The sequence below is a fragment of the Vigna angularis genome, chromosome 1, assembly GCF_016808095.1.
Source record: "Vigna angularis cultivar LongXiaoDou No.4 chromosome 1, ASM1680809v1, whole genome shotgun sequence".
Lineage (NCBI taxonomy): Eukaryota > Viridiplantae > Streptophyta > Magnoliopsida > Fabales > Fabaceae > Vigna > Vigna angularis.
The window spans coordinates 30,755,266-30,827,354 of NC_068970.1; the positions used below are offsets into that span (position 1 = coordinate 30,755,266).

General features: G+C 33.1%; 3 protein-coding genes and 3 non-coding genes across 7 annotated transcripts; 5 read left to right on the plus strand and 1 right to left on the minus strand.

Moving 5' to 3' along the window:
• Nucleotides 1-16,151: 16,151 nt before the first annotated feature.
• LOC108321329 (uncharacterized) lies at nt 16,152-20,576 on the plus strand. Its single transcript, XM_017553049.2, has 10 exons — nt 16,152-16,242; nt 16,743-17,210; nt 17,357-17,440; nt 17,535-17,654; nt 18,046-18,178; nt 18,283-18,445; nt 18,579-18,707; nt 19,458-19,652; nt 19,773-19,895; nt 20,097-20,576. The coding sequence occupies exons 2-10, from the start codon at nt 16,919-16,921 to the stop codon at nt 20,208-20,210; spliced, it is 1,353 nt and encodes a 450-aa protein (XP_017408538.1). The 5' UTR covers nt 16,152-16,242; nt 16,743-16,918; the 3' UTR covers nt 20,211-20,576.
• A 6,874-nt stretch (nt 20,577-27,450) lies between these two features.
• Nucleotides 27,451-29,879, minus strand: LOC108321336 (probable WRKY transcription factor 4). Its single transcript, XM_017553065.2, has 4 exons — nt 29,341-29,879; nt 28,267-28,847; nt 28,023-28,181; nt 27,451-27,824 (listed from the first exon to the last, which is right to left on the minus strand). Exons 1-4 carry the CDS (start codon nt 29,590-29,592, stop codon nt 27,554-27,556), a joined length of 1,263 nt encoding a protein of 420 aa, XP_017408554.1. The 5' UTR covers nt 29,593-29,879; the 3' UTR covers nt 27,451-27,553.
• A 1,315-nt stretch (nt 29,880-31,194) lies between these two features.
• TRNAW-CCA (transfer RNA tryptophan (anticodon CCA)) lies at nt 31,195-31,266 on the plus strand. The gene has a single exon. It is a non-coding gene; the product is annotated as a tRNA-Trp (tRNA).
• A 5,242-nt stretch (nt 31,267-36,508) lies between these two features.
• Nucleotides 36,509-38,173, plus strand: LOC108321328 (uncharacterized). Of its 2 annotated transcripts, none has more exons than XM_052867856.1 (5): nt 36,509-36,861; nt 37,099-37,176; nt 37,293-37,392; nt 37,618-37,742; nt 37,838-38,173. In XM_052867856.1, the coding sequence occupies exons 1-5, from the start codon at nt 36,520-36,522 to the stop codon at nt 38,060-38,062; spliced, it is 870 nt and encodes a 289-aa protein (XP_052723816.1). In that variant the 5' UTR covers nt 36,509-36,519; the 3' UTR covers nt 38,063-38,173. The 2 variants fall into 2 exon arrangements, with proteins under 2 accessions (XP_052723816.1, XP_052723818.1); XM_052867858.1 differs by having other exon boundaries at nt 37,842-38,033.
• Nucleotides 38,174-48,647: 10,474 nt separating this feature from the next.
• On the plus strand, nt 48,648-48,719 carry TRNAW-CCA (transfer RNA tryptophan (anticodon CCA)). Its single transcript has one exon. It is a non-coding gene; the product is annotated as a tRNA-Trp (tRNA).
• A 1,601-nt stretch (nt 48,720-50,320) lies between these two features.
• On the plus strand, nt 50,321-50,392 carry TRNAW-CCA (transfer RNA tryptophan (anticodon CCA)). The gene has a single exon. It is a non-coding gene; the product is annotated as a tRNA-Trp (tRNA).
• Nucleotides 50,393-72,089: the final 21,697 nt, after the last annotated feature.

A 72,089-nucleotide genomic window follows, 5' to 3' on the forward strand; every position in this document is an offset into this window, starting at 1 on the left:
AATCTCAATTCTTAATGCGGAAATAATTGTTAGGTTTTCCAAGGGATTGGAGCCTAATAAGGAAGTCTAAGATCTCTCTACCAAGGGATTGGGTTTGAGTAATTTAGTAGATTGACGTTGGCATATTAATGAAGAGGAAGTGATTCTCTATACATAAGAGTGAAGTAGGTGAAATCATACCCCATCAATATCATTCATTATCATTTCTAATCTTTTCATTTCCAAGTGTTTAAGTATCAAAGATCACTTTTATCATTTATGTTTCATGTTTACATTAATTTCTTCAAAACCTAAAAATATGGAATCATTCTTTAGTCTAATTTAGTTAGAAATTATATAATTGTTTGGTGACACGAGTCTCTTGGAAAACGATATTCAGTCTTACCGGTTTATTACTTGAAACGATTTGGTACACTTGCCAAAGTCTTAACATCCTCTCACGTTGCTCCATCACGACCCCCTTCTTGCAATTCAATTAACACCTGTGACACTGATGACAAATTTATGAACACCGAAAAACGGCGCCACAAATTTGTTTAACACTCGGCAAGTGTGACCGAATCGTATCAAGTAATAACACTAGGTAAGACCAAGTATCATTTTCCAAAGGACTCACGACCTAGTTAGTTATATGATTTGTTGATTATTTAAGACTTGTAAACAATTGATTGTAGGTTTAAATGCAAAAGACAGTAATTAAACATGTATGCATGAATTTGATCAATGGAAAAGAGGAATACAAACACTTTAATGAATTAAATGGATGAGTATGTTGTTGGGGTTATCAATTTCATCTTATCCACACTCATATGCTTTAGGAATTCATCATTCTTTTCATCAATTGCTAATGTCACTCTCTAAATCACCTTGCAAGAAGGCCTATCCTTAATTACGAGTTCATACAATTCCTAGCATTCCTAGTAATTAATTCTGAAGTGCAGGAGCTTAAAGGCAACCAATATACTATTGGGAGAAATTCCTCGAATCTAGATTTCCCCGTACGTTCCCATATCGACAAAATCAATAATCATAGCAATGAATGAGTTAAACAAAGCAAGCTTTAAGCAAAGAGGAAAAACCCTAACTAAAGATGAAAGAAAGCATGTATCTTAATATAAGATGTTAAAACAAATTCCATATATGAGAGTTTCACAAGACTACATTGATTCCCCAACAACAATACAAAGTTTAGTTCACCATATTCATGGTGAAACTAGATGAACAATAATGAAAGAATGGAAGAGATAGAAAAACCCTAGAAAGAGAAGAGGAGAGCCGTCACCATCTCCCAATCTACCCCCAAGGGGTGAAAAATGTGTTTCTGCTTCCTCCCAGCCAAAGATACAAACCCTAGGAATACCTAAAGCTTATATACTATTCGTAAAATTACAGAAAATTAGGCCCAAGCCCAAAATAGTGCCGCTCAGCGGTAAGTGCGTGAATTGTTTTCCTCCCCTCAGCGGCATTTTCACCCCTCAACGGAGCCAACGTGAGTTTCTGAGTGTCGCTCAGCGATAATATGCCGCTGAGCGATAGTTGCGGCTTCTCCTTTTGCACTTTTTGATGTCTTTTCTGATTCCATCTCTATCCTTCTTCACTTCTTTCACCAAGGCCATGAGTTCCTTTTCAATGAGCCCTCTGATAAGGCTTTACTGAAGTATGCTATGGGTCTCCTTCCTTGTGTCAAAACTGCCCCCAACTCCTCCCCCTGAAGCATCACACTCTATATGGAACTGCTGGTCAAAATCATGCAGAACCAGCACTGGGGCTAAAGTTAATGCCCTCTTCAATTGGAACATGGCTTCCGCTGCTTGTTCAGTCCATTTAAACTATCCCTTCTTCAATAACTCAGTCAAGGGATTAGAAATTTTGCCATAGTCCTTGACAAAACGCCTGTAATAACCAGTCAACCCAAGGAATCCCCTTAAAGCTTTAACATTTTTCGGCCTCTCCCAATCCACCACTACTTTCACTTTCTCATGATCCATAGCTACCCCGCTTTCAAAGATCAAGTGACTAAGATACCCTATCTGAACACGCCTAAACTCACACTTCTTTCTGTTGGCAACCCATTGATTCTCCTCCAACCTTCTCAACACCAAAACCACATGTCTTTCATGCTCTTCCCAGGACTGACTGTAGATCAGTATATCATAAAAAAAACAAGCACAAATTTCCTCAAATAAGGTTGCAGTAGGTCATTCATTGCACTTTGAAAAGTTGTTGGGGCATTGGTCAAGCCAAATGGCATCACCAAAAACTCATAGTGTCCCAAATGAGTTCGAAAAGTTGTCTTTTGTATGTCCAGTTCTCTATTAACAACATTTTTTACCCCCGACAATGGCGCCAAAAACTTGTTGATGGATTGGCAAGAGTACCAAATAACACATGTAATATAAAATGGTAAGACCAAGTATCGTAACCCAAGAGACTCACAGAACTAAACAGTTATGTGATTACTCAACTAATTAAGACTCTAAAGAACATATTTTTGGGGTTTAGAATGCAAATGCAATAAAATAAACATGAATGCAATTTGATCAATTGAGGCTAAACAGAAGAATGAATGGATGAAGTTGATAATATGAGATGAAGATGTTGTTGGGGTTTAGATTTCACCTAATTTACTCTCATGTATATAAGAATTCTTCTTCTTTCATTAATGTTAACGTCACTCACAAAATTACTTAAAACCCGATCCCTCGGCGAAGAAAGCCTATCCTTAATTACTAGGTCACAATCCCTTGCATCCCTAAGAATTAGTTCTACATTAAGATTAGGAGCTTAAGACGACCAAAACTCATACCCCCATCCCTGAGAAATACTGCTTTTGGGAGAATTCCCAAATCGTGATTTGTAAGATATATCTCGATAACAATCCTAGGGAGAAAAGAGCAGATCTGTCACATCCCCAAATCGTCCAACCGTAGGAGTACGAAATCTCCTGATACTTAGACAAATCATAAGATTTATGACATACATGAAGAAGAATATCCCTAACAATTAATGAAAGAAGCATAATCAATAATAAGAATCAATTCAAATACATGAGAGTTCACAAGGTTACATCATCCCCCAATAAACAAATAGAATTACAATGGAATGAAAGAATGAAAGAGATAGTAAAACCCTAGAAAGAGAAGAGGAGAGTTGTCACCATCCCCAAATCTACCCTCCAAGAATAGGAGAGTTGTCACCATCCCCAAATCTACCCCCAAGGGGTGAAAAGTGTGTTTATGTGCTCAAACCATCAAAAGACACAATCCCTAGGACGTCTAAGTCCTTAAATATAATATAAAAATAACAAAAACAAGGTCCGACCCATGTCGCTGGCGCTTCAGCGCCCTAAGTGGGGCGCCCGGGTGTCGAACGGTACTTTTTGGCGCTCAAGCGCCCCTGGAAGGGCGGCCGGGCGCGAAACGGGTCAAATCTGGCGCTCAAGCGCCCTTGAAAGGGCGCCCGGGCACGAAACGACACTAATTTCTGCATTTTGGTTGACTTTTCTGTACTATGGTTGACTTTTCTACACTCTGGTTGACTTTTCTACACTCTGGTTGACTTTTCTGCACTCTGGTTGACTTTTATGCATTCTGGTTGACTTTTCTGCATTCCAACTATTAGGTACTTTAACTCTTCTTTCAAATCATTCCAATAGCCTACAAAATCAAGGGAATTTAGTAATAAAATCATAAGGTATAATCTCAACTCTCTTATTCACAAAACTAAAGCAAAAACATGATTTCAAGCAAGTTTCTAAGCAGAAAATTGTGCATTTAGCGTCAAAATTACATGATAGATAACGGTATTTTCAACCGTTATCGTTCTCCCATTCGTATTTGATGATATCCAGCCTTGAGATCTACCTTGGAAAAGTATTTGGCTCCTCTTAATTCATCCAATAATTCCTCTATCACAGGAATGAGAAATTTATCTCGTATTGTTTCTCGGTTTAGGGCCCTATAATCAACATAGAATCTCAAGCTGTCATCTTTCTTTTTAATGAGTATGACTGGGCTTGAATATGGGCTTGAATATGGGCTTGTGCTCGGTCTTATCACCCCAGTTTTTAGCATCCCCACCACTTGTTTCTCTATCTCATTCTTCAACACATGTGGGTACTTATAAGGTCTCACATTCACTGGATCAACACCCTCCTTAAGAGATATATGTTGCACCATGCGTCTATCTGGGGGCAGCCCACTGGGTTCCTTAAACACCTCTGTATATTGGCCAAGAACTTCCTCCATCTCCTTTTGTTGGGCTCCTGTTATTCCCTGATAATTTGCTTCCTCTCCACCCTTCTTTATTGCCCCCAATTCCCAAACCAGCATCCAAGCCTCTGCTCCTTTTATCTTCAGTAGGGCCTCTAGAGCCACCAAGCTTCTAGCCAGCGTAGGATTCCCTCTTATAGTTACTCTCCTACCCTCCTAGTTAAAGGCCATGGTTAGCTTGCCCCAATCCAGAGTTACCTCCCCCAACATAGCTAGCCATTCTACCCCAAAATCACATCGACTCCTCCAAGTTCAAATGGGTGAAATCAGTTTGTCACCTCCACCTCTCCTATACGAACTTTTACTCCTTCACAACACCCTCTAGTCTCTTTTTTTTGTCCATCACCCAAGCTAACCAGATAGAGTGCAGTATCTGTCGCGACCAGCTTCAATTCTTCCGCAAGTTCTCTGTTGATGAAATTGTGGCTCGCACCACTGTCTATCAAGATTAAAACTCTTCTCCCCTCGATTTCTCCTTGTAATTTCATCGCTTTGGCCTGAGTCAAACCTCCCACAAAAAACGTAAAGAGTTTGATCTATATTTGGGCTATCTCTGACTCTGCCTCAGCTTTGTTCTCCTCCTCGTCTTCCGCCAAAATCAACAATTGGGTGGGTTCTCCTGCCGACCACTCCTTCTTCCACCGTCTTCCTCTTCTTGTTTCTGGCCACCCCCATTAACCGACGCCTGGCTACCCTCCAATTGATGGTCGTCTTGATGCTGACCTCTTCCTCCCAATATCCTCATGATCTCCTTCAATTCTTGGCGTATTGCAATAGTATCTTGACGCAGCGCCCCTGTTTCAGCCTTCATCCCGTCAATCGCCAGCTCCATCATCTCTAACCGACCCTCCATCACATTGAACCTCTCGTCGACTCTTTCCTCCATTAATTTTCTTGCGCCTCTCACTGCGGATCCGGCAAGTCAGACCAAAGTGTTAGGTTTCTAAGTATGAAACCTAACTAAACTCATTATCCCTCAACAGAAGACTCAGATTGAATGAATGAATTCTCTTATTTCACAAAGAATAGGCACTGTACAATGAATGGTTTGGGAGCATAACCTCCCTCACAAGGTTCAAAGAATCTTTCTATACACCAGAATATCCAAAAAGTCCCTACCACTACTCAACAGAGACTATTTATACAAACACTTTCCCGTCCCCTATTATAACTATTAAAACAGTTAGACTATTTGATTCTTTTCCCTCCTTTTGTAAACTAACCACTGCCTATCAGCTTCACTCCTTCAATTTTGTTTCTATTTGTTTAAGCTTTCATATCTTAATTGAACCATTTTATGCTATAATACACTTTAAAGAGTGTTGTTTGTTATTGGGTACATAATGCAGGAACACCTAATGTAAAAATGCATCCCATTTTATACTTGTGTAAAACCATCCAAACTAACTCATGAAATTTCCAATGGAAGCTATCATCCTACCATGCAACACCCAAAAAAAAAATACAATGGTATGTGATTATTTAGTATGAGTATATTGCTTATGTATTAGGTATATATATATATATATATATATATATATGTATATATATATATATATATATATAGTGTATATTCCACTTAATAGTGTCTTTGTGGTAATGTGGAAGAAAGATTTGCTAGTTTTCCTGTTTGAAGGAACTTTTGAATGGTAGGAGAAGCCATCTAGGAAAACTGAATCTATTGGGGCATTTCAAAAATTGCCCATAGTGATGACATCAATTGACATTCTTGGATCTGCACTAAGAAAGGCGAGGAAGCTTTCTCCAACGAAAGGTACTTGACTACAATTATGTTCTTGTTGATATTTATGTTTACATCGTACATCTTATGGTTGACATTGACTTTTAGTAGCTTGAACTTTAGGAATTGCCAACAATTCGAAAAGGGAGAAAAACAAAGTACAAAGCAACTTGACGCATTGATGAAAGTATGTTTTTTACTTTTGAATATGTCATGTTTTGTGTTATAGTTTGTATGTCAGTTTCCATTGTTCATTTTATAGGAAAAAGAATATATCATAAGTTAACAGCGTAACTCTTCTTAGGAAATTGTTTTCCCCTTGAGGACTTATGTGGAGAGTTTTCCTAACAAAACATATCTTCATCCTTATGAAAGATCTCTGATTAAGCTGACACTTGGAGATGGATACTATGAAATGGTATGTTAGTAAAACAGCCTTGCAGTACCAGACATGTTTTATAACTTTCACTAGTACATTCCCTTTGTTATTACATGACATATAATAGTCTTATCATTATGTATCATTCCCAAGGCTGCATGGATACATATTATTGGATAATGGCTGCATTTATATAAATAGTTATTTTAGACTTTGTCTAATTTGTTTTAAATATTTTTTACAGTTCCTACAGAGAGTAGATGGTTTAAGGAAGAGCGTAGTATATGTTGGAAAGGAACATGCTTCACTTTGTGCTAAGGTTTATTTAGTAATTTACATTTGATTTTGATTTATTTCTTGGCAGGTTGTTTATGTACTGCTTGAAACTATTAAAGTGTAATGAAAATTCTAGAAGAATGTAGAAGCTCCTTAGATAGAAGAATTGAAATGTAATACAAGTTCTACAATATTGTAGAAAAGCCTAAGATAGGAAGAAAAATCAAGAATATTTCTACATTTTCTCTATCCCATCAATTATTCCTTTCAGAACCTCAAAATACTAACAGTGGTACCAGAGCTACGTTCGGTCATCTACTGGACGTAGATAAAATTCTCAACTACCTCAAACAAAACTATAACTCATTCTACTACTTCCAAATATATTCTCAACACATGGCTACTACTAATCAAACATCATCAATTCCAATACCTATTTTCAAAGGAGAAAATTATGATTTTTGGAGTGTCAAAATGAAGACATTCTTCCGCTCGCAAGATTTATGGGATATCATAGAAGAGGGATTCACTATTCCAGAAGACACCTCTACTCTTACTACAGCTCAAAAGAAAGAGTTGAAAGAAAACAAGCAGAAGGATTCAAGGGCTTTATTTGTTCTTCAACAAGCAGTTGATGACACAATTTTTCCAAGGATAAGTGGTGCCACAAGTACAAAACAAGCTTGGAACACAATACAAGAGGAGTTTCAAGGAAGTGACGAGGTACGCAATGTTAAACTTCATTCTCTAAGACGAGAGTTTGAATTATTAAGAATGAAAGAATCTGAGACCATTAAAGACTACTATTCTAGAATAAAAGAAATAGTTAGTCAGATGAGAGCCTATGGGGAAAATATTCTTCACAAAAAGATCTTTAAGAAAATTTTAATTTCTATTCCCCAAAAATATGATGCAATCGCAACCGCGATTGAACAAACAAAAGATTTGACTACATTATCAGTAACACAACTAATGGGCTTTCTTGAAGCTTATGAACAAAGATTGAAAAGGCATGAAGAAGACTCGGTTGAAAATGCCTTTCAATCAAAACTAAAATTACGGTCTCAGAATAAAGAATATGAAGGAAATAAAAGTAGAGAAGAAATTTCTAGAAATAAAGGAAATCCTAGAAGACAAGTCACATGGAAAAAGATTGTTGGCATCATGGAAAACCTCAATGCCACTATTGCAAGAAATTTGGTCACGTAGAAAAGTATTGTCGTAATAAAAATAAGCATCAAGCAAACTTTGCGGAAGAAGATAATCAGGAGAAACTCTTATTCTACGCCAATCAAGAATCTCCTGGTAAAGAAGGAAGTTGGTACTTGGATAGTGGATGCAGCAATCACATGGCGAAAGATCAAAGCATCTTCAAAGACATTGATAAATCTGTCAATGTCAAAGTTCGGCTAGGAAATGGAACCACATTGGAGTCTCGAGGCAAAGGAATTGTCATGGTGGAGACAAAGAAAGGTACGAAATTCATCAAGGATGTTTTATTAGTTCCCAATCTTAAATAGAATCTTTTAAGTATTGGCCAAATGATGGAGAATGGATATTCTCTTCATTTTGAGAAAGATACATGCAAAATTTATGATAGTAAAATGATAGAAATTGGCCAAGTAAAAATGGAGAAGAGAAATAGAAGCTTTCCTATAAGCTTCAAACTTGGAACTAATATTGCCATGAAGGTAGAAGTTGATGACTCATTGCTTTGGCATAGGAGATTTGGCCACTTCAACACACATGCCTTAAAGCTTTTATATCAGAAAAACATGATGAGAGATCTTCCATGCTTGAAAGAGAATAATGAATCATGCAAAGGATGTCTCCTCAGAAAACAATACCGATTACCATTCTTGACAGACAAAGCATGGAGAGGAAAAGACTTATTAGAGTTTATTCATACCGATGTTTGTTGACCGATGAGAACACCTTCACATCATAACAACAGGTATTTCATCCTCTTCATTGATGACTTCTCTAGAATGACATGGGTCTATTTCTTAAAGGCAAAGTCAGAAGTTTTTGGAGTATTCAAGAAATTCAAGGCCCTTGTTGAGAAGCAAAGTGGAAAACAGATAAAAGTACTTCGAAGTGATCGTGGCAAGGAGTACACATCTCGCAAGTTTGACAAATTATGTGAAGATGAAGGCATAGAGTGACAACTTACAGTTGCATATACTCCACAACAAAATGGCGTGTGAAAGAAAGAATCGCACAGTTATGGAGATGGCAAGATCAATGCTAAAAGAGAAAAGTATGCCTAACACTTTTTGGGCTAAAGCAGTCTACACTGCAGTTTACATTCTAAACAGATGTACAACTAAGGCAGTCCAAGACAAGACTCCTATTGAAGCCTGGAGTGGAAGAAAGCCATCAGCTAAACACCTACGAGTATTTGGATTTATCTTCTACATACATGTTCCTGATCAAAGGAGGCACAAGCTTGAAGACAAGACTATACGAGAAATATTCTTGGGATATAGCACACAGTCAAAAGGCTATCGAGTCTACAACCTACAAACAAAAAAGCTCATCATCAATCGAGATGTTGAAGTTGATGAAAATGCTTCTTGGAATTGGGAAGAAGAAAAAGTTGTTAAAAGCAACATTCTACTTCCAATGCAACAATCTCAAGAAGAGGCAGAAAATTCAGGTACACTTTCTCCACCTCCACAACAAGAAGAGTAAGATCTTTGGTAGACATATATGAAACTTGTAATATGGCCATGATTGAGCCTAACTGTTATGAAGAAGCATCAAAGCAAGAAGTATGTATGGAAGAAGAGATTAAAATGATTGAGAAGAATAACACTTGGGAACTCGTAAGTTTCCCTCATGGAAAAGACATCATAGGAGTGAAATGGATATATAAAACAAAGCTCAATCCTGATGGAACTATACAAAAGCATAAAGCAAGATTGGTTGCCAAAGGCTACTCACAGCAACCAGGAATAGACTACAATGAGACATTTGCTCCAGTTGCTTGCTTAGATACAATTAGAGTTTTAATAGCTCTTGCAGCACAAAAAGGATGGAACATCTATCAACTGGATGTCAAGTCAGCCTTTCTAAATGGGGTACTCGAAGAAGAGATTTATGTTGAACAACCATAAGGCTTCATCAACGAAGGCAATGAAGGCAAAGTACTAAGACTTAAAAAGGCTTTATATGGCCTGAAGCAAGCTCCTCGAGCATGGTATAGCAAGATTGATAAATACTTCATCGATCAAGGATTCAGGAGGACCAAGAGTGAGCCAACACTATATATTAAGGCACAAGGTCAGTACCATCTCATTGTCTCTATATATGTCGATGACCTTATCTATACAGGAAACAATATAGAGATGATGAAAGAATTTAAAGAAGACATGATGAAGACATTTGAAATGACCGACCTTGGCTTGATGAACTATTTCCTCAGTATAGAGGTGAAACAAGAAAAGGAAGGTATATTTATCTCTCAAAAGAAATATATTGAAGCTCTATTAAAGAAGTTCAAGATGAATGGTTGTAAACCTGTCACTACTCCGCTGGTGGTAAACGAGAAGCTACAGAAAGATGATGGAGCACAAGAGGCAGATGCATCATGCTACAGAAGCTTAATTGGAAGTCTTCTCTATCTCACACCCACACGACCAGACATTATGTATGCTACAAGTCTTCTATCAAGATTCTTGCAAAAGCCAAGTCAAATTCATTATGGAGTAGCAAAAAGAATTTTAAGATATCTACAAGGCACAAAGGAGTTTGGTATATGGTACAAAACCATGACTAACTCAAGGATGATTGGTTACACAGATAGTGATTGGGCAGGATCAATAGATGACATGAAAAGTACGTCAGGATATGCTTTCTCACTAGGATCGGGTATTTTATCTTGGGCATCAAAGAAGCAAGCAACCGTGGCACAATCAACAGCAGAAGCAGGGTATGTAGTAGCTGTTGAAACCACGAGTCAAGCAATATGGCTACGAAGAATACTTGAAGAAATGGGTGAACCACAAGATGGACCGACTATTATCTATTGCGACAATAAATCGACAATAGCAATAGCAAAAAATCCAGTCCATCATCAAAGAACAAAACACATAGCCATTAAATATCACTTCATTCTAGATGAAGAGACAACTAAACAAATACGACTCGAGTACTGCCCAACAGAAGACCAAATTGCAGATATATTTACGAAGGCATTACCAAGACCAGGATTTGAACTACTGCGCACAATGCTTGGAGTTACCGAATTTGCATTAAGGAGGAGTATTAAAGTGTAATGAAAATTCTAGAAGGATGTAGAAGCTCCTTAGATAGAAGAATTGAAATGTAATACAAGTTCTAGAATATTGTAGAAAAGCCTAAGATAGGAAGAAAAATCAAGAATATTTCTACATTTTCTCTATCCCATCAACTATTCCTTTCACAACCTCAAAATACTAACATAAACTATTATTTTAACTGGTAATTAAATGTTAGGTTTCTAAGTATGAACTGCTTAATTTCAGCAGAGAGTGCATGAACTGCTTAATTTACAGATGGCCAAGATAATAGATACAAGAAACAATCAGGAGAACTGAAAAGTGCCACTCTAGTAAGGTTGAAATCCTAATTTTTGATGGAACTTCCTGGTCAAATAGGTATTCTGAAACCTTCACGAGCCTAGCCACTCTAAGCATGAAGAGAAGCAAAGGCTTCATTACTACTCTTCAAGCAATTAAGCATTGTGCAGTATTTGAGTGGTAGGCTGAGCATAGGAATTTTTCAGAAAATATTGAACCTTCTTGAAGAAAGAAGAAATGGTTGTTTATCAACTTTCCAGTCCTTTGGTTCTTATTGGCTGCAAGCATGACGTATCTTAACATTTTAAGTCCATATTGTCAGAAAACATCATAAATTGGTTAATGTTAAAATCTGAGTTGATAGTAACTGAGATTTATTATAATGTATTCATATTGAAGGTTGTTTATACAATTCTTTACTTGTGTTTTGGCATCCATGTAATTTTTATTTGAGAAGGATTTTGAGCTAGCTTCTAGTTTTTTTCTCAATCAAAAACTTGTTTGATCTTAATTAGAGTGCATCATAAGCAAACTTTCTTATTAGCTTGTAATATGTTTGAAGACGTTATTAGAAACAATATTAATTAAAACTTTTTTTTTATCCTTAAGCTATTTATTGAATTTCCTTTTTAATATTTTTTTGTATTAGATATGTTTATACACACTCATACATCGTTATTCATTATTGATAATTTTACATTATTTTAAATTTCGTTAAAAAAATATTTTAAAATATAGCTTAAGATTAATAATAGAATACGTATAAAAGAAATATATATATATATATATATATATATATATATATATAGGTAACTTTACTAAATACTTAAATTGTCTGATAAAATTCTAAAGGGCTTGATCAATACAATTTTGTAATAACTGAACAACTTAATTTTGATAAGAGGGTCTATATTTTTTATCATATATATCTAATGTTCGTTCAGTGGAGCTTCTTAAGTTATTTTATCGTGTTCGGCCATCTTTAGTCTTAAGTTTTTCTTTATGAGATAATTTTTATAAATTCTTGAGAATGGTATTAGACATGTTTCAATGAAAATATCCATGTGGTGAATACTTCTAAACTAATAATGTTATTCGTACAACAAATTTTGCAACAATGATAGAGAGAGAGAGAAAAAAAAAGAATTACAGAATTTGTAAATTGAATGATAGGGCAAGACAAAGATTACACATTATATGAAATAAATGTACTAGAGTAAAAATTAAAATGATTCTATGATTGTAAATAATGAAAATGAAATTCTACTTTCATAAAACTCTACCTCTATTCTTAAAATGAATTTTTAGCTTAACAAAAATTTACGTGAAAGATCATGTCAGTTCGGATTCAGCTATATCAACCATCAATAAGGAACATATTGTCATTAGATCAATAAAAAAAACTTTTTACCAATTAAGCTACATAACACGTTTAAAAAACATACTTTCTTTTATTAATAAATACTTAGCAATAACACATCCTCCTCTTATTTCACTGAATTTTCCCATATCTTACACATATTAACTTTCTAAACCTACACATAATTTTTCATGTTTTTTATTCCAAATTTAATTATAAACTTAAAAGTATTTTTATTTTTTTCCTTAACCTCTAATATCTTTTAATATAATATATATTACTAACATAAACAACACACACGAGTTTAAAATTAGTTAATAATGAAAAAATAGTACAAAAATATTTTTTATTTTCAAGATAAATTTGTTTTAAAATGAAATAAATAGATAAAAAAAGTAAAATAACTTCTATGCATATGTAGCAACAAAATAAATATAAATATAAAAAGAAATTTAACAATATAAAATGGCTAAAAAACTAACTTTTTGGAACATTTGTTAACAAAATAAACATGGACAATAAAGTAAATTTTCTAATATCTTTTTTTTCTAGTATCTTCTTTTCTTATATTATAATTGATAATAAAAAATAAAAATTAATTTTTTAATTAATATTAAAATAAAATATATTATTAAATTTATAAAAAATATATTTTCAAAAAATAGTTACAAAATTTAAAAAGTAAAATGATAATTAAAAAAATTATATTGATAAAAATAAAATATATACGTAAAAATCAGTTATAAAGAATAATCACATTTATTAATTATTTTTTTTATAATTATTAAGAATAAAAAATTAATTATTTTATAGGTTAAATATATTTTTAGTCAAAAGCAAAATCAAAATTCAATTTTATTTAAAATTTTGATATATTTTAGTTTTCAAAACTAAATATAAAATTATAATTTTTTTAATTTAATTATATTAAATTTATTTAACGTGTCAAACGTGACACAAGCCACCCAGAGAGATAATTGAGCAAGGAAGAAGAAGAATACAAATATAACAATAAATTATAGGTTTAATACCCAATTTTGTCCCCACTTTGGTTCGGAAATCTCAAGTTAGTCCCTTTATAGAAATGTGAGTGCAATGGATCCTTACTTGTAATTATTTGAGTCTAATGAGTCCCTTCCGTTAAATAGAAGGAAACGGAGTTAGTGGGCTGATGATGTGGCAGTTGTCTTTGGTGAGGTGTCAAGACGCAATTGTTTGCGTGCTTACGTGGTGTTAGGGTTCCCCATTTTCAAATTGGGTTTTATTAAAAATTGGGGATAAAAGGATTTGGGGGTGATTTGTTGGAGATTAGGGCATGTCCGTGTGCGAGAAAGAAGACAGAGGCAGGTAGTGATCGCGGGAAGACGGAGCAGTGGTGGTTCGCGGTTGGCGAGTTCTTCTTCGTTGTCAGTGGTTGTCTCTGTTTGGGGTTTGCTCTTTTGGGTTCGCTCTTTGGGGTTCGCAATGCAAAGGAGGAAGATTAATAGTATGGAGAAATGTGTTAGGGAATGTCAAAAAAGGGAGAAGATGTTAATAACAATGATATGTTTTCTGGGATTGATTAATATCATTGTTGTATGTATTTTGTTTAAAAGTCCATGATGTGTTCTGTTAGATAGTTTATGTGAAGAGCACTTTGGACAAATTGTAATATGATGTTATCAAATGAAGGTGAAATTTGAATTCAAGCTTCTGAAATTATGGTTTGAATTTACATTTAGTTTGATATATACAACATAAAATGAGGAAGTGGTGTGTAACTGGCAATAAAATGAGGAAGTGGCTTCTGTAATCCAAAAAGAAAAATCTGTATAAGAAGTTCGTTTTTAGACAAGAAGAAGTACACTTTCAGTGTTTGTAATAGTACTTCTGTAATCCAAAAAAAGAGTTCTGTAACAGAGGTACAACACACTTTCAGTGTTTGTAATATAATTGAAGAAGAAATCCACTCATAATGACATGATAATGAAAAGAGAAGATGTGATCACAATATAATGAGAAATTGATATGCCAAAATCTGTGAACAAAATATGTGATTGAAATTGATATGGCAAAGGTCCAAACAGCATTCATAATTACATCATAATGAAAACAAAAGCTGTCATTGAAATTACAAAGTGGAATTCAAATCCACGTCTGACAGTTTACCAAGCAGATGTCTGTGATTACAAAATACATGTCTATGATTACAAAATAGCCATCACTTAAGCTAAACATACTGTCAGTCCTAAATCAGTTTTAAACTTGTGTTGTAGATGGCTGAGTATGTTCCAAAACGCATTGAGTAAGTTGACTTGGTCCAGTAATTGGCTGACTTTGTTCAGGTTGGGTTGCAGGTTGCTCACTTGATTGATATTGAGTTTGGTTTGCTGGAGGAGCTTGTGGACAACTATTTCTTTTATGACCAACCTGTCTACATATGGAAGAACATTGCGAAACCCAAAGAGCGAACCCAAAAGAGCAAACCCCAAACAGAGACAACCACTGACAACGAAGAAGAACTCGCCAACCGCGAACCACCACTGCTCCGTCTTCCCGCGATCACTGCCTGCCTTTGTCTTCTTTCTCGCACACGGACATGCCCTAATCTCCAACAAATCACCCCCAAATCCTTTTATCCCCAATTTTTAATAAAACCCAATTTGAAAATGGGAAACCCTAACACCACGTAAGCACGCAAACAATTGCGTCTTAACACCTCACCAAAGACAACTGCCACATCATCAGCCCACTAACTCCGTTTCCTTCTATTTAACGGAAGGGACTCATTAGACTCAAATAATTACAAGTAAGGATCCATTGCACTCACATTTCTATAAAGGGACTAACTTGAGATTTCCGAACCAAAGTGGGGACAAAATTGGGTATTAAACCTAAATTATAACATGAGAAAGAAAGAGGAATATGAAAATTAAATATTCTATGTTAATTATAATGAAAAGTCGACATAAAATTTATTTTTTAAATTTAAAATTAATATACACATTCACTTTTTATTATCAAAATGTTATGTGGGTATTTATTTTTTAAATTTAAAATTAATATTCACATCACTTTTTATTACCAAGAGGTCAGGCTTTATCAGTTTTAATAATAATCGATGAAATAAATTTTATCACACAATTCTGTCACATGTCACTTAATATATGAAATATAAATAATTTAATAAATCGTTGTTATTTTTTTACTGGCAGGGTTATAACTTTCTTGACAAGTAATTGAAATTTATTAAATTAGTATATAAGAAATTATACATAAAAATTAATGTTTCTATTCTCTCTGTATCTATGTATACGAGATAATAAAGACTTAGAGGCAGAGCTTTGATCCAAAAACTCTACTTTCTCCCAGTGAAGTTTTTTTCTTTTCTTTTTTTAAATTTTATTTATTTAATTTAGATGAAATTTAGATATTCGAGAGGAGAGGATTAAAGACTACAAACATTCGAGGATCCGAAAACAAAGGAGCCATGTGGGTACGAGTTCTGAAATTTTATTTGTCTCTTTATTTGGGACATCTCTTTGTTTTGCTTTTGTGTATTGATTGATTTCTTCTGATTCTGAGACAGGAGAAGGAAGAACTGCCGAGGAATCCAAGTTCCTCCCAGGAACTGCGATTCCTCTTTCCTGCTTTTTTAACTTTCTCTCTCTCAGGTTCTTCTTTTTTATCTCTCTATCTCACATATTTTTCATCTCTTATGCAATATCCTTCTTCCTTATTCTCTGTCTTTCTCTTATGCCATCTTACTCAATTCCTTCATGCATGCATGCCTTTTATCTCATCGAATGCATGCCTTCCCAGTGCAATCTTTACATCATTTTCGCCTTATATTACATTTTTCCCATCACTACCTCTTAAAGCGCCTTTTATATCTTCCTTTCAATGTTTTGAAGCATGTTTTCTAGGCTTTTGTATTCATGCAGTGGATCCATTTTGCACGGTGTCTTTCCACTGCATATTTCAAAAGTATATATTCTATATAGCACTACTTTTTAAATCAATTGAAGAAAATAGACAAGAAAAGAGTCACCAAATGTTAAAATACCTGTTTTGAAAAGAACTTGATAAATAAAGTTTGGTCTAATTGTTGACACTGACTAGATTTTTGTTTTGTCTCCTTTAGGAAGTTATTAATTCTATATTCATTCTTCAGGTTTTATCAAAAAGAAGGTGATCACTGTTTTACCAGGGATCGAGGTTCATGTTAAATATAGAAGTAGGTGCATTATATCTAGCAGATTAGGGTGAGAAACGATCTATTTGTCCATCGTCCGTCCAGTAAATTCATTGATCTATCACTGGGCCTGAATTCTTTTTAAGTAGACAACAATGATTGGAGGATTTGTACAAAGAGTCATTGGAGGCTGTGCCTCCAATCCAAACAGGAAGAGGAACAGTATCCACAAAAGAGAAAAAAAACATTTTAGAAAACGCAAGGGAAGTGTTTCCACTTCACCCGCTGCCTTGCCTGTGAGAAGATCTAGCAATGCTGGAAGCCGTGTGGGAGACTTTCCTTTTTCTGACTCTATGGACTCTGAGGACGGTGCTCCAGCCACTTACCGGAAATCTGATGTTTCTAACAAAAAATTTTATCACAGTCATAGCAAAAAACATCTAAATGGTATGTTTTGAATGAACCCAGTTAAGAGATATGAGACTTGTAGTATAGTAGTAACTGTATCCATTTGTTTGGTGCGATTTATGATTCTATTTTGCTTTTGGACATAGATCACTTTGATAGGAATGATGAGCAATTATTTTTTGCAGGAAAAAGCAGTGAGGATGCCTGGTTTGATTCAGTTAGCATTATAGAGTCTGATTCGGATGATGATTTCATTAGTGTACTTGGAGGTGATGCATTTATATCATGATTTTGTCACTAATTTATCATTGTTACATTGTTATGCTCATGAAATTTCTCTGTTTCTTGCTTTGTGGCCAACAGATTGTTTTCCCTTTGTTAGTAATGCTTTGGGAAGTGCCCCGAACACTCAGCATGAAAATGAATCATACGTTGTAGATTCAGGAAGTAGATATGACGGGTTGAATGAAAGCTGCATTAAAGGTAGTAACAATAAGAATGCTTTCTGTGAATAAGAAGAAATCCTTTGATGAAAGTGAGAAAAAAGAATCATATAAGTACAATATGAATTAAGATTTTTCCTTAGTTTCTGTTGAAAATTTTGGTGTTTGTCGGGAATATTTCACTATTCAGATATTTATTGCTTGAAAAATCTTAAAACATATAATTATTTTGTCTTAAAGCTTTGGAGCTTTCCTCGTTCAACCGTGACAACGTAATCTGTATTTTAGTTCAACTGAATAATTGTTTTACTCTTAGCTATTATTTGGTCTGGTCAAAGCACTAAATATTAAAAAAAGATGATGATATAAGGTGTGTATGTATTTAGACCTAGAGGACTTACTATAATAACAATAAATGAGTAAATGGGCAGGTGCATCCGAGAGATTGTATCGTCCAAGAGCTGGGCTTCAGATTCTACATACAACTGAAGAGAAGCCATGCCCTGGTTCCTGGTCCGTAGTTTCACCTTCAGTTTTCAGCCTCCGTGGAGAGAATTTTTTCAGGCATGTCAGCAAATTGTATCGGTCAATTTTTTTTATTTTTTTCATGTTATGCAATCTATATCCATTAATCATTTGATTTCCTTTTGGTTCATCTGAATATACAGAGATAAGCAGAAGTGTCCTGCTCCAGATTTTAGCCCTTATGAACCAATAGGTGTTGATTTATTTGCCTGTCCCCGGAAGATAGATCACATTGCTAAGCATCTTGAACTTCCGCCTCTAAAAGAACATGAGAACGTACCTTCCCTTCTAATTGTTAACATACAGGTTCACTCTCTAACTCAATCAACTGATAACTTCACCTTAACTAGGTTTTCTCGATATTGACACATTGTATTTCTGTTTGAACAACGTACAAGAATGCTACGTAGCTCAATTATGTTCCTTTTTTTTGTCCCAGTTGCCAACGTATCCTGCTAGAGTGTTCCTTGGTGATGCTGATGGCGAAGGCTTGAGCCTTGTATTATATTTTAAATTGTCTGAGAATTTTCATACGGATACTTCTCCACACTTTCAGGATAGCATCAAGGTATTTCTTCTCATTAATAATTGCATCTTTTGAATCCCAAATCTGTATGCTTACAGTAATTTTCCTCTAAAAGGAATTTGCAAGTAAATACAGTCTTTAATCGTTCACAGCTTTCTTAATTTGCTTCCTGGACTATAGAATTTCAACATTTCATTGGATTATATCATATTAAATAGTTCTTTCCCTACCAAGAAATTAAGGAGCACCGATCTTGCAGGATAGCTCTCAAGATAAACCATATGTAAATGTTTCACTCTGATTCTTTTTTCTCACACTCTCTTTTCATTAAGGCTTATAGGTAATTCTTATATAATCTATTTATATACCGTTGGTTTGTTATTTGCAACTAGCTGCTCCTCTTTCAAAAACATGTAAAGTTGATTTGATATGAAGAACTAAAGTGGTTTGGTTAATGTCTTGGCTGTTTGGTAGGTTGTTGGAATTGCAGTTTCTTCTTTTAAGGCCGTTCAATATATTTATGGGTTAATCCTACCGACCGGTCTAATCTCCTTTGAATTAATTCTACAGTCCTCCATCAAATTATCCTTGATTTAGAATAAAGTATTAGACTTTGTTTCTAATGCTTGATTGACCCTCATGTATAACCCAGATACCAACGTTCTATAAATTCTTGGTTTAACATTTGAACTTGGTCCTTAATGTAACACGCTCATTCTTTTCTAGTACTAGTATAGAATGGCTACATAGAACTTTACTTTTTTCAGTTTATTAACAGTATTGGTTTCACAGAGACTAATAGATGGTGAGATGGAAAAAGTGAAAGGCTTTGCAAAGGAAAACTTGGTTCCCTTTAGTGAAAGGCTAAAAATTTTGGCTGGGGTAGTTAATCCAGAGGACCTTGAGCTAAATTCTGCAGAGAAAAAGCTTATACATGCCTACAATGGAAAGCCAGTACTTTCACGCCCTCAACACAGTTTCTTTAAGGTTACACAAATGGATCACCTGGCTTAAAATTTTCGTCTTTAAATTTATTTATCATGTTAAATGAATTTATATCCTTGTGTATCAGCTGTTAAATTATGTGTCTTCAATTCGTCATTGCAGGGACCTAACTACTTTGAGATTGACTTGGATATACATCGCTTTAGCTATATATCAAGGAAAGCACTTGATTCACTTCGAGACCGTACAAAAAATGTTGTACTTAATTTAGGCTTAACTATCCAGGTAAAATATGGGCTTAACTACTCACTCTCTTTTAGACGGATGAAAGATTCAATTCTTTGTTTCATCGGTTGTATCCTATCAATGCAATTGTTATCATTCTTTTTTAGTTGATATGAACCACCAAATGATTGAAAGTTCAGGTGGAAGCCATTCCGAAGTCATGATTTCTAATAATACCCTTTTTCTTCTATGCTTTGACAGGCTCAGAAGCCGGAGGAACTGCCAGAGCAAGTCTTATGCTGCTTACGGCTGAATAAAATTGATTTTGTTAACCATGGTCAAATTCCTACTATTGTAGCTCACGATGATAATTAATTCATGTAAACATCAGGTGGCAAATTGGGATAAGACCCACATGATCATCAAAGGCGGGAAAGAAAAGACAAGATTGAGGGCTGTTCTGTAGGAATTGGCTGCTGAATCTACTTAACAGTGGAGGCAAAAGAAGAGAATCTGTGCTTTATCTCACATGCAAGATTTTTGTTTTCTTTTAGTGTATTAAAGTCCTGAATCTATGTCTTTTTTGCACCTTTGATATCCCATAGATCATAGATTCTAAGGAATGTTTATGTCGATGCTCAAAATGAGGCTCCCTGAGGTTGCAAGAGGAGGAGATGCTGAGTAGAAAGCATTAATTTTTTATCAGTTGTGATTTATCAAAATTGTTTTGTTTACCCTTTAGCATGATCACATCGTAGATATAGACTGAGGGAAAAAATTAACGACTTTGCCATATCTATGGAAATGTCTGACTAAGAGAATGTCTCGATAAGTATATCTAGAAACACTTCGGGAAAATAAATATAAATAAATGAGATGTTTTTCGTAAGTTGAATTTTGTTTATATTTTAATTTATAAATTTTCTTATTTAGTTTCTTGAATTTTATTTTTAATTTACAAATAAATTAATATGACCGTTGCGATCTTTTTACATAAGCGAACGATGTAAAAGTATTATGTAAGAATCTAGAAAATAGAATAATAGAGTACATAGGTGTATTAAAATAATAAAGCGAACATTTTACTTTAAAAATAATCTTATAATATAAATAGAACTTTCTAAAGTTCGGTTCATTATTTAAAACATTTCATCTCTCTAAAACATTATTTCCTATCGTTTCTTTGCCTTCTTTCTAGATTTCCTCTCAACTGAGTTGTTTGATTGACGATCAGGAGGTGCCCAGACGTTCACGGCGTAGAAGGCTACACAACTGACCGATCAATCTCTTGATTCTAGCTGGTAAGCTGTTTTTCCTCTTTCTCCGTATGTTCTTGAGTCTTGATCATACAAAGTGTGTTGTTGCATGTGTCTGGTAACTTTCTTCTTCAATTCTCAGCTAAATTTAGGTTCTAAGAGTCATTCTCTATCACAAATTGGTGACTTGTAAGTGTTTCTAGAAATTCCTTGCGGTGCAAACAAGTGATCGGGGTTTCGGTAGAACTGTCCAGAATCTTATTCAAGGTAAGGGAAGCTAGATTTATGTTTTGATTAGTATTCTGGTATGTATGTGTGATGAAGTTTGTGATATAATAGTGATTGAACTGAATTTAGGTAATTGAGTGATATTGTGTTCTATGTAATGTGATTTCTGGAATTGAACTTGTGAAGATAATGATGTTGAACTGAATTGATTGTAGTGTAATGATGTTTTGATCATATTGGATGAGGGTAATCTGTCATAAGAATAACTAGATAGAAGGTTAAGTGAATTATGCATGTTTTTAGTCAATTTGGAGGAAGTCAGGTAGTGAAAATGAGAACTAAAGATCAAGGACTCAATTGGTCTATTTGGACATTCTGGGTAAGTCAAATGTGACTTATTTGAGTCATTCAAATGGTTAAAAATGTGGCAAAGTGGTAGATTTGAAGTTGGGTCCTTAAGTTGATGAATTAAATGTTCTAGAATAGGAATTGGTTCATAACTACTAGAGATTGAGGTTAAGAAGGTTTAGAATCACTTAGACCAGTCTACATAGGTATATTATACAATCTAGGAGTGTTAGAAGTTGGGAAAATAGTTAGATTTGGTATTTTGTGGTTGAGTTGCATAAATCTGCAGAATTTGGTTCTGCAGATTATGCAGACTCGCTGTGCGAATAGTTTCGCATAGCGAGTCGCTATGGCGAGATGCTCTCTGCCAAGGGCATTCACACAGCGAATTGGTGCGCTATGCGAATGGCTTGAGAGGTTTGCTCTCTGTCTGAACATTCGCACAACGAGTTTAGGCGTTGTGTGAATGGTTGATAAGGGTTGCTCTTTGTCTAGTGATTCGCATGGCGAATCAGGGCGCTATGCGCTTGGTTAGGGTCTGGAGTTACTTCTGACTTTATTCGAATAGCGAAAAGGGGTGCATAGCGAGTGGTTTGGGAAGGTTGGTCTATGTTTGGGCTTTCACATAGCGACCTGGGGGCACTATGCAAGAGGTTGAGCTCTAGTACCTCTGCGAGTTAATTCGCACAGCGAGACAAGTTGTTGTGCGAGAAACTCCTAAATTTGCCTTGCGAATTGGGTGCGCAGAGCGAAAGGTTTGAAATAGTTGCTCTTTATTAATTTGTATTGAGTTTGATTAAATTACTTGTGGCATGTATTGTGAATTATGTTTGAAGGTGTATGTCTGTATATAATTGAGAATTATTATGAGTTCAATTACAAATAAAAGTATGTGATTCAAAGGGGTGAATGTAAGTTTCAGTGTAGAATCTCTTCGTGAGATTCCAAGTTGTTTAGAATGAATGCAGGAGCTCAGTCTTGGGGGTTATCCTGAAACTCCAATGGTCTTTCATTCTCAAGTAGAGAGGATTGAACCATGTTGTGAGGAGTAGTAGGAGGTCTTAGTCTTGGGGGCTTCTAGTATGCCTCAAGGCCCGGAACAGACTAACCTCGTGAGGGTGGTAGGGTGAAACCCATTGACAATGGCTTTGCAAAGCAGTAGAGGCCATCACGAGTCCATGACCCGCCATATCTCGGCAATCATTCTAAGTTCGGACGAGTAAAGTCTAGAATATAACATGCTAGGATGTTTGGTTTAGTTACTTAGTTTGAATTATTTGTTGTATGTTATATGCTATTATAGGTATGTTTTCTTGTATATCTAGTTTACCCTTCTGCTTGTGTTGTATTTTGTATGTGTGGTGTTTTTCTTTTGCAATGATCATCTGATGGATGGAGCAGAGGGAGATGAGGTGCCTCTGAAGCAGGCTTTGGAGGGCGATGACTATGCTGTTTAGATTAGTTTAGTTAGATTGTTATTTTGGTGTATAGTGGTAGAATACTCTCCTGTATTTAAGGTTTAACTTCTATGGTTATTTTGGGATGACTATAAAGTTTATACTTTATCTCTTAATCTTTAACTGTTCTATTTTTATTATTTCGGTTTAATAGCACATTTTGTCCCTAGTTTCGTTAACAAATCTTAATTTAGTCCTTCGTTTTAAAAGTGTTTGAAATAGTCCCTTCCGTTAAATATAACCAAACGACCTTAATGAAGTGATGATCTGGCACAATGTAGTGGTGACGTGTCGTTTTTTATTTATGATAGTTTGATTTGTGGGATATTAACGTTATGAATTGTAGGGTTATTTTAATCCTAATAAATATTACCCTTTTTTCTGATACTGCTGATTCCCTTTTATGAATTGCTTATGTAATCAATTTCATAAATGCTCTTTCAGTAATTTTAATTAAGGAAATCTGGACTTTTTATTATTAAGAATCCATTTATGTTTATACAATTTTAATTATTCAGAAAACCTTAAATTAAGAATCCTAATTAAAATCAGAAAGGGAAAATTCCCAATTTGAAACCCTAAGCTTATGAACCCTAAAATTGGGAATGATTCTTGGCCTTCTGATGTGTCGCACCTCTGTTTTGCGAAACTCACTTCATCTCCTTCGGTGTTCTTCACCACGCTTATGGCCTTTGCATTCTGATTTCTGGTTTGATGGTTTTCTTCTTCTCCATTCGCGTTTTCTGTCACGGAGGAGAACTAGGTCGCGGTGGTTTGGGTTTTCAAGCTGGCCTGTTTCGTCTGCGATGGGGTTCTCGTGCAACAATGGTTGTTAGAGTTGCGATAGTTTCCTCTGGTGAAGACGTGAATCCTTCTTTGATTGGCAACGTCTTTCGTTGCCAACGCAAAAACAACTTCGCTTCTGAATGACAGCGGCTCAGATGCGTCTGCGAGATCTGGTGCTTCGCACCTGTTGGGTTGCTCGAGGAGACAGGAGTCACGTTGTGTCACGATGGTGCTACGTCACGGTGGTCCTTGCTCTCATGATGGCAGAGGCACAATCAGTGGTGGCGTGTTCGTTGGTTTCGTCTCGGGTCGTTAAACACTTCCTCAAGCAACTCCGAAAGAGGGAACACTTTTTCCCCAACCACCAACCACCACACTACTGCCAACAGAAAATACTCAAATCGAAACCCAAAAAACCAAAAACAGAAACGAAAAGAAGATAAACAACAAGAGCAATTGTACTGTGTTTGCAGTGGAGGTGAACAACTCTATGCAATGTAGGTAAAGAACTATGCCGTAATCTCGCAGAAATGAAAATGCCCTAAAATCAATTTTTCCCCAATTTCAAATACCTAATCTTTAATATCCAACTCAACTCTAACTTCGTAACACGTCATCACGCTTACAATTTAAAAACGACACGCCACCACTGCATTGTGTCAGATCATTAATCCATTAACGTCGTTTGGTTATATTTAACGGAAGAGACTAATTTGAATCAAAATTTTGAAAATAAAGACATATTTCAAACACTTTTAAAACGAGGGACTAAATTAAGATTTATTAACGAAATTGGAGACAAAATTGACTATTAAACCTATTATTTTTGTGACTATTATTATATGGTTTATTGCTATATTATGGGATGTTACATATTACATTTATTAAAATCAATATAGAAAATATTTTTCTAAAATAGTTTGTATTTGATTTTGTAATACTCTAAAAATTAAACTATGTACTATATTATAAATATACTAGAGAAAAAGTACAAATCTTATAATATTATAAAATATAACTTAAACATATATAACGTATAAAATATTTATATAATGAGAGTAAAAGCAAAAATATTCCCTTTCACACGTTATTTCACTTCTATTTATATATTCTCGTGTACACTAGACATATACAAAAAAAAATGCATAAGGATACATTCTAATTAATAAGGTACAGCAATCATTTTCATTAAAAAATTCAACATATGATAACTATATGGATCTATACATCAAACATATTAAGCAACTTGAAATATCATCTAACACATTTTGAAAGACTTGTATTAAACATGTTTTATCATATATTAACATTTGATTCAATATTAACGCTACACATTTATATATGTCACGACGAGTTAGAATACTATTTCAACTTTTTATTACTTGATATAAATAAAGAAGATCTCTCTTACAATATAAATGTTTGTTTTGGGTGTTTAGAATCACGATTAAAATACTCATTCACACTTTTTAAAAAAGTCTTTTCAAGTTTTTGACACAAATTTCTATGCATTTTATCATCTTAATAATTAGTTTCATACAACGCAACTTATTTAAACAAAATCAAAAATCAATGTTCATTTTACCTTTATAATAAATATTCAAATATAATTCATTAAAAAAAATTATGAGGATTGCAAATAAATTTGTGTACACTTCGAAAAGATAATGTAACTATTTTGCTACAACAAATATATCCATTTAAAGAAATTGAAAGAAACATTAAGATTGAGGAAACTGTATAACATTCTTATGTATAAAATTATTATGTAATTTAATTTATGGACTCATGTTTGACAAAAATAACTATGTCTACATATTTTTTAAAATAGTTTTAATTTTTATCATTTTATTTATAATATAATGCAGATATATAAACTCTCTTTCTCTATATATAATAAAATATGATTAAAAATATATCCAATTTAGTTTATAAAAATTACATTTTTTATTAAAATTGATTTTATAATTAAAATTACGTCCTTTTTTTAATAAAATTGTAAATGAATACATATATAATATATATACTACTTGAGCACACATATCAAAATTATTTTTATAAAATAAAATAAAATCATTTAAATTTAATTTTTCATGAATATTTTACAGAATATATTTTTTAAAAAAACTATAATATTTTATATGCAATTAATATATTTACAGAATGTATTTTATTTTAGATTAATTTTTTATAATTATTTTAAAAAATATGATTTAATTTGAAATTTACACAATAAAAATATTAAGTAAATATTTAATTTCAATATTTTATAAAAATTCAGATTTGTATTTCCAACGACACAAAAAATACTAACAATGTGGTAACAATTTGAATTCAAAATGTTAAAAAATATATATAAAAAGTTAAAATCTTTTTAATGGACTTTTTAAAACTCTTAATAACTTTTATATCTTCCAAAAATTTAAAAAGAATTCACATTTAAAACAAAATCTGAATGCTAAAAAATATTCAAAATATTTAATAATATTTAATAACAGTAATATATAACATAATAATATTAATATAATAATAAAATAAAAATATGATCTAATAAAATAAATAAATCATTGAATAATAAGATCGTTGATAAACAAAAAATAAACTACATAATAAAATATTAAAAATAATACTTTATTCAAAATTACAATACACTTATGTTAAATTTAAATAATAATGTACAAGATAATTTTTATAACAAACATATAAGTGCATTATTAAAAAAGTGAAAAATATACATTTTAAAATTTTTTAAAGATATAAAAATAATTTCAATTTCAATATTTTTCTGAAATTAAGATTCCTATTGTCAATTTTGAAATTTGAAATATATGGTAATTTGAATTTAAAATTCAAACTCACAAAAAACTGTAAAATTATAGTAATATAGTTAGTAGAATTTGAAATTCAAAACCTGAAAAAAAAAATTATGAAAAATATAGTCTTTTTAATGAATTGTTTTAATGTTTCTAAGCAACTTTAACATATTTGTAATATAAGAGTTCATATATGAGAAGAAAATTTGAAAGCTCAAAAATTCAAATGGTTTTTAACAACATAATAATATACTATAATACATAACAATAATAATAATATTATAACATAACGATACAAATATAATAAAAAAATTAAAATATCATATAAAATAATAAATAAATAAATAATTGAATAATAACATCATTAATAAGCTAAACAATATAATATTGAAAAAAATATTTCATTTAAAATTACAATATACTTAAGTCAAATTGTTGAGAAAAATCTTATTATTACAGTCTTTTTGTAATTAAATATTATATCACGGCGTTGTAGAAGATAAGTGTTACATGAAATAGTTAAGAAAAAAATTCATTAGAAGAAAAATCTAAGACTAATTCCAAAGTTTAAAATTGGAAAAGTGTTAAAGATAAAAAGTTAATAAAGATTCAATTAGAAGTTCTTATGTACTTAGAACTTAAGTAAGCTTAGGTTAGTTAAATTAGTTTTACTTTGACATCAATTCAATTCAGAGTTAATCTTGAACTATAGAGAATATCAGCATGGCTTTTGTGTTATATATTACTAGTGTGTGAGTTTAACATAATGTTTTGTATATATATGTGGAATTATGAGAAAAAAGATACAATAACTTAAGAAACGAAGAAACCTAAGTTATCTTCTCTTCCTTTAGTCTTAGACTTGCCACAGGTCGCTGCTCACTGCCCCTGAAACTATGCATCTTCTCATCAGGCATGGCATTTTGTGCTTTAAGCTGTGTTGAACTATTATTGGCAAGTGTGTGACTATTAGTCTTAGCTGCTGGTACATCATGATTATGTTTTCCTTCATATGTTGTTATTACAGCTTTAGGATCCGTCGAAGCCCTCTCAACATGCTTCCGAACATTGCAACCTGGGGTGGTGCACTTGTAATAGCTCCTATATATATATCATAAAACCATGCATAACTGAGTACTTGGAATAACTAAGCATCATGGGAACCATGTTTGTTGGAAGTTGTCGGGTACAATATTAAATATCAAATGCATGTATGAGTGGCTCTATTTGTCTGTTCTTACTAGACTGTAATCCATTTTGTTAAGAAACAAATCAAATGTGGAGGAAAAGCAATATCACCTTGGATAGGGGTTGCCCTTGACAACTTTCTGCCCATATTTGCGCCACCTATATCCATCATCCAAGAGATCCACTTCACTTGTTGTTTGCACAATGATTCTAGGCTCTGCCACAGTTCTATGCAAAGAGGCTGGATCCTGGAGTCTGCCTTCTGTGTTTCTGCCAAATAGTACAACTTTCCAAATTCACATAAGGCTAAACAATTGTCCCACCATGAACAGGTTTATATGAACTAAACCCTTACCTCCTCTTTGGATCAGGTTCATCATTTTTCTCATCCATTTCAGTTTCATGATCACCTACTTCCTCACTGTCACTCGTTCCAGATTCTAGATCCATCTGAGACACCGAGTGAGAACTCCTCTCTTCTTTCAACTTATCTGAATTCTCAGTTGATGTTAGGGTGCCTTTTGTCGTCTTACGTTGATGGTTGTGCTCTCCTTTGTAGATAATTGCAGTTACATGACCCTCAAGAGATCGCTCAAGCTTTTTCTTAACAGGACAATTTGGATGTGTGCATTTGTAATAACTTCGAGATAAGTCACTACCTTTTACATGTTTCTGCCCATACTTCCTCCAGTTGTAGCCATCATCATTGGGCTTGTCAACAATGACAGCAGAAGAGTGCAATTTTTTATCAGAGTGAGAAAAACCAAAGGATTCTGTCACCCCAGAAGCTGACACAGTGGTGGAAATAGTTGTAGGAACCTGTGTCAATGAGGTAGCAGGAACTGCAGCAGAGAATGGATCTTCAGCTTGAATTTGCACATTGGAGTGGGATGTGACCTGTGCTAGCATTTGCTGCTGTGTCATTCCAAAGTGTCCCTATATATTACAGGCTTTAAATATGTTATGCAAAATATTGATTAGGATCCCAAAAAAGTGATGGTGCAGAATTTTATAATTATTTCTGTGTATACATGTTAATCGCATACAATAATTTCTCTTGCTTTTGGTAGGTGTCACGTGAAATGAATGAGAAATACAAAAAACTTCTGCCTTATAGAGGTAATCTCCATCATATAAAGATTTCCCCAAAAGGAATCTTACCCCATGTCGCCTAATCAATTCAATGAACTTAAAGACAACTTTCTTAAAGTCATACTTAAGAAAACCTATATGCAGTAACCAAAATTCAAGGCTATATGTTTATCATGAAACATTTATCCTAACTAAAATCTACTTAACCACACATTTTATTTAATCGTGTTTCTTAATTTAAAAATGAAGATCAATTATATAAAAATCTAAGATTACATAAATTTAGGAAAGGCATAAATATGCGGTTGGAAGGAATATAGCAAATGAGATGTGTTACTTGAGAAGGTGAATCGGAAAAAAACCGAGGAGGGGTGGGGTCCATCATAGCGCCGGCGAGGAACTCCGAGAACGACTTATACTCATCGCCGTCGCCGAACAGGCTAGAAAGCAGAGTCATGGGACCGGGGCTATACCCCGCAGCGTCCCCGCCGTTGAAAACGCTCTCTGCGGTTGCGCGTGGGCGGAGATCACTTCTGGGACGCACCGCCGTCGAGGGTGGAGCTCCCTCTCCATTTCCACCGCCAACCATTCACTTGAGTGAACCAAGACTTTAAAAAGTCTTTCTTTTTTTTCTATCTTCAACCAAACCTAATCAATATCCAACCTTTATGCTCTGTGCATGTTATACGATGATTCTGGTGTTCTGGTCGGATGATTTGACTTTTTTTGGTTTCGTGGATCTCAAACTCAATTCTCAATTTCGGCAAAAAAAGTCCACGCCACTGATACTGCAGGAAAAAAACCCAGTCATCTTCTCTTCTCTCTCACGTACCAACAAAGTTATATATATTTGATTTCTTTTAATTGCGTAATGGTATCATCATTTTCTTTCTGATCTATAAACCTGAGCACGAGGAACATTATTCCGTAATTTAAGTAACAGTGAAACATAACTTCCTTCAATTTCGTTCAAGGTTCATGTTTAGATTGTCCACTGTTAAAAAATATCATTAAATTGATTTTACCTAAGCTTGATTTCTGTTAAAAAATGAGTGTGTATTTATGCATTTTGAAGTTAGTTTTGAATGTAAAAGTAAAATTCCAAGTGACGGCTGTTTGTGTTTCATTCTGATTATGATTTACAAGAAAAATGGGAACAATGCGTGACGAATGGTGAGGGGATTTGATCATTGTCGATTTTACCCTCAAAGGAGTTTAGAAATTACATGGGTTTAGTGAAGGTGAACCAATGGTGAGTGGTAACGTGAGGGGCAGTGACGAGAAAGGAGTAATTTTGTTGCGTTATGTCTGTCTTTGTGAAGACCAAACTCAGTCAAGTCACAAAAACTGACAACAACCTTTGTCACTATAATACTCAGAAGTTTTGCCTACACAGGAGGATGATAAAGGTAAGTTCACGGATTTTTTTTAAATTAAAAAATAAATTACTTGGTGTTTATTTTATTTAAAATATTACGTAAGAAAGAGTTAAACAATAACAATGTCATTTATTTTCATTTTAAAAAAAAATTCCATTTCTTTTATATGGGATTATTTAGTAAGAAGGAATAAATGGAATTTTTTTATTGTAATAAGATAATTTTCGCAACAATTTTCTCGGCGTCTAATATACTAGACATATGTAGACATCATTTAAAAGTACTGTAAAGACTAAATAAACGTTATATAACAGGTTTCACTCATGGTAGTTTTATTTTCTACTCTAAGTATGGATTTGAAATTTAATATTAAATTATGAACAAAAAATAAATTTATTAGTGACTATTTTTTTTATATGTTGCTTAAGAGGGAAAGCCTTATTTCAATACTGTATATATGCAACTTGGAAAGTCCTCACGATCTCTCGTATTCTATTTTCTTTTGGTGTGAATTGTGATAGGTAGTTTTGATTTTTTTTTATTAATTTTTTATTTTAAAATTCAGAATAATTTTTCTATTTCTATAAACTTAAAAAAATTCTTTTTAGTTTTTGTAATTTAAAAAATAATCTTTTGGGTTGAAAAATACTCAAGATCTTTGTTTCGATTATAAATTATTTCACATAGTAAATGTTTTTACTTTCAAATTATTAGGTAAAAAAGTAGATAGAAGGATTAAATCATATATAAAACTAAAAAAATGCTCCGAAGAAATATTCTTTACTCAACTAAATGCTCAATAAATAGAATGTGGATCTGTGGCGCAATGGTAGCGCGTCTGACTCCAGATCAGAAGGTTGCGTGTTCGATTCACGTCAGGTTCACTTTTTGCATAGTATTCAATTTTCTTATATTTTTAATAAGAAAATACTCACGCTTTTTAAAAGTAGACTGTAATTTAGTATACTTTTAGGAAAGTTAAATACTTTGTTTCCTAATAAATCTTCATGAAATTAATTGATGTATTACGTCTACTTTATTTAGAAATAAAGCAAGTAACTAAACTACTATTATATTTTTATTAAAATATATGCGGTATAATTTGCTAATGTAATTTCTTTGAAAACATTAACACACACATATATATATATATATATACATATATATATATATAGTATTTGTGATGTTTTTATAGACTTTTAAATATAAAATACATTTTAAAATAGTAATTTAAAAATAGTGAAACCTGGTAATTTTAATATTAAAATATTTTATTATAAATAGTTTTGTTATGAACGAATGTTATTATTTTAAAATATATTATTTATTTAAAAATCATTTTTAGAGTTTTTTGACTTTTGAGAATTTTTTGACTTCTGAGAATTTATTGTTTGATTAAAAAATTAAGACTTTAAGATTGATCGTTGTGGCGAGCTCTTCAATTTGGACTCTTTTGTTTGATCTTTTTATGTATTTGTTGAATATGAGTATTTTTCTACTTGTATGCGTCTTTTTAGTCATTTAATGATTAATGATCATAACTATATGTCCTAATCTTTCTTGTGATATTTTTATGTGTAGATAGAGCATCTTGCAAGTTCAGAGGAGTTCTATTGGTTATAGTCTTATAAGTTGTTGAGTTAGGTAAATGAAGCTAGTTGTTTTGGTGTGCATGAGTTTATAATTTGATGTTTTTGCATGTTGATGAATTTGATTAGTGTGTATGGTTATTTTAAATTAAATTATTTGTTTATGATTTTTGTGCTTGTTTGTGCTTGGGTTTGTATGATTGAAAGAATTTATAATTTGAGCAATATAGTAAATTGATACAAGTTTCGTGTTTAAAATTGTTTTGAATCAATGCACTGAGAAAAGAGTACGAATTTGAGTACTGATCAAGTCAAACTTCACTTAAAATCCCAAAATCCATTTGTTGTCAACTGATACGATGCTGAGCGGTATTAGAGTGGCGTTGAGCACCAATTTGTGTTGCAGGTTTAGGAGTATTTTAGCTCCAAAGCGTTGAGTGATAGATTGTGCTACTGAGTGCCACCTTTTGCAAATGCTTTGTGCTGAGTGACAATAGTGCATCGTTGAGCGTTATCTTTGAACTACAAGGTTGGAACAATATAGCTTCAAAACATTGACCAATAAAAAGTGTCGTTTAGCACAAACTTTTTCGAGAAGAATGATGTTAAGTGTCAGTAGTATCATTATGCACCACTCTTTGCGAAAGGTTTGGCATTGAGCGCCACATCTGAGCGCTAGTTTGTATGATTGGATTTGTCTTCTTCTTTGGATGTTTGAGATAGATCCATAATAGACTTCATGTATGTTTATGATTATTATTGTGTTTGATTGAGGTGATGATATGGTTATGCTTGTATGGTGATGGTGTCGAAGGAATTTCGAGGAAATTTTTGTGTGTGGTGATGACATTAGTATATGCATTGACATATGAGAGGTTAGTAAGGAGGTATCATGAACTCTAATAACTATTTACACTCAAATAGAGTAGAATAAGTTATGTGATGAGAGTCGTAAGAGGTCTTAGCCATTAGATCATTTGGTCCAAAGCGCGAAGGCAACTAACCTTGTGAATAGTAGAGTGATAACTCTTTTGTATATGACTCTGGAGAGCATAAATATTACTACAAGTGCACGCCTACAATGAAGCCCAATGTCAAAGACATATATGCAGATAATTGAGTCTAGTTTCAACTGTTTGTGTATGTGTGTGTGTATTGTATTTAATCCATGTTTAACTTATATTTGATATGATTTAATTATCTTGGGATAATTCTTTTCCACGCTAGTTTACCCTTATTTCTTTGTGTTTCTTGTGTTTTATTTGTCACTTTTACGATTATCACTACAAGGTGTGAGCATATAAAGGATGGGTGTTGATGTGCCTCTGGTGAAAGGTAGTGATGATGTGGAGTTGTCTTCTTTGGTTTCTAGTAGTTATCCTATATATGAGTTTTCAAAAGCTCTAAGTTATCGTTAGTTGTTTTATATACATTTTACTTTTACAATTATTTACTTTTAGAGATAATTGTCTTAATTATATATATATATATATATATATATATATATATATATATATATATATATATATATATATATATATATATATATATATATATATATATATATATATATATATATATATATATATATATATATATATCGGAGACATTCTGATTTGTTGTATTAATTTTATAGTATTTTATTTTATGAGTTTTAAGATGCTAAAATAGGATGTTACATTTTTTTAGATTTTTTAATATATGAAATCAAAATATAAATATCCATTTTTTTATTAGTTTTCTTTTATGATTTTTTTTTTGTTTTTTTATTTGCATCCTATTAGGATAAAAAGAGTAGACAAACCAAAGACGAATGCTTAAGAGACTATTATAATTGACTTTAGCTAAATAAATTTCAAGAAAATATCTTAATAATGACCAATTTTAGTGATAAAAAATAATTAGTCGCTGTAGTAACCAATTTATAGATTAAAAATTATTAATTAGTAAATAAAATAGTTTCTAAATTGGTTTATAAATTGGTCATTATAGTGAATTGGTCTCTAGATTGGTCAGTGACATTAACTAGCAAGGTTTTGGCTACCAAAGACATTTGTCTCTAAATGTGTCTTAATGAGACAAATTTAGAAATTTATTATTTATTAAAAAAATTAACATGTGGCAGACATGTGTCAACAACATTAATGTTGTATTGAAACTTTGTTTGTCATTTAGTACAAGGAACAAACGATATCAAAGTTTTGACTAAAGAACATTTCTAATTTTACGTAATACTTCAAAGACCTAAAACATATTCTTTCGAAGGATTTGACAGATTTCATTCCTTGAATCTCATGCTACTTGTATGTACAAGTCTTTTTATCTCATTTTTATTTGTGTTGTTATTTTTATTCTATTTTTTACATTTTTATTAGGAATATAAATGCGTATCTTTTGCCCGATTTTGCTCAGATTGAATTGCCTAACTATTAACTAAGTTAGGGTTTAGCCTTTTGATAATGGAGATCAAATCTCTAATGAAATAAGAGATCAACATGAGTTGGAATTAGAAAACAATGTGAAAGTTAGATAAAATTAATTACAATAATATATTAGATAATTTTGCACAAAAAACCTCGAAAAAAAAAATTTTAAATAAAAGGTTTCATTCTTAAGTTTGCTTTGAGCCTCGCAAACCCTTGAACCATCCCTAGGGACAATGTGCAGAGAATGAAAGCGTGATTAAAAGGTGGATGGCATGAAGATCATTTACAACCAACATAATTGTTTAGCAACTGACTCAATCCGAATTTGTAAACAATTACAAAGGTTATTGGGTCGACTTACCTTTGTAAGGATTTTTAGTGGGTTGTTTAAACACACAATCAAGGATTTTGAGCTAAATTCTAATTTTGATTGTTTGAGATTCAATCAAATACTCGAAAATAAACGTGCCTCCCAAAGGTCGAGCTAAAAGTATGAACTAGAAATTAGGCCTAAATTTATGCTATAGTTAGGTTGAATTTTATTAATGAATATTATTATATAGAAGATTTTTTATATTTATATTTTGTTAGTTTTTGTAATTGAAATATTATCTTATTATTTGAAGAATGGACGAATTATAAATGTTTTTCTTATAAATCATTATTATTCCTCGAACAAAATTATTTTAACTTAAGGTGATTATTAAGTGAGTCAAAGAGTTCACTATAATTTTGTTTTTTTTGTCGTTAATTTTTTACCATAACATAATATATGAAGTGTAATTTTATTTGATTTAAAATAAGGATTTTTAATTTTTTTATACAAGTTTTTGACTTATGTATAATAAAAATAGTTAGTGTACCGTACAAGCGTTTGGTCAACATAATTAGAAAGAATAATTATTATTTATTTTGGTCAACATAATTAGAAAGAATAATTATTATTTATATTAGTAATAAAATAGACAATCAAGTTTAAAATAAACTAAAAATGGAGAAGAGGTGTATATATATAATCAATAAAAATAGTATATTTTTGTATTACTCAATAATTTATTTATTTTGGTTGCCCAAAAGCATTCTTTTCTCAACCTTTTAATTTTTTTAAAAAATATACAAAGTACAATCAACAAATCTTTACTCCATTGGTTAAAAATAATAATAATAACAAAAATAATTAATGCATGCAAAAATAAAAAATAATTAAATTAAGTAGTTTAGAAGAGATTAAATGGAAATCATACATGAAATCATACTTCAATTAAAATAACCAATAAATTGAAAGTTGTGTGTGCAATATTTAAGCTAAAGTTGTGGTTCGAACGTAAGTTTTTGAGAAAAGTTTAAAAGAGAATTTTCAGAATCAAAGTATTTCAGAACACTAATTTCCATTTTGAAGTGATATTGACAAACATTTTTCTTTCTAAATTTTCTTAATTTTAACAAAAAAAGTGCATCGTTAATAAAAAACGAGGAACGGTATGAGCAGTTGTGTTTGCGTAAAATGTATGCCCCAAACGGACAATCAAACTTTCGCAATTGTTATAATGAAACACATGCCAAGAAATGTAACACAATTCCAAAACAGTTTCGCCGTTTCAAGTGGCTTGCGAAATAGTTAGGTTTCACACATTTTGAACTTGTCTTCATGATTTTAATGGCTGAAATATTTTCTTTTTTCTTTTTCTTTTTTTAATTTTATGAAAGAAAAATACGATTAAGAGTTGAGAACCAAGTTTCTTTGTTTTTCTCTGTTTGGTACAGCTTGGCTGCTTCCATATGCTAGCTGGAAAGAAGGAGCACATAATAAACTTTCATCCTTCTTTAATCCAAAATCACGTTTGACATCATCTAAGATTAAATATCTTAAGAAAAACCTAATGAGACACGTGTTCGATGCAAAACACAACAGGACCCACACGTTCTGGAAAGTTGAAAGGTAAAATTGGCATGCGCGTGTTGGTTTAGCAAGTTTCCTAGTTCTGTTCAAAAGTTCTGCATGTGTCCAAAGTCACCAAAATATGCCTCGAATCTTCGCTCTAATTTCTGCATATATATATTCGTGGTATCTATTAAGACATTCCCGTATGCCATAAAATTCTAATAAACAAACTTCAATTCAATGGCAACCACTAGAGTATTGCTGCGTAACTCTAGGCCAATTCAACTTCCTCATTCTTCTTCTTTTTCTTCTTTTTCTTTGTATGTGAAATGTGTACGGCTCCATAGCAGAGCCAGTTTGAATGGAGATCTTAACATGGCTTCTGCTAAAGGAGTGGTAGCCATGAAAGCAACCATGGCTACCACCGAACACACAACCACATCACAACCAATACTTCAACAACGACTCTCAGAATTAGCTGCTTTCTTGGCTAGTATCCTCAGTGCCATTCTGGTTCTTTTTCGGGCTATTGTCAAAAGGAAAAAACTAAGCCATTTACAACTGCAGATGCAAATTGAAAAGGTTTGTATATATATTATTATTATTATTACTATTCATACATAGTTTTGTCCATATTATTTTGTTCTTTCTTTTCTACTCATTTCTCCACTAGTGAATCCTCAAAGTAGTTGCATGCATCCAATTCGAAATATTTTTATTCAGTTATGTGTAAATGTGCAGTTCAATAGGTTGAGCATGTGTGTGCCTTCAGTGACTACACAAGATATGTGATTATTAACACAGCTTTCTATGGTGCAGGCAATAATCGATTGCAGATTCTTTACTTTGTTCGCTATTGCAGGATCTTTACTTGGATCGGTACTGTGTTTTGTTGAGGTATGTTTATGAAGCTTTCTGCACTGTTTTTGTATCCCTTTTGTTTTTTATATTTCAAGACGAAGAAAGAAAACTCTAATGAACAAATGTGCATGCATGGCTTCGTAATATTACAGGGATGCCTTCTTGTTATGGAGTCATTCGCGCATTATTTCCGTATGATATCTCAAGGGTTGGATCAAACACATATGATGCATCTACTCATCGAAGCCATAGGTTTGTCAACAACCACGAACATGAGAAGAGTACATTTGATAAGAATTTCGTGCTTTTCACGCAATGAACAGATGAAAACGATATTTTGACTGATTGAACTGTGTTCATTTCTCGATATCTTCTTGGTTTGTAAAAGATAATACAAAGTTGTTGTATAGACGCAATTTGTCGTAACAGTTCTTATTGAATTGTATGCTCTGAAAGTTAATTGAAAGTGTTGTGCAGACTCGTTTATGATGGGAACTGCATTGCTGATATTTGGGGTGGGAATGTACGTCATGTTTGTGAGATCAAACACAAGTAGTAAAGAAACAGAAGCACGTTTTTCGGATTCAAAGATTGTGACGAAGGTATATATATATGTTGTTAATGAAAAAGTAGAGGTATATTAAGAGTATAAGCATAAGCTAAGACATGAATAATGAATATTGTTGGTGTAATGAAGTTAGAGTCAGCACCGAGGTGGTCAGGGATGCAATCAATTGCAGAGGCAAAGCTGAAGATTGGGCATGCAGTGATGATGATTCTTCAAGTGGGAGTGTTGGAGAAGTTGAAGGACATTCCCTTAGTCACAGGATTTGATCTTGCTTGCTTTGCTGCTTCAGTTCTCACATCCTCAGCATGCATTTTTGTCCTCTCTAGACTTCACCATCAATACTCATGTAAATGAATCACTGTTTCAACTTCATATTTTTTCCATATTCTATACAAATAAGTCATTCTTTTCATTTTTTATTTGTAAGTCATTCAAATATTCAATTTAGAGGAGACGTTTATTCAATATGCTTTAGTATTTGCTTTGTTCGTTTTTGTTGATCACCGTGTTTTAATTATATGATCTTATTTGTAATTTGAATGGGTCCAAATTAGTCTGTCTTAAACAGATTTAAAAAGTCAAACACAAAATTGAGTTAAAAAAGTACGTGTACAGTATAAAATATTAACTGAGTGGTTACAAACAATTAACCGGATATTCAGGTAATCTGTTTATATCTTATTCTGTTTATATTTTATTGGGCTTATATCAGCTTAGGATCCATGAGGTAAATTATAAATACAAAGCCAGGGCCGAAAGTCAAGTACGTTCCAATTACGCATTATTCACTCTACGCTACTCTCAAATACTCAATAGTGATAATCATTCACTAAATATTTAACTAAGAGCCGAGGCTCTTCAAATCACACGCCTAACTTGAGCGTCGGAGTATCTTTTACAGGTACATCCTCCCTCGTCAAGAAGGAGACCGATCGGTTTGCGCCAACACCGATCGGCCAACAGTAGGAGTTTGGAAGCGAGCGAGCGGTTCAGACACATCAGCAGGTTAGTCTCTCGGTCCCAAAAATATCTACCGAAACATTTTGGCGCCCACCGTGGGGCCGAGCGTCAAACCCAATGGTGACCACGAGGAGCATGGAGGAAGAATAGAGCACCAGAAAGATGATTAGAAACCACAAGAAACCAAGACGAGCGTTCGATCTCGACATCACTATTTCAGATCAACACCAGAAACTTTCGACAAAGTGAAAACTATTTTACGTGAGACGTCATCAACAAGATAAGTATTTTTTGAAATATGAATATTTCATAAAATATCTAATTGCTAATAGATATTATAACAACTATTTTATATAGATATTTTAAATATATATAGTATAATCCATAATATACTATATGATACATGATATATTATATATAATATAGTATATAACTATAAATATAGTTATCTAATTATTATAACCGAAACATTTTCTGGCATGATTAAAATAGTCAAAGAAATTGTTGTGTGAGAGATAACTATCAACAGCAATATTATAAAATCTCAAGACGGTTTTGATACCTTGTTTATTATCTATGTGATTTATTCGGTGCAATTCATAATATCTGGTAACCGAATCATATATTATACGGTTATATACCATAATATATATCATCATGAGAATTTCAGCAATGAACATCTTGAAGAAATATATATCAAAATCCACGCCATCAACTATGCAAGTGCAGACTAAGATCTAGTCATAAACGGACTTCATGGAATTCAATTAACGAAGGGGAAGTCTCCTATTGCAAACACTGATATCCAATTTCGTCAGCAAAGTTCATAATTAACGATCAAGTCCAAGACCGAGCGGTAAATCCCTCTCGGGAGAGAGGTAAAGCCCTCTCAAAGCCGAACGGTAAAGCCCGTTCACTAGGAAGCACTCCTAGCTCAAAGCAGAGAGCTAAAGTCCTCTCAAAGCTGAACGGTAAAGCCCGTTCCCTAGGAAGCACTCCTAGGTCAAAGACCGAGCGGTAAATCCCTCTCGGGAGAGAGGTAAAGCCCTCTCAAAGCCGAACGGTAAAGCCCGTTCACTAGGAAGCACTCCTAGATCAAAACAGAGAGGTAAAGCCCGTTCCCTAGGAAGCACTCCTAGCTCAAAGCAGAGAGGTAAAGCCCTCTCAAAGCCGAACGGTAAAGCCCGTTCACTAGGAAGCACTCCTCGATCAAAGCAGAGAGGTAAAGCACTCTCGGTTAATGTTGAAGACCGAGAGGTAAATCCCTCTCGGTTCCTGTTGAAGGACGAGCGGTAAATCCCGCTCGGTTAATGTCGAAGGTCGAGAGGTAAAGCCCTCTCGGTTAATGTAGAAGACCGAGAGGTAAATTCCTCTCGGTTCCTGTTGAAGGACGAGCGGTAAATCCCGCTCGGTTAATGTAGAAGACCGAGAGGTAAAACCCTCTCGATAATTTTGCAGACCGAGAGGTAAATCCCTCTCGGTTCCTGTTGAAGGACGAGCGGTAAATCCCGCTCGGTTAATGTAGAAGACCGAGAGGTAAAACCCTCTCGATCAATTTTGCAGACCGAGAGGTAAATCCCTCTCGGTTCCTGTTGAAGGACGAGCGGTAAATCCCGCTCGGTTAATGTCGAAGGTCGAGAGGTAAAACCCTCTCGATTAATGTTGAAGACCGAGAGGTAAATCCCTCTCGGTTCCTGTTGAAGGACGAGCGGTAAATCCCGATTGGTTAATGTCGAAGGTCGAGAGGTAGAACTGATGAATCATTATTTTCTCCACTTCACTTAGTTTATTGTACTAGAATTAATCAGAGAATTGTGCTTAATTGTCCAGTATTTTCCCGTTTTTACTAATTATGCTTAAATTGATCAGTAATTCTTATTTTAATTAATTTGAATTATCTGAAACTAATTATTTACATTGTTGAGTGCAGGAAAATTTTGGAAACATATTTTAGGACATTTGAAAGAATATTCATTTGCATATTGTGTTTTTCTTGAAGAAACTACACCTCTTAGAATTTTTAAAATAATACTGGTTTGGAAATCATGTACACCACACGTATATTTGTTTGATTGGGAGAAGCATGTTTAATTGTTTTATGGCTAATTTGATGACCCATTCCACGTGGAAGAAAGAATGTTGGAAAATCATTTCATTCTTATTGCTAAATTAATTTAATTATGGGCGTGACTTATTGCACAAAGAACAATCAATTCTCATCCAATACATCACACAACCCATCTTTTGGTGAAAGGAATTTGGAATAAAACAAAGGAAGGGGCCACCATTTTTTGGAAACAACACGTGATTGCTTGGAAAGAAGAAATGAATTTAATTTCTTCATACTGCACTCCACGGTCAGCATCCACTCCATTCTACAATAATAATCTTCTTTTAAGAGACAAGGGACCACGCTCATGATACACCACCCGCTCCATGTTGTTCAATCCAGCAAACCAGCAACAACACCATCCATGAAGCAACATCACAGCAGCTCCACACGTTCAGCGATTTCAGTAGCCTCCTACGTCCAACTCCAGCAACACGTTTCCAGCAGCTTGAGACGCACATAGTAGCAAAATGGAGAAAAGGAATTCAGGCAGCAAAAGATGGTGCTCACGGTTTCTCTACTTCAGCAAAACACTGCAAAAAGACATGGAGAGTATGGAAAGAAGATGAACGGTCCAGATGAGAATTAAGTTGGGAGTTTGGAGCGTCCAGCAAGCTCAATGGAAGCACACACGCGGACAGCACAGCCAGCCACCAACCCAACGAAGAAACACGGACCACATGAGAGAAAGAAACGTGGACAGCAGCGAGGCTCCATCCAGAAGTCCAGCAAGCTTGGTCCAGCAGACTTCATTCTCCCAGCTATCTTCATGCGTTCAGAAGAGCACACGGTGGTCCAGTAGTTGGAGGTGCACAAAGCAGCAAGGTGTCCAATAATGAAGGGATCCATATCCAGCTAAAAGAAGCAGCTGCCACGGCTTTGTTCCAGCAAGGAGTAAAGAGCCATGGCTGCCATACAAGTGAAGGAGTCTCACGGTCCAATACAGTAGTGCACTTCCAGCAGCCATCCACACACAGGGAGAGAAGGCTGTGACGGGAAAGGGAGAAGGAGATGAGGAAATCCAGCTTGCACACGGTGGCAGGTCCAGCAAGTCCAGCGGCTGAGCTTGAAGAGAAGAGTGTCACGGCCCTAGTCCAGTGATGGAAACGGAAGAGAAGAAGGGAGCACGGTGCTTGAGCAGAGGACACAATCCAGTAGAGTGCAAAGCAACCTCCACGGTCCAGCTAGCTCAACAGCTTCACGTCCAGCTTTGAGCAAAGAGATGCACATGATGATTGGCTAGACATTCACGCAAACAGCATATAAGCTTCAAGCATCCAGAAGATGAGAGTTCTGGGTTCATTCCAGCAGTACTTCTCTAACCAGACGGTCCAGCAAAAATGGAGGGAGCCCACTCGAATTATTGAAGAAGAGTTTGGAATGGAAAGCTTGAAGGGAATTCACGTGAACCTTAGCTGGAAACGCATACCACAAAATGGAGTTCCCACTTGCTCATTAATTGAGTAAAGAATTCAAAGAAATAAGCTACAGGAGGAGTTGGTCAGAGAATTTGGCATTATAAATCCAGCAGCATGCAGAGAAGCAAACCAAGTAGAATTTAGAGGAAATTTTGGAGTAGTGTAATATAGAAGTCACGGCCCTGGAAGAGGCTCTCTGCCTCTTCCTCTTTCAACAGCTTTCAGTTTCTATTTTAAACAGTGCAAATGCTTTAATTTCTGAAGCAGTAGAAGTGTGTTACAGTTTTCTCGTTGGAATTTTAAGTTAAGAGTTTAATCTTGATAAATTTCATTTTCAGTCAAGTATTTTTATTTTTACTGTCTCTTTTATTTTACCGTTTATTGTTTTATGCATCGTTAAATTTTACAGTTTCTAAATATTTACTGTTCCAATTTTATCGTCTTTTATTGTTTGGTTTTACTGCTTTGAAATTTATTTCAGTGTTTTTAAATTCAGTTGTGTTTAAATTCCAGTCTAATTTATTTTTCCGCATCAACAAAAATAACAAAAACACCCCCCCTTTGTTATAAAATCTGAGACTGAACCACCAAAATTGGTCCTTGAGAGACGACCTAGGAGTCACTTCCTAGTAATATACTGCATTATAATTCGTGCACATCAAATTTGTATGACCGCGACAGTCGTATCAAGAACCCTCTCGATTAATGTTGAAGACCGAGAGGTAAATCCCTCTCGATTCCTGTTGAAGGACGAGCGGTAAATCCCGCTCGGTTAATGTCGAAGGTCGAGAGGTAAAGCCCTCTCGGTTAATGTAGAAGACCGAGAGGTAAATTCGTCTCGGTTCCTGTTGAAGGACGAGCGGTAAATCCCGCTCGGTTAATGTCGAAGGTCGAGAGGTAAAACCCTCTCGATTAATGTTGAAGACCGAGAGGTAAATTCGTCTCGGTTCCTGTTGAAGGACGAGCGATAAATCCCGCTCGGTTAATGTTGAAGGTCGAGCGGTAAAACGCTTTCAGTTCCGCAAACGCAGCCTCCCTCAAACTCATCAGTCCTATAGTTAACCACGGCTAAAGCCAAACGCTTAACTCGGACTTGGGGGGCATAGTGTACAGTATAAAATATTAACTGAGTGGTTACAAACAACCAACCGGATATTCAGGTAATCTGTTTATATCTTATTCTGTTTATATTTTATTGGGCTTATATCAGCTTAGGATCCATGAGGTAAATTATAAATACAAAGCCAGGGCCGAAAGCCAGGTACGTTCCAATTACGCATTATTCACTCTACGCTACTCTCAAATACTCAATGGTGATAATCATTGACTAAATATTTAACTAAGAGCCGAGGCTCTTCAAATCACACGCCTAACTTATGCGTCGAAGTATCTTTTACAGGTACATCCTCCCTCGTCAAGAAGGAGACCGATCGGTTTGCGCCAACACCGATCGGCCAACAGTAGGAGTTTGGAAGCGAGCGAACGGTTCAGACACATCAGCAGGTTAGTCTCTCGGTCCCAAAAATATCTACTGAAACAGTACGTAAAAGAGTTAAAGACTAATGTAATTTGGAGAAGAAATTGAATTAAACCCATACAGGATTACAATTGAGTGTTTCATCCTACATCTCCAAGATCTCATCCTGCACCTCCAAAAATTATACTTTTAACCTTCTGACATCTTATCCTACACCTCCAACTTTTTCAAAACTTTATTTTTACCTTTACTAAATATGTTTCCATTTTCTTTTTTTTTTATTTAAAACAATCATCACTATCTTAATAATAATTTAATTTAAAATTTAAATATTATTTAAAATAATTTTGTATTTTAATAATTATTAAAATATAATTTATATTATAATAATAGTTATATTAAAAACATAAAAATAAAATAAAAATAATAATAATAATAATAATATTAATAAATAATAATAATAATAAATTTGATTTAATATATTCAAATATATTAAATTATAATAAAATATTAAAATAAATTAAATAATTATTAAATTTTAAATAAAAATGAAAATTTTCAAAAACTTATTTATATATTAAAATCTATAAAATATGTTAATACTTTTGCTTTTTATTTAAAATTTAATAAATATTAAATTTAAATAAAAATTATAATATTATTTATTATATTTTTATATTTTAATAATTAATAAAATATAATTTATATTTTTAAAATAGTTCTATTAAAAAAATTGAAAAATAATAACTAAAATAAGAATAAAAATAAAAAAAAATAATACTTAAAATTTAGAAAAAACAAAATTTTGAAAAATTTGTTAATCGGATATAGATATGTTATGAATCGGATATTCATATGTATTTTTAAAATTTTATTTTATAAATAAATTTTAATAATTATTTAATTTAATTTAATATTTTAATATAATTTAGTTTATTTAAATATTTTATTTAATATAATTTTATTTGTTATTTGATTAATTGTTTTAAAATTTTGTTTATTATTTAAATTTTAATAATTATTTAATTTAATTTAATATATTAATATAATTTAATGTATTTGAATATATTAAATATTTTATTTAATATAATTTTATTTTATTTTTTTATTTTTATTTTAATTATTTTATTTTTATATTTTTAATATAATTATTATTATAATATAAATTATATTTTAATAATTATTAAAATATAAAATTATATTAAATAATATTAGAGTTTTAAATTTAATTATTATTTAGGTGGTGTAGAGTCTTTTTAACAAGAAAAAGAAAGAAAAAGAAAATTATATTTATTAAAATTAAAAATAATTTTTTTTATAAAATTAAATATATAAGATAATAATGAGATGTGAGAAAGTTAAAAGTGGAATTTTTGACTCATTACAATTAGAACACCCTGCAAAGGGAAAATCACCAATAACCCCGATTTGTAGACATTTGCTTTCTGCACCCCTACGATTACTAACAGAACCTCCATAATACGAAAAAAAGGGATTAAAATATCTTTCCCTGTTCCCGTTGCCGCCGTCATCACCACTGTACTCTTATGAAGGAAGAAAAAAAGAGAGTAGATTGGTGGGTTTAGTTGAAAGTGTGTTTTGAAAAAGTTGTTTTGGAAAGCATTATATGTCTTATGAAAAATTTGTTTGGGAAATCATATTTCAAAACACATTTTATATGTCCTGGAAAGTTTATGTTGGAAAGCATCTCATATATTCTAAAAATTTTGTTCTGAGAAACTCATTCAGAATGCATTTTATATATTCTGAAAGGTCCGTTCCAAAAATTTTATGATGAAAATCCTATAACAGAAATCGTTTTCTAAAAATTCCAAAAACAACTTGTTATGAAATATTTCTCGAATAGATAATCCAGCAATCATTTTTACAAAGATAAAATGTCATTTTAAAAGTTATAGGGGAGCACTTAGAAATTAGGAGGTGCATGAAGAAACAAAGGTAATGTTAGTCTTGCAACTCAAATAATAGTACAAGTTGGTATACCAGGGGATGTTTGAGGACAAAAACTTGCTTATGTCATTGTTTTCGACCAAAATTAGTTTTAAAATTTAGATTTAAACCCTCCGTTGGTCCTCATTTTTTATGGTAATCTCAGTTAAGTCCTCATGTTTTCAAGTGTCTCAATTGGGTCATATTTTGATAAATTGTAACAAACGACGTTAGTTGGTGCTGACGTGTTGCATAATTAATACGCTGATGTCAAAATATTTTATTACGTGGAATTTTTATTTAATTTAAGAGATTATGACATGGTAACCCTTGGTCGTTCTCTTCTTCTCCGTTTTGATCTTCTATTTGGGGCAAGGAAAGTGCTCGCGATGGCGCAACCAAATGACATTTGTGGTGGCTCGTGGCGGCGTGAGCATTCTTCTTCTTTCCCCTCTTTTCTTACGTTGTTTTGCGTTGCAAGGAGGAACTTTTTCCCTCTTCTCTTTCTGGTTCTGTTCTAATTGCAGAGAGAAGGTAGCTGGGAAATAAAAAAGAAATTATTTTATGAGTACTATAGAGAGAGGGTAAGTTGGATTTCTTAAAATATTCTAGAAAAAAATTTAGGAGAAATAATTTACTAGGGACTTAGATTTTGTATTTCCTTTCTCGAGCGTCAGAGATTTTTCCCCTTTCTCGAGGACCAAAGGCTGCATCTTGTGAGTGAAAAACCTATTTGCATCGATGGAAGGCAATGGCTGGTATCTACGCCTTATCAGAAGCAAGCTCCTCCTCCAAAATGAATCAGATGAACATCCGAGAAAGCCCCATCTCCCAATTAAGGGACAACCCCAAAATGGGGATTTCAAGTGGTCAACGATAACCTTCACGGTGGAATTAGATTATATAATTAGATTATACCCTAAAAGGTGAATTAAATGAGAGCACGAAGAAATTGGAAATTTTTAATTTGTGATTAAATAAATTGGAACGTAGGATTATTGTTAAGGTAGCCATGGATAAGCTATCTTTTAATTGATCTGGGAAAGGAAATTTTTTGTTACAGTGGCATAAGGTTTCTTTTAGGAATTAACTTTATTAATTAAATTTGAAATCCTAATTGAATAATTAGGATGAAAACCTAAATTGAATTCCTGGTTAGAATCTTTCCTAACCTTGGTTTCTATTATCGCAGACAACCCAACCAACTACGGGTTCTTCTTTCTCGCGGTCAACCCAAATCCTAGATATTACCCTTGCCTCGACCTATGGCAGAAGTCTCGTGACGGCGAGGACGACAGAGTTGCGAAAGTACGGCGGAGACGGTGGGTTCTTCTTTCTCGCGGTCAACCCAAATCCTAGATATTACCCTTGCCTCGACCTATGGCAGAAGTCTCGTGACGGCGAGGACGACAGAGTTGCGAAAGTGCGGCGAAGACGGCGGAGGACCGGTGGAGACACGAGGCGCAACGGCGCAACAACGTGTTGGTCTTCTTCTTTTCCTCTTTTCTGGCGCTGGTGCTTAATGGCGGAGGCATGGTGCCCTGATAAGGAGAAACACGATTAGGATCTGTGCTTTGATGCAGGTGCGGAGCGTTCTGGTTGTGGTCATGGAAGCACGACTTAGGATTTCTGAGTGGCGCGATTCGACCGTGGTAGCGTCTTCGCGGCGACTTTTTGGGACTAGAGTTTTGCAAAGGAGATGACGGCGAGGATGATGAGGGCAGTGGCGAGGGTTCGAAGGGTTTTTCAAATTGGGTCTATGTGATTTTTCTGAGTGCAAGCTATTTTCCCTCTTTTTTTTCTGCTTGCATAATTTTTCTACTTTTTTTTAATTTATTAAATTCCATGTAATCAGTGGCAGCATATTTTTTTTAATAAAATATCCACCTTAGTATATCCATCTAAACACAATTTAACACCGTTTGTGACAACTTAACGATTATGGCAAAATTGGCTTAATTTTACAAATATTTAGACCCAATTGAGATATTTTGCAAATATATAGACCCAATTGAGACAGTTGAAAATATGATGACCCATTTGAGATTCTCATATAAATACGAGGACCATCCGAGGGTTTAAACCTAAAATTTAAATCAAATATAAAAAAAATAAGTTATGAATTATTCTTAGTTAGATTAATAATAATTAAAAAAATATATTTGTATATAATAGAAATGTATGAGTATTACATAAAATAAAAGTTTTCAATGTAAATATTTAAATTTAAGTAAAATACTCAATGTTTATGTTTAGAATTATTTGGTTTTCCAGATTAAAGTCCAAAAAAGCATAATATATATACATATTAGTAGTTTTCTGATTTTACATATTCTTTTAAAAAACACTTGGCACAATCTATGTTTAAAATCAAAGTTTTATTAAATAAAAATTCATTTGGAGATACAATTAAAATATAAAATACACGATCATATAAATAAAAAACAATGAATTAACATTCAAGAAATTAAAAAGAGACAATAATATAAATAGCAATAAAGCTTATGAAGATATGAGATGCTTGAATAACTAATAGAAGAAAAGATAATAGAGAAAGAAATGTGTCTCTCCAACTTTCCCTATGTTCCAACATGTTTATGCATTTATTTCCCTTCCTCACAAAACCCTACATAAGGATTCTTATAGTTTCTTCTTTTGGTACCACCCTCCGACATTAGTGAGCAGCTACACACACATTTTTGTTTCTCTTTGTCTCTCTTATTTACACTTAGTAAGGCTCACCATCTTCAATTTTTTTTTCAATTAAATATATTAACTTTTTTAATTTTTGTTCACCTATTGATATAAAAATATATATAACTGCATATGTTATTTGATAATCATATTTATTTATTTTAAACAAATTATTCCATTTATTAACCAAATTAGTTTTCTTTTTTCTTCCTTTTAAATTTGATGCAAATTGGAAATTTCTATTTAGGTAAAAAATACAAAAGTCAGAGCAAAATTACACTATTTTTTGTTTATAAAATATAAATGGGAACAAGTAATATTTACATCAAAGGATCTGTGGCGCAATGGTAGCGCGTCTGACTCCAGATCAGAAGGTTGCGTGTTCGATTCACGTCAGGTTCAAATTTTGAGTTTTTTTTCATTTATATAACATAACATTTTCTGTTAATTACGTGTATTCACGTTTTTAATAAATGGAATTAATTCACTGTTGATTTATACATTTTAGAAATCTTTTATAACTTGTTAATCCGTTTTTATTTTAATTATTCATATCAATTTATCCTATTTATTTTTACAATTAGTATTTAGGATATAAATTGCGTGTATAATTTTTTTATTAACTTTAAATTATATATATATATGGAATTTTTCCTTTGATGAAATTTACATATAATAAAAATTATGAGACTAATATTATGATGGAAAAAATATTGCACACTTTTTTTTGTTGGTTATTAAATGGTAAACATATGTGGAGTTAGAGTTGGTACAGCATATTACTAAAAGTACTACAAATTCAAAATTGAATGAAAAATTCTCAAAACTGAATGAAAGCTTCTAAAAAAAATGATTTTTTTTTTTTGTAAAAATTAAACGAGACCCCTAGATTTTGCAACAAATATTCACGTGTTTATAAGATTTTCTTTAATGACGAGTGTTGTACAATTCAAAATTGATTCTAAAATTTATTAAATTATATCATATTCTTTAAAAATAGGTCAAATAACTTAGTATTGAATTTTCCAAAATAAAAAGCTTTCTTGTTAGAGGGAATATATAACACTTGAAGCTTTTATTGAAATAAACTTTAAATGAATAAAAAATATAACGTTTATAAATATGATAAAGATAAAGTTTATTCTTCATTTTATTAAAAGTTTTACCTCTCTCAATTATTTAAACTCTCTAAAAACTTAAAGACAACTAGAAATTTGGTGTGTTAACATAATATAATAATTTTGAGAAGATAATAATATAATGATCAAATTGAATTGATATGATGTTTTATTTAAATAAATAATTTATTTCCTACAAAAAATTATTTTTTTTATGAACACTCCCACATATTTTTCAATTGTCAACAAACTTACTCTTAAAATATCAAATATTGATTATCAACACAAATTCAAAACATCATGATATTTCTTGTTACCACCATATTTTTCAGCTTTGCCTCTCAAAAAACTATAGTGTCACAAGCATATTATATATTAATTTTTAATTCATTATTTCCTAATTTAAACCCTAAAAGGAAGTTTTTCTAAAAAAAATACCTTTATCAATCAACTTAATCCTTCTCCTATAGTTGTAAAGAGTAAAATTGTTAGCTTCAAACTTTTATACGTATTTAATTCTTTTGTTTGACTTTCGTTCACTATAAAAAATACATAATTGGATATCAAAGACTAAAGAATCCATTTTTTCAAAAAACCTAATATTTGAAGCATTATATATAGAAAAAAAATATATTCATTCTGATAATAATTTAATAAAAAAAATGTAGACAGAAGCCCTAGAACCTTTTTCTTCATATTAAAAAAGATCAAATTTAAATAAATAAAGAAAAATACACAAAAAAAACTTATGACGTGTTATTCTTATTTAAGTGTTAGTTTTAGAAAAAGAAAAACCCGAGTTTCTCTCGTACTAGTTATTATTTAAGGATTAGTATTATAATTTCAATTATAAAGTATTAAACAAGTCCCAAAACAAAAAAAATTGGATTTGTGGCGCAATGGTAGCGCGTCTGACTCCAGATCAGAAGGTTGCGTGTTCGATTCACGTCAGGTTCATACTTTTTCAATTATTTAACTATTTTAATTATTTTTTTACTGCTCAAATTAAATATAATCAGTGTATTAAATAGCAGACATATAACATTAAATATGAAATGAAATTAATAATACATCGTATTCTTATGTATCACTGTGCAACATTACAGTAAGGATCATATTCTCTAAAATATTCTAATTAGCTATAAAAAAAAAAAATTTCAATTTAAATTTAAGATACTTAAATTTATTTCATTAAAAATACTCCTAAAAACCATATAATTATAACACAAGAACGATTATTTAAAAAAAAAAATATAAGTTATCAATAATCTTATGTATCACTACGTGCGTGTGTGAGTGTGTGTGCGTGTGTGGGAATGTGTGTGTGTGGGCGCGTGGGCGTGTAGGTGTGTGCGTGTGTGCGGGTGGGAGTGTGGGTGTGTGTGTGAGCGCGTGGGCATGTAACTGTGTGGGCGTGTGGGTGGGCGTCTGAGTGTGTGTGTGTGCGCGTGTGTGTGTATGTGTGTGTGTGGGTGTGTGTGTGTGAGTGTGTGTGCGTATGTGTGTGGGTGTGTACGTGGGTGTGTGTAGGTGTGTGTGTGTGGGTGTGTGGAGGTGCGTGTGCTGGTGTGCGTGTGTGTATGCGTGTGTGTTTGTGTGTGTGTGTGTGCGCAAGTGTGTGCGTGTGTATGTGTGTGTGGGTGGGTGGGTGTGTGTGTGTGTGTGTGGGTGTGTGTGTGTGTGTGTGTGGGTGTGTGTGTGTGTGTGTGTGGGTGTGTGTGTGTGTGCGTATGTGTGTGGGTGTGTGCGTGTGGGTGTGTGGAGGTGCGTGTGCTGGTGTGCGTGTGTGTATGCGCGTGTGTGTGTGTGTGTGTGTGCGCTTGTGTGTGTGTGCGTGTGTGTGTGTACATGTGTGTGTGTGCGCGCGTGTGTGTGCAGGTGTGTGGGTGGGTGTGTGTGGGTGTGTGTGTGTGTGTGTGAGTGTGTGTGTGGGCATGTGTGCGTGTGTGTGGGCATGTGTGCGTGTGTGCGTGGGTGTGTGTGTGTGTGGGTGGGTGGGTGTGTGTGTGGGTGTGTGTGTGTGTGTGGGTGGGTGTGTGTGTCTATGCGTGCGTGATTGCGTGTGTGGGTGTGGGTGTGTGTGTGTGTTGGGGGGGGGGGGGGGGGGGGGGGGGAGGGGGGGGGGGGGGGGGGGGGGGGGAGGGAGGGGGGGAGGGGGGGGGGTGTGGGTGGTTGGGTTTGTGCGTGTGTGTGGGTGGGTATGTGTGTGTGTGCGGGGGTGGGTGCGGGTGGGTGTACGTGTGTGGGGGTGTGTGTGTGTGTATGTGTGTGTGTGGGGTGTGTGTGTGTGCGCATGTGCGTGTGTGTGCGCATGTGCGTGTGTTCGGGTGTGCATGTGCGTGTGTAGCTGCGTGTGTGGTTGTATGGGTGGGTGTGTGGGTGCGTGTGCATGTGAGTGGGTGTGTGCGTGTGCATGTTTGTGGGTGTGTGTGTGAGTGGGTGTGTGCGCGTGCGTGTGTGCGTGCGCGTGTGCGTGCGCGTGTGTGTGCATGTGTATGGATGACATTAACGTTAAAGGATGACATTAATGTGATTAGAACATGAAAAATATAATGTACCATAAATTTGGATATTACAGTCATCGAAACTCATTTGGATTTTTGAAAGGGAAAAAAGAAGATTTATGGTTATAAACTTACTATCTCCACCTAAAATGAGATAATTATAATTTACTCACTATGATATTATTTAGATGTGTGAAGAATGTGCATGTATAGGTGATGTTGGAATTTATTTATATGGAATGTTGATTGTATAAATATTATATGTATATGATTATTGAGAAATCGAGTGTTGTTTGAAGTACAATACATGATTTATTTGAAATAGGCTTTTGGAATATTTTCTTATAGTATTAAATGCAAAAATTGAAAACGTTACAGATTGTAATATCGATGAAAGCAATTAGACTAGGATTTGTGGAAGAGGTTGCAGTAGGTGGGTTTAAAAGTGCCATAATTTCTTTCATAAATCTTTTAAACTTATCCTATGACTTAATGATTAATGATAATACAAGTTTTTTCATATGGTGTCGTTTGAAAGACGCAAAAGCAATCCACACTTTTTCTTTGCGAAGATTGAAGATGTACTTATACAAGATATGAAACCGTATATAAGATGCTCATTGAAAATAAAAATAATTAAAATGCCTATAGGTGTTTATAATGTATTATTACTCTATTTTAAAAAAGTTAAAATTTTGTTTAGGAAGTTAAGTAATTAATTAAAATAAAAGTTATTTAAATATTGTGGGGGAAAAGACAAGCACAGAGGCACATAGTAGCAGGAAGTGAAATAATAATTAGGTTTTGTGGGGCATTGTAAGAATAAAAGGAGTGGGGCCCGTGCATCTAGTTAGCCGAATCTTGAAGTAGTTGGAGGCTTTAGAAAGCTTCACTCATTTTCCTTGAAAAGGACAATGGCAGAGAGAGAAATGAAGGACCACATTCAACTCTTCCTATGATTGGTCACATAAATCATTATGGCCCTTTGCTTAACTATCTGCCAAACAAAAACTCATTCCCCTTTCTTATTAATTACTATTTCACAATAACAATAATGCATGAAAATGACCTTCCCACTCCGTAAACCATCCTCCTCCATCCTCCTCCATCAACCCAACATCATTTAACTATGGATTAAACCATGAATAAATAATATAAAAAAATTGAAATATCATTCAATCTAAAATCTAAATTAATAAATATATGAACTTTTTTTTAATTATGAACATACTACTGTATAAGAAACAAAATCATTACTTTAAAACATTAAAATTATTATTTTTATTTAATATAAGACTTTATATTTTTATAGGATTTCAATAATCTATTTTCATGTACACGTGTTTAATCATATTTATCACACTAATTTATTAGGTTCATGCGAAATAAATATTAAAAAGATTTAACACCAATCAACTATAAAGAAATTAAAATACTAATACTCTATATTTAGAAACTACCTTATAATTGTTTATGTTTGTATTTAAGGTCAAAGATGACACTTCTTACTAAGTTGTTGTGCACTTATATAAGGTACATCGTCATGGTTAAGTTAGCTGTCTATTTGAGTTTGGAAAAGCCATTTTCGAGTTTGATGAATTCGATCAACTGCTTAGTTTAAGTTTTATTCCTTTATTCTAAGTTACGAACAATTTTTATGTTTTATATTTTCCTCAAATAAATTAAGATATTCTTTTAAAAATTAAACAAATTTAGTCTTGTTTTTTCTCTTCTAGAAGCCATCGACCACTTTATTTCATTTCCTATTATAAAATAGTATTTTAGTTATTGTTAAACTACTGGTTAGGGGAAATTTGAGTTTATCTTAATATATAATTACTTCCAGCATTCAATATTAGTTTTTATAATAACTAATGACAAAAAAAATACTTTTTTTTCTTCGTTTTTGAAATATGTTTTAGTTAATTTTTTAGCCCTGAGAGTTGACAAAGAAAACATTATTAGTGTAATAAATACTTTTACTTTTAATGATAGTTTCATTTTTAATTATAACATTATGTTTAAGGCTAATGTTAACGGATGTAGACAAGGAAAACATTAATCATGAGATCAATATATAATTCAAAGTTGGACCGTGATTAAATTAAAACAACCAATCTACTACAATTCTTGACAGTTTATTTATTTTTAATAGTTATTGTTTTTTAAAATGTTTAATGTATGCCTGCTTTTATATGAACTGGGACTGTGCACTATTAAATCAGTTCAACGAATTGAATAATTAGTAGTTACCCATTATACATCTTTTATTAACATAATTTATATCTCCACTTGTGCAAATTGTTTTCGTCCGAAAACCATTACTATTTTATAACAAAACACTTCAAACTATAGATAGGATAAAATATATTTTTTATTATCGAATTATTTTTTAAAATTGTATTTTATTTCTAAATTAAGTATACATCCGTTCCATTTTATAAAAATTATGTAAAATATTATTTTCTGCAAATCACATGTAAATCTTATATTATAATTATATAGTGTGAAACCCATTTATCATATATTAAGTACTCCTGTAGTTGTTTGCTAAAAACAATATTTTATATCTAGTTTAAGAATAAAATATTATTTTTAAAATAAATAAATATGTTTTTAGTTTTTAAATATTAACATAAAATTGAAATTCATTTTTGTTTAAAATTTTGATATATTTTGATCTACATGAATGGATATAATCCTTTTAATTTAATTATATTAATTTTTTATACTAATATTAGAGCTATTTATTCTATTTCACACGTACACACCTTAATGTCAATTTACAATTTTTTTTAATATAATTTGATTAAAAAAACTACATTCATTATTTTTAACTTTGAAACCAAATTATATAATTTTTTTAATAAAAAAAATTCAATTTTTAGTGAAAATTCAAGAAATAAATATATTTAATCTTTTCTAAAAAAATAATTTAAGGGAAAATATTTATTTAACCATCACAAAAATAATAACTCGATCTTATTAATTTATCTGCTTAAATATCGAGATGTTATATTTAATTATTTCTTATTAACGAGTATCTCATTTATCATACTAATATTGTTTTTAAAAACATACAAACAATACAAATTTAATCTATAAGATAAATTTATAGAAAATAGTAAACCATATAAAAAAATTCATATGATGAAATATTTAATATAAAAATTAAAGATAATTTAGATTTGAGAGTTTCAAATATTGATGAAAAACTTAACAATTTTATTTTATTATAAAGTTTTAAGTTTTTCATAAATTTAGGTGCAACTCTTCTCAATAATTATAATAATTTCATCAAATATTAATATGTATTTAATTTTTTATATTTTATATACCTATATTATTTCACTATCATCTCCATTAAATAATGGTGGTCTAACCAAGAAGGTTTATGATAACATATATATTATATTTTGTTATAAATTTTTTCTTCTTAATTTAACTAATCCTACAACATAAGATAAGATGAGATTTACATTCATTTTTATTTTATAAATTGACTTTATTTTTAATAGAGGTAAAATCTTCAATAAATTATTAGACAAACATATCATGTATAACTTGTTAGTAGTTCATAATAACAATAATCACATTCTTTAATACTCTTATATAATTTTGAAAAAAAAATTAGTTGAAGCAAAATATAAAATTGGCTGTAGCTTTACTTTTTTAAAGTTTTGAAATTTACCCTCAGCTTGCTAAACGGAAAACATAAAGGAGTGAAAAGGCAGGAAAACAATCGAAGAGCAATTTTTGTTTGCTAATAAAGGAAGAAAGACGGAAATATTTTAAAGAAAGAGTTCACCTTCCATGATCTTCGTAATCCGTTTTAGAAAAAATAAATAGAGAAAGAAGACTGCTTTATATAATTAAATTTGTAGTTTTTTTTCTTCTTATTTCTACACTAATTTTTATTATAGATAATTTATGCCCTTTTATATATATATATATATATATATATATATATATATATATATATTCCTTTTATTAATTGCCATCTAAAAATTATAGGTGTCAAAATGGACTATTTATTTCAATATAATAATTGAAGAAGTAAAAATATAACATGATATAAAGATGACAAAAATACATTATACTTGTGGATAAAATTCACAGTATCTATGAATATTTATTATATGCGAATAATACGTAATGAGCATCATCTTAATACTTGTTTATTAAGAGGTTTGATGTAGGTGTCATACGATTTGTGTTACACGTATTTATTATTGACAAAAAAATTAAAATTAAAATTTAATTTATATTTTATTAAGTTAAATTTAATTAAAATTAAAATTAATTTATATTTTATTAGGTTAAATCTAATTAAAATTAAATTTTAATTTATATTATATATTATATTTTATTTTGTAATTTTATTTATATTTTATTTTAAAAATTTATAAAATATATTTTTTAAATATTTGCAGATTTTATAGGTTCTCACAGTTTTAAAATACACGTGAATATTTTTTAATCAAGTATTCAACAAGAAACAAAACATATAATAGGTAAATGTTTTTGTTACAGGGTTGCAGATTGACACTATCCGATCTATTGTCCTCCCTATATAAATACATCTGAAAAGAGTTGTAAAATTTAGTTTAGTTGGATCTTATATTGTCTTAATGATTATTTTAGCTTGTTCAAAGAAATATATAAATAATTAAATTTAAAAATTAAAACATATATTTTCTAAAATTTATTTGTAAGGAATGAGTAATTTGATAAGACTATAAATGATTTAAATGAAATAATGTTTGAATACTTTATTGGTTAATTTAAAAATCAATAAATGAAAAAACTTAACAATTCATGTATCTCATAAAAATCATTATCTTATTATTATCCTTTACATTTTGGGTTAATTGATTATCTTTTTAAGATTTAAATTTGTCATATGGATGCTAATAGAGTAAAAGATAATTTGTCTAACGAAAATAGTTCAGAGAAGATAATTGCTAAATGGTTGTTTGCATGCCTAAGATTAGGTATTTCTTGTAATGACAATAAACATGAATTTCTATTAGTCTAAAGTTGTAATGATATTTTTAGTTTGAGGATAATTTTTTTTAACATATTTTATCTTCGTTGTGAATCAAGAATTTTATGCTTAATTTAGTATTAAGTTAATATAATCAATCAATGTATACTAAACGATTGTCAACCTCTACTACAATTTTGATAAAAAGGCAAAAGATTTGCATGTTCTAATGATTTTATTTAAGATATTTATAAATGAATTTTTTACCGTGCATAATCAATTAGCGATTTGGTTACACACCAACAAGGTGATTTATAAGTGTGCTCTTTTAAATTATTAAGTGTTAGATATTAGATCATCATATACACAAAAAAGAGATAATGTGTTATCTTTATAACTCTTTCACTCTAGCATATTATCTTACTAAGAAGCGTTTATATTTATATCCTCTGTGAGAGTTTTTCCTTGTAATATTTCAATAGCATCTTTATATGATATATATAAGCGTGACAATAATATAATAGTCATTGAAAGCAAGAGGTGATTTAGTGATAAATAATACTTTTTAACTTAGTGCGAGAGAAAAAAATAATCAATTTGACTTTATGTAATCATTGTAAATTATAAGTAATATACTTATGTTTATGTTTAAGAGTTCTTAAAAAATAACTAGATATATTTGGGTTGGCTTTTGGCCTTAGTCAACTTGTGTTTACCTTTGGTCCATGTTAACTTGTTTTAATTTTCAACATGAGTCGACTGGTTTCGATTTTCTTGATATTTGGTCTAAGTAAACTCACATCAACCTTCTTTCTTGGATGACTCACCTCGATCTTAGACCTTAACAGACTCGAATCAACCTTTGGTTTAGGCTGACTTGATTTGACCTTCAACACGAGTATACTTTGTTTGACCTTCGACACGAGTATACTTTGTTCGACCTTCGACACGAGTCAACTCGATTCAACCTTCGACACGGATCAACTCAGTTCGAATTTTGGTCTGAACTGACTTATCTCAACTCTCAATCTGAGTCAACTCAATTAACCCTTCTACATGTGTTGACTCCGTTGGACCTTTAGTTCGAGTTAAAGTTCTTCGATTTAGTAGTCGATTAAAGTTTTGTAGTAGAGTCAAACTCACTTTGACCATGATCCTAACTCACTTTAAGGACCAATAAAATAGGAACTCTGTCCACTCTAAACCTTTTCCTTAATAACTAAGAATTTAATGTTAGTGTGCTTCAACTTGGTCGAGCTTCTTTTATTGCTAAAATACTATAAAATTGATTTGTTGTCACAATATAAATTAAGTGGTCTTTCAATTATTTCCACAATTTATAACCATGTGACCAAATTTCTTAGCTATATTCCATGATTTGATGCCGCACACATGCTACAAATTCAACAACCATAATAGATGAAACAGTAAGGGTTTGCTTGGCATTCCGCCAAGAAATCGCACCACCAGCTAATATGAAAATGTAACCTGAAGTGGATCTCAAACTATCTTTGCATCTTGAAAAATTTGAGTGAAAATATACATTGATCTCCAACTGGTCCGACCTCTTGTATGTGAGCATACAATCCTTTGTTCTCTTCAGATATCTCATAAATCATTTTTCTAAAACACAATTTCTTGTTGAATCTTTTTAGGAATTTTAGATGATCTTTAAATGCGCAAAATACAATTATATAAATAATGAAATAGAGAGATTAAGGATATAAAATAAACACAATCTTTTTATGCTGGTTCGATCTCAATGCCTACATCTAGTCTCTCTCAATCAACCTTAGATTGAAAGACTTTGCACTATAAAGATTTTGACTTTTTACAGCAAGGAATTACAGCGACCCAATGTCAAAATGTAAATCTCCTCTCTAACTCACACCAATCTAATATAGCATACAAAACACCCTGCAGAAAAACAATCCTCTTCACTGCAGTATCCCTTTGAGACCCTTCTCAAAGTACAAAGAACACCGAGTTCTTTTTCCTGTCAACACACACAGGGAAAACACAATCATCTCTTGATTGCAAAACAAATTCTGATAAATAAAGAATACACCTGAATTGTGCAGAAGTGATCAACCTATACACGTTCAATGCTAGCCTTCAAGAATTCTTCAAAACCTTTGAATCTTGATTCTTGGAGCACTAGGCGCACCTGCAATCTCCTTCTAACCTCACTGATATCACATATGAAAATTCTCAAATGATCAAAGTGTCAAAAGTTCTTAATACAACACGCAACATGTTATTATATATAATTTCTCATATCATACACACTTTAATCAATTACGAAAATAATGTAATCAATTATGCTTTAATAGAGTTTATACTAGGATTACATTGAAACAAATTTAATTGAATACACAAATAATGTAATCGATTTCATGTTAACAATAAGTCAAAACATTTAAAAATATGACCGTTATAACAGTTATGATTTAGCTTGAAAACAATTTTCAAAGAATACCAAACTTAATTGATTACATAATCAGTGTAATCTGTTAAGTCATACTCTTAGACAATTTTGAAAACTTTTTCTTCTCAAAAGTCATCACTGCACATTTTCAAAATGGTGTTTGCAAGGACACGAATTTTAATCAATTTTACAATTGACGTAATCAATTGAAACTTGTGTAGTTTGCCACAGTTTTAAGCAAAAGTTATCTGATGAACTTAATTGATTACTAAACCAGTGTAATCGATTATTTCATACAAATTTGCGTTGTGTAAGTGGTTTTAACATATGAAAACATGAGAATGCATACAACAGATATAAACACATTTATGATCATAATGAGTATGCAGACAATCAGTTTTAGCAACATATGTATAAAACATAAAGACACATTTATGTTGTTGTCATGATAACATATATGTTTGTTGTCATCATCAAAAACCAAACATATGGGAATTTGGATTAGCATTCACATTGCTCCCCCTATCAACATAATTGATACCATTTCTAGGACCAATCCTCTTAGTTGCTCTATCTCTGTCCACGTTCAAGTTTACTTTCCAATAATTAGAAACATTCAAATAACATTCTATTTCCATACAATGACAATAAATTCAAGAAAGAGCATATGAACAAACAAAGATATATTGCACAAGAATTTTACATCAAATGAGTTCATTACATCCAATCACAATGAAAAGTAAAATTAGTTACTCCTAGTCATCTAAAAACATAGAAGTGCGACGAAATTCGGTGAAGAACGACGTCCTGATGCCTCAAAGTAGCCTCTGCCAAATTCCTTGAGTTTCTTCAATTTTTTCTAACTAGAACTCCCTTCACTTCCTTCTTTCTCCACTAAATAACTCCTCCAAGAATTTCACAATTCGATGAGCGAGCATGTACACATGCGTTGAGCGAAAACTCAGTTGTTTCTCTGTTAACTGGTCCCACATGTTGAGTGATCCACTCTATTCGCTTAGCGAGTGTCCTTCTTCTTAGTTAAGCGAATCAGTTGTGGCTCAGCGAGAATATCCTGTCAGATTCTTGAATGATGCTTTATTTTCCTATACAATGACCTAACACAACTTACCTAACAACTATTACATTTTTCTATGAGGAAAACACATAAGTCATGAATAAATACAACTTTAAGAGTTTTAATAAACATGAATAATAATTATTTTTCACACTTATCAATTTCCTAAATTTTCAAAGTTCTTTTTGGACATTGTTTGAGACTGATCTTGTGTCCCTTAGCAACTATAATATCCCCGAATTTATATTCTTATGCTAAACCTTTTAAGTACCTTTTCAATATATCTCATTTGTGACAATCCTAGAATACCCTCAGATTGATCTTAGTGTATCTAAATTCCTAATATAATGTAGGTGTCACCAAGATCTTAGTGTATCTAAATTCCTAATATACCTTTTCAATATATCTCATATCGTGCAACATGCCTATATCATTGGTGATAAACAATATGTCATCAACATATAAGAACAAAAAAAATATGATTGCTCCTACTGAATTTGTGATACCTATAATCATCAATATGATTCATCTCGAATCCAAATGAGAGATTTATTTGATGAAATTTATGGTACCATTGACAAGATGTTTGTTTTAGCCAATAAATAGATTTTGTCAATTTGTAAATCATATTCTTTGGGTCTCTTGCACAGTTTTTTGGTTGCACCATATAAATTGTCTTGTCAATGTTGTTATTAAGAAACATTGTCTTGACATCCATTTGATGAAGCTCCAAATCATAATGTTCAACAATAGTCATGATTGTTATAAAAAAGTATTTCGATGACATCAGAGAGAAAGTATCTTTAAAGTCAAACTTTATAACCCTTCGTCACAAGACAAACTTTACATCTCTCTACATTACCTTTGGAATCCCGCTTGATTTTAAATATCCATTTATAATAAATGAGTGTCATGCCTTCTAATAATGGGAAAAATTCCCAAGCTTTGTTATCTTGCATGGACTTATACTCCTCATTCAGTGCTTCAATCAATTTTTCTGGTTGGAATCTTGCATGCCTTGATGGAAGTTGACTGAGTCATCTTCCATCATACCATTATTTTCCTGATTTTCTTGGAGAGATACCACATAATCATCTGGAACAACACTTCTCTTTTCTCTCATGGATCTCCGCAAAGTTATTGGCTCATGAAGCATAAGTATAAGTTCTTAAGGATCTTGAGTTTGTTCTTCACAAATTACCAAATGATCTTAAGTGAGACATTCAATAATAATATCTTGCAAAGGTCCTGAACTTGTTTTTATAAAAAATAACTATATGATTAAATATGGAATTATTACCAAATAAAAGTGTATAATAATAATCTAAAATGCCCTATAGCTTCCATTTCACTAATTTTTCATCTCCAACATATATCCATATTTCAAAATCAATAGGCTTCTGGTGGCTTAGGCAACACTACATTAAAACACTAATATTAGTAATGGCATTAAAGTCTAACCACCAAGTGTTTCTAGGTAGTAAAGTTAACCTTATACCAGACCAAAGTAAGAAACATGCCTTTTTGTGCTTAGCAAACATGATATTTGGTATATTTTTTCTTTACAGGTCTAACCTACAAAAGAAACAATTTTCGCCCTAATTTTGTTTTCTTTTGAACCATTAACAACTTCATTCTTGGGACCCTCAGTTTTCTTTCTTTTGTCCTTGCCTTTAGAGGTACTTACAAAATGAGCACTTTTTATCTTTTCTTGCTTCAATCTCTCTTCTTCTTGCACACAATATTAAATGAACTCATTAAGATATCATTTCTTATTTTGACAGTTGTAAGATACCTTATATTGACAAAATTACGAAGGAAGAGAAATTAATACTAAATGTATGAGTAAGTCTTCCAACATTTCAAGCTTTAGTGCCTTAAGGTTTAAATCAATATTTGACATTCCCATAATGTATTCTCTCGCATTTCCTTTGTCATGATACTTCATGGAAATCAAGCTCTAAAGAAGAGCATCAGCCTTATCATTTTTTTTTACAAAATGCTTTTAAATTTCAGCAAGGAAATCTTTGACACTTGTTATCTCTTCAGATATAACATCCTTAACGAGCTCAAGAATGTCGCGCTTAATGACCATAAAACTCATACGATTTGAGCAATTCTAATTTTCATAATATTTCATCTCTTCAGAGGTACTAGAGTCCATTGGAGAAGTGGGTTTCTAAATCCTTAATGCAATGTCAAGATCCTTGTAGCTAAGAACAATTACCATGTGCTCTTTCCAGTCCTTAAAATTTGCTCCATTAAGAACTTGAACCAAATTCAAATTAACAGATATTAAAACAATAGTAGTTGAATATAAAATAAGACAAATAATGTAATTAAGCTCACATAATAAAAATAACAATAATGAAAGAAGTAATCATCAATATGTTCACATAATAACATAAATCATCTCAAGATACATAGTGCACCATCAACATCAAGTCTTTGGACAATAATATTAATTGTTAGAGGTATCTTGTTGTAATATCCAAACATTGATAATAAAACATGTCCAACAACAAGCCCATCTTTGGATTGATTTATCATTGACAGACAAAACCTCATAATTATCACACGTTTACCATCACAGGTGTGCACGCAATCTAGCCAAGCATTAAACTTTATTTGGGTCGATCAATACTCGAATAGATACACATAAACACAAACATTTAACGTTTCTCACTAACAATATACTCAAGAGAAATCACTTTACCTACTTCTTGATTTAATTATCTCATCAAACAATGTTAAAGTGCCAAAATTTGAACCCCTACACACACAAACACATACACGTAGAGACACACACACACACACAAAGACACACATGGAGACACACACACACACACATACACATACACACACACATACAATCAAATACACACACACACACAGAGACACAAACACACACAAGAATACACACAAACACATATACACAAACACAAACACAAAGACACATAGACACGGACACACACACACATAAACACACATGCACACACATACACACACAGACACAAATACACACACATAGACACACACACAGAGACACAAACAGACATAGGAATACACACAAACACAAACTCAAAGACACATAGACATGGACACACACACACACATAAACACACATGCACATGCACACACACACACACACATAAACACAAACACATACACACACACACATACACATAGAAGGTTGATGTAATAGTAAAATAATATATGTTAAACTAGTTATAATTATATACAGTTTATACAATGATCCATCTCATTTGAAACCAAGATTTTTTTAACATAAATCCTCGACAACGACACCAAAAACATGTTGGATGCCATGCAACAACCAAATATACCAACGATTATGTTGGGTAGTTTGTAGTATAATAAATATTGTATCCATAGGGACTCAGTAGAAAACACAATGGTCTAACTAGTTCGATCTTGAATGAAACACTAAATGGGTTGTAAGATGTGCAAAACAAAGTTAGTTCATGAAAACAGAGTAAAATACGTTGTAAACATATTGGATTTGAAAATGATTGACTTCTAGATGATTAAAACATGTTGAAGTTTGACTCCACTATTTTGTCCCTCTCTTGTAATGGTTCTATTATTAACTATGAAGTTACAAATAATTATGTCATGGGAGTTCTCTTTGAATGTAACTCTAGGTCAATCCCTAACACCTAGAGCCTAGGATCACCAAACTTCAATATGATTCTTCAATGACTGCTTGAATGGATCACCTACATTAAGATTAGGACTATGTATCCATCTACAGTATTATATCTATTCCTAAGATATAAAAACATGTAGGAGAATTGATTGAACCACAATTTGAAACTAGTTTCCATGTGTAACATCCCAAAATTATACAGTCATCAACTATATACTTAGAATAATCACATATATCAATATGGCAAAACAGTTTTAAAAGTAAAGGGAGCAGAAATCATAAATGGCCGAACGGCCTTACATATATATAAGTAAACTAACGAGCATTCACAAAATAATGAGGACGAACGGTTTACAGAAATAAATACCGAACGTCCAAGAATTTACAATAGCAAAAGGGCGTTTGCTCACAAGCAGCCCTCTATCCTAACTACACTAACTAAAACCGAACGTCCTACTGTTCGGCCTTCACTTCCACTTCTACGAGATTCTCTTCCGCAATAAGTCCTTCTTCAAGCGTTTCCTCCAAAGACGCATCTCCCTCTGCTCACATCCACACAGATGATCATTGCAAGGACAAGACGGATATACATATACAGACAACACAATGGAAAATGCAAGGGTAAGCTTATTGAATTTAATTCAAGTCAAACATATATTTCATACTTATCAAATTCAGCAAGTAAATTCACAACATATACATTCAATTCATACATTAATTCCATCCAAATCCTGATACTAGACCGACCGACCGGACTGTATGAATCCTGTGTAGCTAAGGCGTCCATGCACTCAGGTGGGTAACTGGAATGCTCATCAGTAGCCACCTGAGGTTAGTCTGTTCTGTCCAAGTTACAGTTATGGACTAGACCTCCTGCCATTCCCACGCATGACATACTCCTCTCTACTTGAGAACGAGCACTCACGGAATATCAGGATGAACCACCATCTAAGCTTACCACGTTCATACTTTACAAATCTCAATTTCCATTCAAGAGTCATTCCTCCCTGGAACGCTCGTTTAAAATCCACAATCATAATTTCAGTTCTTATATTGTTCGCACATCATAATACTTCCTTTTAAATACATTTTCATTCTTTGTTCCACTTCCATAAAAGGACGAGCGTTCAATCCTCTTCATAATGAGGACGAACGTCAAGAACGAGACTTAAAGGAACTTCTTTTCCGAAGGAATAAAGCTGACTCATCTTTCATGACGAACGTTATTAAAATTTGAATCAGTTAAATGAACTGATTCTAGAACAATCCAAATTATACTTAGAATAATTCACTTGACAAGATTTCAGATTCAGTTCAACTGAACGAAGATAAAATACGAGTACTAAATGTACTAAGTACAATTTAGTTGGAATAACGACTGCCAGTGAATGACCGAACGAGTTACGTGAATTTACTGAAAATAGGACGAACGCTATTTAAACTTTCAGACGAACGCTTATTTAAGTTTTCGGACGAACGCTATGAGAATTCAGGACGAACGCTATTTCGGCTCGTTGGTAATTTCGGAACGAACGAGCGTTCGGTATAAGACCGAGCGCCACTTAGGACGTACGCTTTGGGTCGATACCCATCGCTGATTCAAAATCTTAGAAATAGGATTTTATATAAGTTGTAATGGTGAAGTTACGTTTTTAACAATATGACTAAGTGTCTGAAGGTGTATTCTCAAGCTTCTCAAATCCTCACACAACACTCAGGATATCTACGTTTGGCCGAACGCTCAAACGTAAAGTTATTTATAAGAGGGCGTTCGTTCTCCAATAGAATCCTTTCCAAATGAAAGGGTTCAACTATTTCAAAAGAATTTACTGAGAATACCGAACGGTCAAAGACCGTTTCGATAACGAACGTTCATTATCATAGATTTCATATTCAAATTCAACTTACAGTAACACATTTTTCAGTATAAACTTTTATAAATTAAATTACTCATATCATAGTACAATCCATACTTCTCATACATCAACTCATCAACAAAATCATATGCTAAAATCTGATACCATAGATCATAATTAACAAAATTCATAGAACATGCATCCAACACAGTACAACTTCTCAGAACAATCATGCAACACAATATAACTCAAGAATTAAATTTAATAAGCTTCCCTTACCCGGATTCAGTAGTGATCGTTCTAAGAAAGATCTTGACTCGTCCAAATGTGGCTTTCTATTCTCAACTTTTCTCTTAAACTCTTCAACTATAACTAACCAAAAGAAAACGTAAAGACTTAGTTTTCACCCTTGCATGCAGCTGAATTTGGGTTTGTAGGGAAACCAGAAACGAGCGTCTAGGTTGAGAAACTTACCGGTTACAGAGCTGGAAGTTGTTCGGTTTAAAATGAAGCTCACGGTGCAGGGAACGTTCCTACGGTGCTGAAACGTGAACGGAGAAAAGGGTGGTAAGTTGCAGAAGAGAGAAGGAGAAGGGTTCTAGAGAGAAGGAGGAGAAATGGAGATTCTGAGTTTGGTAGGGGAGAAGGTGCGCGTGAGAGAGAGTGAGAGATTTTTCCAAAAATTCACTTTTGTTCAAATCCCACTATCAGACGGACGAGCGTCCCTCTCGTCGACACCTGCACCCCACCACTGACTCTAGAAGTTTCCAATTTGACAAGTGGCGCACATGCATGGATCGGTGGTGGATTTTTTTTATGCACTGAACGCGTGGCACGGAGCATTAATGGAAGCAGAGAGGTGATTCAGCATAGTAATAAATGAGACGTGACACCATGCAATCCTAAGCTAGTAAAAGCATGCAGTAGAATAAATGTTATCAGTTCATCTGACAACATGTATAAACCAACTTACAAACATGTAATTAAAAGCAAGCTTTCTTAAATAAAACAATATCAAATACGAGAGAGTTTCAAAGGGTCTACATTTCCTTTCAACACTTAGGAGATTTAGCTCCTCATAATAGATGGAAAGAATTTAAGACAAGGAAGGAAATTCATATCCTAACCCTCTAATAATGTTCTTTAAAGTAAAGAGGAAGTATATGAGAAGACTCTCTAATGTCTCTCTAAATTTGTCTAAAAATATTTCTGGAAAAGTCTCCTAAAACATAGAGGTAATTATATTTTTATAAACATTCTAGAGCGTGGCTTTAACGATGGTATCATGGCTCTGATTGTGAGGTTTCCTCCTAAAGTGGGTTTCCTTTATTGTTTAGACCTTATGCTTTTGTGCTAGAGCCTCTACACTAACTTCTTGGAGAAGGATTCTTCATGGTTGTAGCCTTAGGTCAATGCTTGAGGTTTTCCTCCAATATGGGTTTATCCTTGTGGCTCAGGCCTCAAATTCCACGCTTCATTCTCGCTCAAGTTAGTTTGTCCGATTTTATTTAGAATTCTTTTATTTTCTTCATATTTCTCCTTTGATTATCTAAGTTTATCATATTCTGTTAAACACGTAAAATTGTGGTGATTCCTACGTATATTTAACATAGTAAAAGAAAATATAAATGTCAAATTGATATCATAACTAACTATTGAACATATAAATTATACATTTTCACGTTAAAAGCTTTTATTACTTTAAAATGGATGTAACGTTAATTGGTAAAAGGCTTCAATTCACGTAACGCTATATGAATTTTCGATGATAAAACAATTCATAGAAGCATAAAGGAAATATAATCAATTCAATTCATTCAATATAGGCACGGTTTTATCATACTTATCATACAATTTCACTTTGAAATCAAATTGCAGCGAAAAACATAAAGAAAAAAAAACACTAAATATAATGATTAAGGTCCCTAAATTCATAATAAAGGTTCTACGAATCTGGAAAAAACTTAAATTAAGGTTCATCTTAATTTGGGGAAAAAACTATCATAAAAGAGAAACATAAATCTAATAACACATAATACTCTGATCCCAATTATTAGAATATGTTTCTCATTTAGAACCAAAGCTCCAACATAATTAAATATTAATCTTTATGAGTCATTCCTTAATTGAAGATGAAAATAGAATATAGAAGCATACTTGAATTTGTCATTGGGAACAATGAAGGTGATAAGATCAGTAACAAGTGTGTGATCTTCCTAATATAGAACACTTTATATTCATTGTTGGCTTTATCTTCTAACAGAGATGAAAAGAAAAATATTGAAAATAACACATTCTATAATGGAGACCATAACTGCTTCACGTAACTTCTATCCTCTCATCAAATTAAAAGTATTGTTTATAATAGGCTTAATAGCCTCTTTTGTTCCCAGTTTTGCTCGATTGTGTCAATTTGATCCCTAATTTTAAAAAAATGTCCATTTGATCCTCACTTATTAAATTTTGCATCAAAATTGTTCCTTCCGTTAAATAGAAACAAACGGCTTTAAAGATGGATGATCTGGCAGAAGATGTGGCATTTTGTAGATATATTTATGCTTACGTGTCAGAGAATGAGTGCAGAGATGGAATTTAGAATTGCATTTGGTATTTTCTAGGGCATGCCCATACCCTCTTTTCTCTAGGGTTTCTTTTTATCTTTTTCAAAAACAAAGGTCTCTTCTCCACCTTCATAAGCGACAATAGAACCACTGTAATATTTAAGAGAAGAGGTTTTAAGGTGTGATGAAATGCAACAGGAACAAATTGTGGGAATGACCAAACTACTTATCAAAACTGCTCTGATAACAACAATAAAAAAAGTTAAATTAACACTAATGTTTGAAGAAAAGATAAAAAAATATCATAATTGAAAAGTTGTGAAAAGATCTCAATATTAGGAGAAGCTGTGAAAGATTTAAACCTTCAGGTGAAGAAATATTATTCAAATGCAAGATCTTAAGCAAAGGAAAATCAACAGAGAAAATTTTTTCCACTTGTATGAAAGTCAACTTGAGAACTACAAGAGTTTTGCAGCTAAACACCATAGAAGGCATGATATACTCACTCGCACATTAACTTAAGAGAAAATCCAGTTTAATGGTTGGTATGGTATGTTCGGATAAGAGAATGAGATAATTCTAATGGAGGACACACAAAACCAGGGTTGCCACCGTCATTGCAGCGAGCACCCAGAAGGAACAACATGGTTCGAATTCCACATGGAGCTTCCCTCCGAATCAGAGCCACTAGTTGGAGCAAGCAGTCTGCAGTCACGGCTTTTTCATGATGGCACCCAACCGCTGGGACCCTCTCTCCAAAACCCTAACTCGTCCACTCCTTCTCCACAACCCTTCTTCTTCTTCCTCTTCCCTCCTCTTTTCCATGTCCCAACGCTCTCAATCGCTCGCCGTTAGGGTTCATGCTGTCCATTCCATCTCTCCCCAACAACAACGTCACATCACGGTACTCAACTCTGTAAAAAGTTGTTTCTTTTCGCGCTACTCATTCTTAATTCGCTTCTTCCGTTGCGGTTGTAGGTTCGGATTTCTAGAATGTTGCGGCTGTGAGAGAGGGGTTTGGGGGTAGGGGTGGTGATAGGGTGTTGGAGGCAGAGCGGGGTAGAAAGGGGGCAGAAAGGGAAGTGAGAGAGGTTTAATTATAATTAAAAGTAATTAAAACAAAACATTAATTCAAATTAATAATAATTAAAGAAAATACTAAACACGTCACCATACATACAATTTAAAAATATCAGTCTTCTGCCAGATCATCCATCCTTAACGCCGTTTGTTTCTATTTAACGGAAGAGACAATTTTGATGCAAAATTTAATAAGTGAGGACCAAGTTGACACATTTTTAAAACCAGAGACCAAATTGACATAATTGAACAAAACTGGGGACAAAAAAAGCTATTAAGCCTTTATAATATTACACAATTAATATTTCATGACATATATATCCTTAATCATAATTTTTATATTAATTAAATTACTTTAATACTTATTGTTTCTGCTGGAATGGGACGAGGAAAACTCTTGTTGCTTCTGCTCGGGAATGTTCCTCCTCCGCCGATCGGTCCTTCTAGCTCCGGTCTTACCGCCTGGATCTTCCTCTCTCAGTGCCAAAATGGAGGTGACCTGCAGGAAACACTCTGACGCTCAAGTAAGAATTTATCTCCCCAAGTCTAGTTAAAATCAGAAAATCAGCTTTTACCTTCCTAATGAGTTGTTATTTATAGGGTTTCAAGGAATATAATCCATTAATTTACCTCTTAATGACAATCAATTCAAACCTTAACCGCTTCACGGTGACCGTTACATCATTAATTATGCATTTAATGACATTCAAAGGTTGTCTCCAGCAACCGAAGGTTGTCTCCAGCAAACGGCTAGAGAGTTCACACAAGTATTACTCTAGTGGCCGACCGGGAATGATTGACTTCCATCGCCCCTGCATGGTAGGTCGGTCTAACATACTCAGTAGTAACACAAGTCCCCTAGGCCCTAGCAAAAATATTTTTGCGTAGGGTTTTGAAGTGGTTCCCGATCGGTTCGCATCTTCTCTTGTTAAGACCTTCAACCGTGTTCTTGACTTTTGCAGGGGCGTGAAGAGGTGAAGTCGTAGAGTCCTGATTGTAAAAATTAGGCGGGAAAAGTAAAAATGAATCATCACATCGCCTAGACCGTCAAATCTTTTTTCATTTGACGCTCTAGATTTGCTTGGCGAATCGTTTTTTACCCTCTATAAATAGCCCTAAATTTTCCCTAATTTTTCACCCTTTATCCTCACCTTCGTTACTTTCTCGTGCCTATCTTCCTCATCTTAATCCTGTGCTTCAAGTAATCATGTCTTCTGATGTCGCCGGTGAAGAGGGCAGGGGGTATGCCGATGATAAGGTTGCTACTTCGTCTTCTCCTCGGGTGTCGTTGCTGGTCAGGGTGTTGTGGCCGTCAATTCAAATGGGCGTTCTGAGGGAGCTTAATGTGGCTCCTACTCAGCTGCATCCGAATGGTTGGGCGTTTATGTAGGCATTCTCTGCTGTCTATATCGACTTAGCTTTATACCCCACCTCTAGGGCTTTTCTTTACTTTTTTCACGTGCAGCCTCATCCGTCCAAACCTTAGGTTTCCCTCAGAACGATCGGGAATAGACATCTGTTGTCTCTCTTTAACAGTTCGTACAAGGATTTTAAAGGGAACTTCTTTAAGGTCGTACCTTTGGAAGTTGGGTATAAGAGCTTCTATTTCCTGGACGGGCGGGCTAAGTTTCCCTTTTATTGGACCAACAACCCCAAGAAGGTTATTTCCTGGCCCAAGTCACAGATGACACCCGAGGATTTAGACTTAATAAATCAATTGAGTCAGCTGCCCCCCAAGTCCTCTTCTCGCATGCTGATCGGTTTTCTGAACAACAAAAATCTTCCCTCTAATGTGTTCGGCAAGTTACTTTTGACCACCTTTTGTTGAGCAGCCATTTGGAACTTACCTAAATTTATTTTTGATGTGTAGATTACTTGACCGAGATGGATCCATCCAAAAGCAGCACCTTCGCTCACTTATTCGCTTAGAGAGGGGGAGACATAAGGAAAACAGTGGAAGCGAGCTCATCTCGCGCCCCAACTACTGCTGCCATCCCTACAACGTCCCTGCTGGTCCAACAGGCACCACTTCCCTCGCCTACTGCTGAAGTCCAGTAGCCAAAATCCATTCGTCGCCCTGCCGACAATGTTCAACAGTCTGAGCCGGTTCCAAAGAAAAAGGGAAAACGAAAAGCCACTCGGGAATCCTCTGTCTCATCCAAGCGTAGCAAGAGGACTCTACCCGACGGTCTTCCCCTCTCTAGGCCCCTGAGTTCCAACTCATGGGTGTCGAAGCGCATCCATTTTGATCTTTTTGCCGAAGAAAAAGCTCTAGTTAAAGGGATGACCGAGGAGGAAGCCTCTAATATGGCTATGGAGTTGGCCGCTCGATCTACGATGTGTTTAGCTTACACCGCTCAGAAGAGGGCATCGGCTTCTACAGAGCTTTAGTCTCTTCAAGAGAAGTATGACGCAGCTGTGAAGTCCAACCAAGAATTGACACTCCGCCTGGCCGAAACAGAAATGATAGCGGATGAGGACAAGAAAAAAGCT

Coding starts and splice junctions, on each gene's coding strand:
- LOC108321329 (XM_017553049.2), top strand. CDS start 16,919: ATGATTGGAGGATTTGTACAAAGAGTCATTGGAGGCTGTGCCTCCAAT. Junction 17,211..17,356: donor TAGCAAAAAACATCTAAATG/GTATGTTTTGAA, acceptor TATTTTTTGCAG/GAAAAAGCAGTGAGGATGCC. Junction 19,653..19,772: donor CTCAACACAGTTTCTTTAAG/GTTACACAAATG, acceptor TCGTCATTGCAG/GGACCTAACTACTTTGAGAT.
- LOC108321336 (XM_017553065.2), bottom strand. CDS start 29,592: ATGGTTGGCGGTGGAAATGGAGAGGGAGCTCCACCCTCGACGGCGGTG. Junction 28,848..29,340: donor TTTCCGATTCACCTTCTCAA/GTAACACATCTC, acceptor TGTAATATATAG/GGACACTTTGGAATGACACA. Junction 28,182..28,266: donor GAACCTGATCCAAAGAGGAG/GTAAGGGTTTAG, acceptor ACTATTTGGCAG/AAACACAGAAGGCAGACTCC.
- LOC108321328 (XM_052867856.1), top strand. CDS start 36,520: ATGGCAACCACTAGAGTATTGCTGCGTAACTCTAGGCCAATTCAACTT. Junction 36,862..37,098: donor TGCAGATGCAAATTGAAAAG/GTTTGTATATAT, acceptor TCTATGGTGCAG/GCAATAATCGATTGCAGATT. Junction 37,393..37,617: donor TCTACTCATCGAAGCCATAG/GTTTGTCAACAA, acceptor AGTGTTGTGCAG/ACTCGTTTATGATGGGAACT.